Source organism: Molothrus ater, chromosome 17 (assembly GCF_012460135.2).
Source record: "Molothrus ater isolate BHLD 08-10-18 breed brown headed cowbird chromosome 17, BPBGC_Mater_1.1, whole genome shotgun sequence".
NCBI lineage: Eukaryota > Metazoa > Chordata > Aves > Passeriformes > Icteridae > Molothrus > Molothrus ater.
In genome coordinates this window covers 12506908-12577082 of record NC_050494.2, presented here as the reverse complement: position 1 = coordinate 12577082, position 70175 = coordinate 12506908, and the positions used below count along the sequence as shown (strand labels likewise).

The 70175-nt window shown below is 44.6% G+C and overlaps 3 protein-coding genes across 4 annotated transcripts; all 3 read left to right on the top strand.

The window, feature by feature from the left end:
• Positions 1-12988: 12988 nt before the first annotated feature.
• SPO11 (SPO11 initiator of meiotic double stranded breaks) lies at positions 12989-24025 on the top strand. Its single transcript, XM_036395765.1, has 13 exons — positions 12989-13080; positions 15142-15255; positions 17628-17716; positions 18308-18374; positions 18581-18689; positions 19289-19375; positions 20693-20729; positions 20951-21060; positions 21944-22043; positions 22548-22585; positions 23235-23311; positions 23503-23614; positions 23858-24025. The coding sequence occupies exons 1-13, from the start codon at positions 12989-12991 to the stop codon at positions 23975-23977; spliced, it is 1152 nt and encodes a 383-aa protein (XP_036251658.1). The 3' UTR covers positions 23978-24025.
• A 1006-nt stretch (positions 24026-25031) lies between these two features.
• Positions 25032-32562, top strand: RAE1 (ribonucleic acid export 1). 2 transcript variants are annotated; one of them, XM_036395753.1, is made up of 12 exons: positions 25032-25115; positions 25565-25661; positions 25794-25898; positions 26402-26494; positions 26897-26983; positions 27391-27477; positions 27715-27786; positions 28286-28393; positions 28703-28809; positions 28913-28988; positions 29527-29721; positions 31228-32562. In XM_036395753.1, the coding sequence occupies exons 2-12, from the start codon at positions 25572-25574 to the stop codon at positions 31312-31314; spliced, it is 1107 nt and encodes a 368-aa protein (XP_036251646.1). In that variant the 5' UTR covers positions 25032-25115; positions 25565-25571; the 3' UTR covers positions 31315-32562. The 2 variants fall into 2 exon arrangements, with proteins under 2 accessions (XP_036251646.1, XP_036251647.1); XM_036395754.2 differs by lacking the exon at positions 25032-25115 and adding an exon at positions 25173-25250.
• Positions 32563-45247: 12685 nt separating this feature from the next.
• RBM38 (RNA binding motif protein 38) lies at positions 45248-59647 on the top strand. Its single transcript, XM_036395543.2, has 4 exons — positions 45248-45560; positions 46224-46347; positions 46960-47014; positions 58206-59647. The coding sequence occupies exons 1-4, from the start codon at positions 45393-45395 to the stop codon at positions 58507-58509; spliced, it is 651 nt and encodes a 216-aa protein (XP_036251436.1). The 5' UTR covers positions 45248-45392; the 3' UTR covers positions 58510-59647.
• The last annotated feature ends 10528 nt before the right edge of the window (positions 59648-70175 follow it).

The window sequence follows — 70175 nt, the reverse complement described above, 5'->3', positions numbered from 1 at the left end:
CAGGCCCATCAGTTCAAAGGGAAGTGTGAGGGACGCCAATGTATGCCAGAGCATTGGGACTTTTATTGCTCCTCTCCTCTGTTAGGAAGATACATTCTCGAGGAATTGAGAAGTACAAAGCATCCTCAGACCTTGTAGTGCAAAATGTAAAAAGTGATGTTATCTGCAGAAAGTGGACTTTAGATTCTATCAGCGCACATTTAGCATAAAGCATTTCCTATGGTAATGCCTCTCACTTTCCCAGACTTTTAAAGGCTCCGAGTGGCACACAGGCTGCAGACCTCTTTGTAATGTTAATGAATCATCTTAATGGACTGTTTTAGCAGAAACATTCATCACCTTTTGTCCCACAATGATTTTTTTTTTTTGTTATACTTAAATGGTTAAGTAGGCAATAAATGCCTATCAGACCAACCACTATACTCTAGTAATCCACCTCACTATAAATCACCAGTGGATTATTATTGTCCTCTTTAATTAACACTCTTAAGGGATTCTATCATTGGATAGACTTTCACCTTGCACTAAGAAGGCATTAACATTTGAAATAAGAAGTGTGTTTATGTGAAAAGCATTAATCAGCATGACCTGGAACTGGTAGTGGTGGGTTGGATGAAATATGTGCCTGTGTCCATGGGTGAGGGTTCCTTACGTCAGTTTTCAATGGAAGCTATGGAATACTTTCCTAAGTCATAGCAAATGATAGTTGCAGAGTAGTCTTTAATCAGGTCTAAAAGATACTTTGCTATATTTAATTGGAAACAGCAAGTTTAACAATTTTTATTCCAGTAGTTAGGAAGGCTATGGTTTTGTGAGTGTAACCGGTTTGTTGTGATTCAGTTCAGTTTTTTAGAGGACTGGATCAAACCCTTTTCTTTTTCTGCAGCAAAAGGTGAGAGGGGAATTCTGATCCTGTTGCTCCTGGGTGAACTCTTTTCAGACTTCCCAGCCACAAAGAGTAAGCCAAGCAGCCAGAGTTCCTGGGAAGGGCAGGCGTGTCCGGAGGCTTGGATGCTCATTGCAGAACAATCCCAGCAGCTCTTTTGCAAACAAAATTCCCACACTGATGTACCAACTCGACACAGGATCACTCTCAATATACAAACACTTTTGTACCTAGTACAGCTCCATGGTGGTTTCCTCCTCCTGGCAGAATATAAAGGTGGCAGCTTGGTTTCCCCCCCCCCCCCCCCATATAATACAATTTAATGCATTTCCGAGTAATTTCTTCATCTTTTGTCAGGAGAGGAAGACATTTGAAAAAGGCTTCTGTTAAGGCAGTGTTTCCCATCCATGAAATCTTATCCTGCTCTCTTTCATTTTGTTACATTGCTAATACCAGTAGTGCATTTACCAACTGCTCCTTCTTTGGATTCCAGCACTCACAGCAGCCTTGTGAGATAACCCACTGCCGAATTTCATTTTACAGACAGAGAACTGACATGTGCAGGGATTTTCTGAGGTCTTTAAAAGTCAAAACTAGTAGCAGAGCTCAAGAGATCCTGGTTCTTGTCTGCACACAGACCTGGTATGCACATCCCATTCCTCCTGGCATTTTCATTCAATTATTTCCCAGTATGGACTCCTGCAAATTAAAGAACAAATAAAACTGCTAAGTGGAACACAAACACACTAAATCTTTTTAATTAAGAGATTGAATCTCTTAGTATAAATTCATTTCCTGAAACAAAACTCCAATTATGTAAGATTAATTCTTTCCTCTGAGATTGCAGGGATTTATTGACTAACAAAATCTTCTGTTGCGTAAATGGAAATGTGCTTTTTAATGCTGCCTGCTGCTCAGAGGCAAAACCATAGCATTAGCCTTTTCACTGGGCATTTTTGTTTTAGTTGCATGCTAATCTGCCACGTTTCTTTCTATTTGTAACAGGAAAGGGGTGAAATGGTTCGCATCTGAACACGTGGTAAATAACACAAAACGCTAAAGGAGTTTAAACAAGATGAGAAATTAAACTAAACTCCTAAAAAGCCTGTTGTGATTGCAGGAGGAATTGTAACGACAGAAATAAGAATATCAGGTGTGCAGGGCACTGTTGTGAGGAGGTGTGTGTGTGTGTGTGTGTGCCATTGATCACACAAGAGTTTTTTCAAATCATTTAACACAGATGCACAAAATCACAGAGTTTCAAGTGCAGGCATGTCCTGAGAAGAATCTCCTTCATTCCCTCCAGTCACACCCAGCTCATTAAATCCATCACTGCCTCACAGTAAGCCCCAGGGTTCAATCTTTTCTAGAGCACTGTTACTATCCAACCTTTTAGCTCATAGAGTGGGCAGCCAAGATTTCATGTCTATGCATATGGTAGGACTCATAGCCAATATTTCCTACAGTTTCCTCCTCTTCATCCCAATCTGGATATATATAATAGTTTGGTTATGTTCTTGGGGTTTTTTGAGCATTTTTTGGGGGGCTGTTTATTGTTGAGGTTTTTTGGGTGTCTTTTTGGGTAGGGTAAAACTTCAATGTTGCTTTCAGATCACTTTCTTGCATCCTATTCCAATAACCTGTATGAGGGTGGCAAGTTAAAAGGTAATAAACTCAGGAATCTGTGCTCCATCTAAGTAGCTGGCCATGAGAAACTGCAGCAGGGATGGATATTGAATGACTTCAATAGTCCAGCCAGGCTTTATCAGAACAGGTCATCAACCTGTAGGCTGCCTAAACCTGTTCCACTGCTTCCCCATTGATTAAATATCTGAAAGCATTTACACCTATATCAAATTCTCCATAATCTATTTCATCTTAATGACACCCAAGTTCTTTGTCAAGGGCAAAAATGTTCCCTCCAGTGGTGAAAGAGGATGGTGTATCTCCTTAGTGTACTTCAGTACATTGAATTTCCTTCAAGACAAACGATGATCTCAGGTTCTCATGGGATGAAATATTAGCAGGACTGCAGGGATATAAAGGAGGTAAAACCTTCCTGTGTACGCCCAGATGTTAAGGAATTTAAAACTGGATATTTTTCATTTGATTGCAGATCTGACAAATACAGAGGAAAGGGAGGAATAGAGAGAATATGTAGCTTCCAGAAAAGTTCTGATGGCTAAAATTCCTTCTGAATCTCAATATCTGTATCATCAAAACAAGATAAAGGGTTTTGCCCGAAGTTGTCACCTGTTCCTGTCATTTGGGGACTTCCACTCTCCTTCCTCTGTGCTGGGCCCAGCCTATTTTCCTGCTCTCCCTCTCTGCCCCAGACAGAGATACAAACATCCTGGGCACTTCATTCCCTCATCTTGCTTCAGACTCCTAAGTGGTTCTGTCTTTTATCCCATTTTCACCCTCTTTTATTTATTTTTTTTCTTTTTTTCTTTTCTTCCTTCCATAGTCCATGACAATAGGAATCAGGGGAAGCAGTGTGGAAATACATTAAAATTCGGAAAAAAAACGCACCAAAACTTCAACCTAGTGGCATGGCAAAGATGGAAAAAGGCTGATTATTCACTGTCTTGTTCATGAGTAAGGAGCATCATAACTACTTAGGAGATGGCAGCTTCAAGGACACACACCTTTGAGAATGAGTAGTTAACCTGTGGAACTCCCTGTCACAGGATGTGTTATGTTAAAAATGTGCATGAAATCCATTAAAAAAACCTGATGGATACAAAGACACCACCAGAAGTCCTTGAATACAAATTCTCACCAGTTATTCCAGAAGTCTTCGAGTCATAAACATGTTGGGAAGACATCATTAAACGTTGGTTTTGTACTCTTCACATGATGCCCAGTATTTCTTGCTGTCAGAAGGAGAATATTAGTCTAGGTGGACTTTGGATTAATAAGTATAATAGGTCTTATGCTTTTTATTAAGAATAGAGGGCAGGATGCAATTTATCCCTTAGCTGTCAAACAGGACTACAAAGTGTTGTGGTGTTTGCTCTCCTCTTACTTTTTCATCCCTTAATCCAATCCAGTGAAGTGTGGTAGATGTTTCTTATATTTTGTTGCCAACTGTTTTAAGAAGTTCATACAAAAGCTTCTCTCATCAAGAAAATTTATGTGTGGGCACATGAATCCTAGCAGCAGTATGTTGAAGCACAGAGACATTGTTAAATCAGATCCAAACTGATGGACTCAGTACAGCAGGGATAAAGTCACAGGAGTGGGTTTAGAAAAAGAAAAGTTTCAAACACTAATCAATGTAATAAAGCATAAATCTATATTTCTATATCTCCAGACATTATCTTTACCCTCACAAATTTTCTGTGGAGAAAGCCTTAATTTGCCTGTAGGAAATTCATGTCTTGAGTTTTAACACTGTAGAGATAATTATGTCACCATGTTGTAAACATTTTGTGTTTCCTGAATAGAGAGTCTGTATTGAAAATATTAACCACTGGTCTGTGGAAACTGAAAAGTTGCAAAGGAAAGGAAACCAATTTTCTCAGTGGGTACTGAACAGCTGAATGGTTGGAACTGTGTTTGGGAAGCACTAAAATTGCTATAAGCCATCTGAAAAGTGCTAGTGGATTTAAAATCCTGAGGGAAAGGTGAAACCTTGCTGGTGTCACAAAGTGCCTTAAATGGAATATTTGTAGCTTGAGTGATCAAAATTAACCCCTTTACTCTCGTGCACATCTGGTAAACCAATGCTTAGATAAATATCACATCTGATGTAACAAATACCTGAAAGTGCAGGTAATAAATACAAGAAAAAACCTGTCTTGATTATTCAAGTAATTGCTTCTAGTTAATTAGCATGCTCGTGGTTTTTGGGCCAATGGAGTTTTGCAGTTTCCTTTCAATTGAGTTTTTTTTCAACTTTTCTTTTTAATCCCATTGGACACGGTGATGCAATAGTACCCAAACAATTGAATTAATTCATTGTGAAGAACTAATTTTTGATTCAGAGATGATAGTCAATATTGCATTGCAAATTAAGCACTATTAGGGTTTGCTTGTAGAAAAAGAATGCATTCCTTAACAAAAGATAGCGTTCTGTCAACTACTAATTGCATACAAAGAATTTTAAGCAAAACCAGGTAACACATGTATGTAACATGCCTGTAAGATTGCATGTGTTTAATATAAAAGGTAGGTGATATCTAAAACAGTAAGAAACCAGAGGATGGCAATTTTTTGTTTTCTATTGGGTTTTTCAGCTGTACTCATACTTGGGTGTCGTTTTTGTAGTTTGTGAGGGGGTTTTGTTTTTGCTTTTCAAAGAATGCCTGAAAAATGAGTAACATTTTTTCCTAATTTTCAACTGAACCTCCCATGCTGTGATTTATGGCCACTGCTCCCTGTTCTGTGTTATGACACTACCTAGCCTGAACTTGGCTGTCATCTCTGTAACTGCTGTGCAGGCAGAGACCAGTCCCTGGCCTCTGTTTGGCCAGGACGAGCAAGCCCAGCACCTTCAGTCCCTCCATTTCACCCCTGTGCTCTTGACCCAGAGTATCCCAGCACCTTGGCATACTCTGAACCTCCTGTTGATTCTCCACACTGTTCTAGGATTGGGGAGCCAAAACTGGGCAAGCATAACCAGCCCCATCCATCTGAGTTTGCCCAGCCTCACTGCCAGGTCCCTGCTCTGCTCCATCTCTGCCTCTTTCCTTGTCAAATTGGTACACAGAGGTGTCTGAGAGCTGCTTGTGACTGTTCAAATCAGTGTAAAAGAGGGTTTGAGAACGTCAGCCTTTTTCTCATTGTAATCTTTAGATCACCATCCCAGCTATTGGCAGAGCCATATTTTTCTGTTGTGCTTGGCTTTGGAGACACTGGCTTCTGTGCAGGACACACCAGAGGCAGAAACTCCATCCCTCTATTACCACATAGATAGAGGCATGACTAGAAAAAAGGAGAGTATGACAGGTTTTTCCATGGATGAATAACTTCTGTGCCCTGGGGACTGTAAATAGCTGGTATAAATCAATGCAAATTGGCTATTACTAATCTTGCCAGTAATGAAGTGAGAATGAATGGAGTACAAAGATGAACTTTACATATCGTTAGCACCAATCTGCCTCGCTGCATTTATGGGCAAGGCTCTACCTAGGAGGTCAGTTGGCAAAACTTACAGGTTTTTCTTTTGGAAATCATGCATTTGTGCTGCACAGAAATGTCTCTCCAACATCAAGTCCATTTGGGGATTTTACAGTTATGAAAACTTGAAAACAATTGTTTCCCAATTTCTCAAGCACTCAGCAGCAAGTACTTTTATTACAGTGCTTTAGCATCACAGTATATAATTTGTTTATTACAAGAGTGTCATATAAAACACTGAAGTGTATAATTTCAGAGTAAAAGTTCACTTTCAGTTTAGCTCTGAAACAGAAAACAGAGTGATCTGCAACACATTAAAAAAACAAGACTGTTGTTGTTACCCCATAACAGCAGAAAATTAACATGAATTAGGGTAATGACTGGATATTCTGCAAGAACATTTCTCATAAAGCAGGCACTAACTATAGAGGTTATTAAAAGAGAAGTTTTCCACTAGGATTGGAAATCAGTTTGAATCTCCATAAATATTGGTGAAGATTTTGATGTATTGGTCATCACAAAACAGCTGAAATACGTAGAAAATCAATGTATTTAAAACTTAAAGGAATGGTTCTCTCCTGCTTGAATATTTCAGAGGGAAGAGCCAATATAGTGTAAGAGCAGCTGTTCAGCAACACCTATTATTTGCTTACATTTCATGACTAACATGAGGCAGCCCATCGTTAAAATGAGAGTTAGGAATTGGCTCTCCTGATTTACTTCCTAGCATTCCATAATTTTGCTGAGGATATGATCTCATCCAGCTCTCCACACCACCTAAGGATCTGCACTGGTTGATGAGCATGTTAATTTTCCTTCTGATTAAGTATCAAACTTCACTAAAGAGCTGAAAGATAATCTTCAGTTTAATTTATAAAAAAAGCTTTAGATGTTCTTTTCTTAGGACTAATGGATGGTTGATGGTATCTTCAGCAACGTCATTTCTATATTTTTTATTTCTTCTTGACACACTGGGGTCCCAGTCTTACATCCCCAGCACTCAAAACTCCTCATGAATGGATCCAAACATGGAAGCATTCCAGTACAATGCATGAGAGACCTTGTGACATTACAGAGTAGAGCACATGGAGGAAAATGTTGAAATAATAAATTAATACTACATCAGATTTTTAGAAAGGAACTCCGTTAACGGGTGCTGTACCCACTCATCAGGCAAGGCACAAACAGGAATTCCCAACCTAGCAAAGGTACTGCTGGCAGCAAATGGCTATTTCTTGTTCATTTATTGTTAATTAAAATGAATGTGCTAACACCAAAAAAGCCTGAATTTTGCAGAAGCACAGAACTGTTGTATATTTCTTTCTAACAACGTGTATGATGTAACCACAAGGCTGATGACTGAGATATGAAATCCAGCAGAGACTACAGAAAATAATTTTGTTAATATTTTTGCGCTGACCTAATTAGAAATGAGGGGGTTTTTAATGATTTAGTTAAACTGATGCAACATCCTGTAATGGACATAACCTTGCAGATGTAGAGATGTTCTTAGTATGTAAGTAATCATAATCATAGTAAATTATAATAATATATCTTATATTAGTAAATTAAATAAAGGATCTTAATCAATTGCATCATGATCTTATTCAAAATTCCTTTTCTACTTTCCCATTTTGCCATATGTTATATATCAGACAAAAACTGTTTTTCTGTAAAAAATAAACCAAGCTTACTACAGCTATGCATGTACACTATGCATTTCTCTGTGTGGGAAAAGTGACCAAAATAGTTATTTCTGAAAAAACTATCCATAACAGCTCCCTGTGTGGATATTCTATTCTGGAAAAGTCATGGGTCAAAGAAGTCATTGTAGAACAGCTGATCCTGCAATAGCAATTCCAGTCTGCTTTCCAGAGTAGAAAATTCCTTAGTCAACAGCTCCAAACTCCTCTTTCTGCCAGAAGATTTTTCTCTTTAGAGAATAATATAAATCTGTTCTGTTCAATTCTTTAAGGCCCAAATTCTGCACTGAGCTCCCTTTGGGAACCATATGTGAGATCAGTGAGGGAGAACTTTATATTATAGGAGTTTGTATTTATTTGCACAGACTCCACAGTTTTATTACACATTTCATTAACACCTTCCTGTGGCTGTGAGCTGTACACACCTTTGGCTGTGGGACATCTGGGTGATTCTTCTGTTCCAGAGCCTCCTAGATCCCTAAAGCAGCAGGCAGAAAGCTGCCTGGAAGAAGATCCATCAAACTAAACTCGAGGTGTTTGGTGGCTGTCCTGGCCAGCAGCAGTGGGACAAGGCAAAACAGGACAAAATATCACCCCTTCCTCCATGCCCAGGTACAGGGATGGGTTACAGCAGTGACATCCAGCTGACAATTTTGAGTGTGCTCTGAGAACAGAGAAAAGGGTGGTCTGTGCAGAAAGATTTGAAAAATGTTTGAACGGGTTAAAATTGCATCCTGGAAAAGCAGCACAGGGTTTTCACTGAAGGCTGACCAGCAATCTCACTGCAGCCAGAACTGCTTGTGAACAGCTCAGTAAGATGTGTTTTAGGCTGAGTTCATATTTATATTTGAATCATGGTTTTACTCTTCTCCAGTAGGGAAAAAAAAAAAAAAAAAGAAAAACTAAGATAAGACATCTATGCTATTTTTTTATTTGATATACTTTATACTGAGTCTTAAGACCCTCAAAAGCAAAGGTTGCCATTTATTTAAAATTACATCACAGTGCCCCTGGCATTTTTGTGGTGTGGACCAATTAACATTAGTAGCTCAATTAAAATCACCAAATGCATTTTAAAGAATGACATAAGGTTGATTTTAATCTAGACTTCCAAAAATGAAGTAGAATGTTAATCAACTGCCCCACCCACCATTTATATGGCCCAGAGTACTCAGTGTCAGAACTCCTACATCATCCTCTGACTTCATTTTCCCCAGGGTTTATTAAATAGTTAAAACAACTGTCTGAAGTCCACCCCAAGTTTTACCTGTTGGCAGAAATCTGGGGTCGTGACACCACTAGTGTAGCATTCCCATAAATGCAGCAAATTTAAGTTCAAATAGTTTTAATGCACAGCAGGTGGCATTTTTGTATTTAAAGAGTAAAACCACACCTGAGTGTTCATGCTTTCTAGGATTTTGCCAACAAAAGAAAAACAGAAAATAAGACAGTTTACTTTTTGAAAGCCAGAAGAAATGGTGCAGCTGTTTTCAAGATTGCTATTTTCAAACTGTCATATGAGCATGGAATAGAAGCCATTCCTGCTTTCCAGTTATATTTTAGTACAAATATCTTTCATTTGTTTGTTTCAACATATTTTCCCTTCCCTAACATGTTTTTTTAATCAGAATTTTTCCTAATAGGCTGGAGGAGTGTCCTATCTTAGTGTGAAACCAGTTCAGGAGAGAGGGAGAAACAGTGACTAAGTTAGTATTGGGCAAGCTCAAACTTCCCAGCATGTAAAAATTATGTGTTCAAATGTTCAGCCATACAGAGCTGCCTGCTTATAGCTCAACTACTATGAGTACACATGGAATTTTTGCTAAATTATCAAAAAGTAATCTTCTATTTAATCTACTTTGTGTTTCTTTGTCTCAAATACCTATTTTGTCCTGCCACCAAAAATACTTTACTATCCCTAAAAACATTAGAAGATGTGGATATCAGAATTGACAGAGGTGAGATGAAAGGTGCTTTTCCTTTTTAGAATGGTCTGTAGTGTTTATTTTTGGCTGAAAGATAAAATACCAAAAGAAGGGATGGTAACAAAACCCCACTTCCTCTTACAGTGACTTGACACACCACAGAATAAATATTTTTCAGGTGTGTCTCACTCTGGAGCCAGGTGTCTCTGCAAGCATACATTATTTTTGGGTTGTTCTTTTTAACCACCAACGTTATTTGGAAGGAGGCATCCCATTTGAAGCTGTGAGCTGTTAGCAGTGAATGACATTTTATCTCCTATTTCTCTGGGCTTTGCTCATTAGAAATAGATCAGTAACTTTTCATGTAATTGGCAGGTGATGGATGTTGCTCCTGTTCCATCACAGTGTTAAATTTAACAGTTTCTGAGTGGTAGCACTTTCTCTGGCACCTGTGGTGCCATCTACTGCACAGCTTGGTAGAGGCAGGACAGGAGAGCTGCATCCCTCCACTGCTGCATTTGCTTCTTCCTTCCCATCTTAACACTTAAAACTGGTTCCTCATTTGCTTTCCTAGTAATTTTCCTTCTTATACACATACACAAATGTATATAAATACATATTAGAGTATATATTTATGAACATTTATCTATAAATGTATAGATGCGTATTTCTATAATTTTTAAACATATGCAGTCGATATTTGGAATTTAATTTTGGTGTCATTTTGAAAAGGAGATTTTAAAAAGGGAAAATAAATTAAAAAAGAGGACTCTAGAAAAATAATCTGCTAGTCCACTTCTTCATTGTAATTCATCTACTTATATTCTGGATACAAATTTATCTGATTAGAGATATTTCTATTTACATATATGTGTGCGGTATTAAGTTGGAAGCAAGGAAAATTTTGTTATTGTTACTTGTTTTTGTTAACTCAGATATAAACACTAAGTATTTTAGTTGGGTTTTTTATGATTGTTGTTTGATGCTGTGAAGAAGTAAGTAGTTAAATTGGCTTCTCATAAATTGGTGCATTTAGTTTTGTTTGCAATCTGTTGCTGGGGGCATGGTATAATTTTGGCAGTTCTATACAAAAAAAAGTCTGTTGATTTTGATGTAGAGTTGTTGGAAAGAGCTACAGAGATTTTACATAAATATTTCCGGAATGATCTCAAGATACCTAAAGGCCAAAGACTTAAGATGAAAGCTCTGAAAATTTCAGTTTATTATTTCCCTTTTCTTTGGCTTCCCTCTGTTAATTGAAGCACCTTGTGCTCATATCATCATAGCCCGAGGTTTTCCTTGAATAAATCAATGCATTCATTTTTTAATTACCAGGCTGGACTTGGATTGCTCACTCATACGAGTACCAAAGAAGAAAGGTTCAGTGGCAGTAGCTAATGGAGCAACATCTTAAAAACTACATCATCTAACTTGCTAACAAGTCCAAGCATCACCACGTTTGAAGTGCTGTTGGCTGTGAGCTGGATTGAGCACAGCTTCCAATACTGCTGACTCCTGTGCACTAAACATGATGTTATCAACAGTGAGCTTTGAAAATTTTTCCCTAGAAAGGACAAGCCTTGAGATATTTATCTCCTAAGTAACTTCTAACACTCTCAGAGAGACGTCTAATGAGGAATCAATTATGATGACATAGTTATGAGTTGAAAATACAACTTGGCATATGATAACTGCAAATGTAAGAGCAGTTAAAGTTTGTGTTATTTGGGGTTTTTCTGCCACGGAGCTGATGGAGCAGGAGTCCTGATCTCTGCACACAAAAGCACTGCAGAACCAGGGAGTGCCAAGGACTACCAGGGGCTGCTCCTCTGGCTCGCACCAGGATTCCCAGGAGTGCTGCATTTTCTCTTTGCAATCACCATGAATTTAAACATTCTGAAGTGACAGACAGGATTTTTGTAGGAAAAGCTGAATGTCTAAAGGTGAAATGCACCAAAATACTCATAATATGTGGGGTTTCTTCCCAAATTCACCATCTATGGCTGCCTGTGTCACCCATCGTGCAGCGCTGCCCTCTGGCTGAGGACACCACATAAATAACAACAATCCCTGTTCAGCCATAATCCTTACAAAATTTAGCATTCTTTTCTTAAATTTCAGCTTCTCTGGAAGCCAGTGATTCATGACTCTCAGAATTGGGGTTTATTGTTTGTTCAGAATACAAGACTTTAACAGCATATTGAGAAAGATTTGACAACATATCGCAAGACTGTCGTAAACCTTTGGAATGCTGAAGGCAAATGATAAAAAGTAGCACTAAATCTTCAATTTGGCTTCAGTAGAAGCTGAATTCCACTTTGGGGAAGGACGTGGATTTTTCAAGAGCCGGAGCTGCACTGGAGCTCCATCTCCCTCAGCTTCCCACCAGGCAGGAACAGACATTTGAGATTACGGGAAGAGGAAAATGGCTGGATGAGGAAGGTACTGATCAGCTGTTTGGCCACTTCTGAGCCAGCCTGTTTGGGTTTATTCCAGAAACCGGGGTGCTGTGGAGTTTGTGGTCAGACATCAGCTCCACGGCTGGGCCTGAGGGCCAGCGTCCAGCGGCGGCCATGGCCTGCAGGGTGGGCGGGGCCACCACCTGTCAGTCAGAAAAGGGCGGGAAAAGCCCTCAGGCATCCAAAGCAGCAGGAGCGGCCCTTGGCCAGCCCGGAGAGGAGGGAAAAGGCCTTGGCAGGTCAGGGAGGGTGGGAAAAACCACTGGTAGGTTAAGGAGAGTGGGAAAATCTCTCAGTTGGTCAGTCAGGATGGGAAAATCTCTCAGTTGGTCAGTCAGGATGGGAAAAATCTCTCAGTTGATCAATCCGGATCGGAAAAGCCCTCAGCTGGTCAGGAAGGGCGGGAAAAGCCTCAGCTGGTCAGAAAGGCCAGAAATGGCCTTTGGTCATTCTGGAATGGCAGGAAAAGTCCTTGGTCAATTGAGAAGAGTGGGAGAATCCCTTGGTTGGTCAGGAAGAGCAGGAAAAGCACTTGGTTGGTCTAGAAGAGTGGGAGAAGCTCCAAGTTGGTCAGGAAAAGCCCTCAGTCAGACATGGTGGGTGTAAAAAGCCCTCAGATGGCCAGGATGGGGTGTGCCAGCTCCTGCTCTTTATAAAGGGAGGGAGGAGCCCTAAGCTGGTCAGTCAGGAGGGGTGGGAAAACCTTGACTTTGGTTTCTACAGCAAATTTCTGCCTTTTCTCTGTCATCCTGTGGTTTGAGCTCTGGTCATGTGTTTTACGTCCAGCAAGCAGAAGAGCCATTTGCAATTTCTGTGATAACCTCTTTTTGTCTCTTTTTAACAGGGCTTCTTCCTTATCCAGAGAAGCCAAATTGACCTGCACTAGCCTTAATGGAGGAGCACAGTCTGTGTCCCACTGAAACTCCAGCTGGGAACAAGGCCAGAAAAACAAGTCTGGCTGCTCAGGAGAGCCACGTCCCCAGGTAAAAAATGTAAAAAATAGCACCTCCACTCTCTTTCTGTGGAATGGTTTAAGTAGGTAGGACACTATTGTGCCAAACAGGCTCATGCTGAAGGAGAAATATAATCCAATACAAAAACAAATGGGGTCTTGGATTGCAAATAGCATCTTCATTCCTTCAGATCTCTCCAAAAAGTCTGTGGCTACAGAAATACAGAAAACTGTGACAAACTGAGCTTACTGAATTACACCAACAAAAAACCCTTGTCAATTTTTAAAGAGCCTTTCTGCACACAGTACATCAGCCTCAGCAGCTAGAACAGTCTAGGAGTATTATGAAGGTATTTTAAGAAGGAAAGGATAATATTAACATTATTATTTGGAGGTTTCTTGGTCTCTGGCTCATGACTTCAGTGATACACAGGTCTGAGTTTAGGAGTGTGTTAGTTTCTTACACTGCAGATTTTCATTTGTAACTGTTTCTTTTGTGTATCTTGTTAGCTTGCTAAAGGTGCTAATATTAATATTTTGTGCCATTTATGTCGAAGATCTGTTCTCCTTCTGTATAGAAACAAGTATCCACTCTGCTGCAATGTATTAGAGGTGATCAGGCAAACCCTGTGAGCTGTGCAGCACCTTCCTTTTCTCTGCTCAGATGTCATTGTTAACTAAACCACAGTGAATTTTAAGTAGGCATACTTGGCCAGTATCATGTGTTTGCTTATTAAAATTCAGATAATCTCTGCAAAAAGAGAGAATATCAGCAGGGGGTACATGGAGACTTCCTGTCCTTTTCCTCCTATTTTGCATTTTAGATATTACATTTCCAATTTCTGTTGGCTAGCAGAAGAGAACTTGGGATTGGAACACAAACCTGGACTTGCAAATTCTGCAGCAAAGTCTGAAATACATCTGGAATATTAAGATAGTTACAGTGGACAGAATAAAATGAATAAGTAAAGCATTTATGAGTATCAAAGTAATGACATGATTTAGAATTCCTACCTATCTGTTCTTTCATCTGTCTGCCCATCCAGATTTTTATTGTCTTCAACACTTATTTTTGTTCTTCAGGAACTTTAAATTACTCTAAAAAATTATAATCTAGTTTCAGCAATGTGGAGAGAGTGTGGAAGCTGAGCTATAAAATGGAAGAAACATATTCAGCTGACAGAAGGGAGCTTTAAAGACAGCTCATTATTGTTTAAGGAGACTCTGCTTAATTTTAAAAATCATTCTAGCTGATTTGAGATAATTAATTTTATGTGGCATTCACTGGTATTGACTCATCTTTTCTCTGTGTGTTACTTAATGACAGAAATAGACTTTGCTGATAAAACTTTGAGCTAAAATAAGTTCCATGAATTCTTTAATTCCTACCTAGACTTAGGATAGTGCAGAGTACACTTGTAATTTTAAGGACAGCTGAAACGCTGGAGTCAGATTGCTTATGAAAATAAAAAGCATCTGTCATAACACTCAAACCAGCCTGGAGTTTTACTGTAAGGGATCTGCTGCAAGGCTGCTTTGTCTTTTTAGGTGAAAGATACAGATTTGATTCTTTCCATGGTGTGTCTGTTGAGACTGAGCCTTCATGTAATTAAAATCCTTAGCAGTTAGTTCAGGGCAGCAGATCAAAAGGTTAATGTGCAATGGTACAACAGGAAGTATTTGTAGTCTTGAACACTTTTTAAATTTATAGCATTTAAAAACAACTTTGCCAAAATCATGGCCAAAGCCAATATTACCTCATTTATAGTAAAACATTAATCATTAGTCACAAACCAGCCAGTTGGTCTAGAAGTTCAGCTGGTGAAAAATTTGATGGTTACAGGATTGAACAGAAATATACTTTAAATTGTGCCCTCTATTCATGCATTTGCAATGGAAAGGCAAAGGTATTAGGGAAACTGAGCAAAACAAAATTAAAAAATTAAAGTGCTCCTCCACATTTTTGAACCTAAAGTATGCTGTTAGCAATTTTGGCTCACATGATTTTTCTAAGAGTGGTGATGGTTGATAAAACTCAAAGTAGAACTAGATTTTATCAAATGATCTGTGTCGTTAATTCTCTTTGTTTCAGTTCTGAGGTTCTTGAAGCAATAGAAAATGTTATCCAAGGTGTACTTCAAAGCCTGGCCCAAAAAAAAGCACCTGTTCTCACAGTGGCCAACAGAGCAGACTGGAGGAACATAGAGTAAGTAGGAAACATTTAAAAATCCTGCCTTATATTAATACAAATGCCATGAATATGAATTTGATTATGTAACTTCCAGAAAAGTTAACCATACATAATCATTCTATAAGCATTAGGACCAAGAAATAATTTGAAAAGGTAATGGACAAATAAAAAGTAATGCTTAGTAACTACTCTGAACAGGCATCATCATGTATTAAGTAATAGCAGACCACAGCACAAAGGGAAATGTAAAACTACTGTAACAGGGGTTGGAAAGGAAAGGGAGGTCCTATAAACAATCCTTTTCTGGAAGCACTAGAAGTCAGAAATGATAGGTTGTGTAAGAGTGAAAAAACCTGGTTTAGGCTGGAAGAAATTACTGGCAATTCTGTTCTTCAAAGCCTTTGAGTGCTTCCTACTTTCTTTTCCTCTGCTTTTCCTCATGGTATCATATTTCTTAAAATGATAGTGATAAACTTATCCTTTTATTCTTCAAAGAAGATGGATCTCACCTCTCCCTGCTGTGTTTCTTACCTGTGTGTTGTGCTAAGTTCACTACCAGCAAAATAAAGCAAACCAAGCTTCCAGTACATTATCTAAATTTCAGATCTTCTGCCAGCTGACCTAGACAGGATCAGAGAAAAAGAAACCTATCCTCCTTTATAGCACAGTCTGTGATTTGTAGAAGTTGCTTGTGCAACAGTATTCTTCCAAGGAGTTAATTTAAACTGAAAATCATTAAACCTAGGAGATTAGCTGATTTCTACATTACATTAGCAAAAGAATAAAGGAAACACAAATCTGTCTCTGGCCTTGTAAGAGCTTTGGACATCAGTGGGTTAAAGGATATTCAGATTGATAAGATTGCAGAGGTGCTTGTAAATGGACACATTACAAACACTTAAGGTTGAGGAAGCACAGCAAACTTGGTGGAATACTCATTTAATGAGAACAATAAACTTCTGCCAATCAAAAAACCTGAGGGGCCTGAAGGTAATCAGTTAACTGAAAAGCTTGTAGGTTCCACGGAATTTAATGGTTTGTGTCTTGATAGTTTGACAAAAATGTTTCACTCAGATGTCTGTAAAATTAAAATACTCTTACAAAGTTTTGCAATTTTTGGCAGTCTTTGGGGAAATGGCATTCCATGCTAGAAAAACAAATGTGAGCTGTTAGTTACCATCTGAACACATATGGGGGAAAATGTTCAAATTAAAACGAGTTAAGATCACAGTATGTTAAAAATAAGAGTCATCAATCACATCAAAAAGAGCAGAACCATTATTTCTGGTGGAGAAGTGTAATCTCAGGTATGCCTTACAGAAACTACCCTGCTGGAGTAAGCGCAGTCCTGGGAAGAACGGGAGAGGTCCAGGTTTAACCTGAGGGTAATTCAGGGGACTCTTGATTACAGTGTTCCTCCTTTTCAGTTACAATGTCGGGAGCAGGCCCGCGAAAAGCACAAATAACTTTAAAATGTTGCAACACAAAGGCAATAAAGTTACTTTAAAGCTGTCGGGCAGATGCCACACGGGCTGTCCCCGTAGGGTTGTGCAGCGTGCGCGCTCTGCCACCCAAAGGACGCACGGAGCAAAACCTCGCACAAACGAATTTGGAAACACGATGTGGTTTGGGATAAAATTATAGCCATTAAACCAGCAGCACTTCTAAATGTACCTACGAAACCCTGAAATGAAAAAAAATGCTTTAAAGGCAGGATCATAAGGCACTAAATTACTTTCAAGTAAAATAATGAAGTGTCCTTAAGAAAATAACTGAGTCTTTTGGTGAAATGTGCACCTTCAGATGTGGAATGGTGAAACATGAAATACTGGAGCTCATTTAGGTTAAACAACTGTTTAGAGAGCAGGATACACTCCCTTTTTGTTTCCAACACTTAGAATACAATTAAGTTATCCTGATAATAATTTAAGGGCATAATCTATAATATTATTGTATTTTGAAATAGTAACAGTTTTTCATACAGTCTACATCAGGAAGTCACTTGTGTCAGATGATTTTTATTTTAATTATGATTCAGATTTTTTCTTCTCATTTCTTCTTTGTTTTCATACTAAGTAATTACTGAGGGTGATATATTAACAGTTCTAAACATGTATAAAATCCTTTTCTTCTGTTTCTGTCTGGAAACTTCTCTACTTTATACTTTAATTCAGTCTTGGAGCATCTTCCTGAGAAAGTTTTTCCTGCCTTTTTCCTTTGGCTACTCCAAGCCCACCCAAGCTGATGATTTCTGTGCTGACTCTGAAAATAGCACTGCTGCATTTGGTCATAGGAAAGGGGTTTCTGAGTCTGGGTTACCTTGCAGAGGACAATTCACCTGTGCTTAGGGAGTTTGCAGTTTATTGTGTTTGTTTGCATTATGTCAGATTTAAAGATTCTGTAGGTCTACAGATGGTACCAGGTTGTACTACTAAACTAATAAGAAGTGACTGCCCTCAATCAGCAAGAAGATTTGGTAAGTGGAGTTCTTGGATTTTTCTTCTTTTCCCCCTTTAGTTCTCAAGTTCTTAAATAACATAAAAAAAAAAATAATTATGCACTACAATTTGAAGTGTGTGGCTGATATAAGTTGATACTATGACCAGCCTTTCAGCTTTTCTCTTCTTTTCTCTATTCAATTATAATGAGTGACAGTGAAATTAATACAATATTCTTAGAGTTTCTCCCTTCCCTTCATGGATATCAACTAAAGGCATATTTAATAAGTCTTAATGTAAAAACATCAAAAAACTTCACCCTTCTTCAAAAAGCTGGCCAGGAAAGGAATCTTGGAATACAGACAATAAGCTCATTTCTTTTTCTAACTCAGTCATTTCATTTCTTGGCCTGACATTGGTGTGTACATTCCCTCACTTAACCCCCTCATATTCTTTCTCATTATGCTAGGAGTTAATGAGTCTATTGAATAGTACAATCTCTCTGTATTTTCACAGTACATTTCTAACTTTTATTTATGGGACACAAATATGATCTTATATAAAGACTAATTATTGTATACACATTTCTGAAAATAGATAGAATATTTTGTAAAATGTATTTTTTTCAGCTCTGATGCTCAAAATATTATCAATGATCTATAAGATGGTGCAGAGCAACACTTATGCAACTAAAAGGTAATGGAGTCTATTTCTGCAATTTCAAATAAAGCTGTGTTTTAAGTATGTTTTTGTGAAAATCAACCTGCAGGATACAAACCTGCAGGATTCTTGTACACAGAATGCTTTAGGTTTATCTGATTAACCATGTTCTTTATAAAATTCTCGTGGGCCTGCAGCTGTTTCAGTATTATAATTACAAATATGATATTTTGTCTTGATAGAGATATATATTATTCAGATACTCTCCTGTTTGGTAGCCAAAGTGTTGTGGACCAAATAATCAATGACATTTCTTGCATGCTTAAGATACCTCGGAGAAGTCTACACGTGGTAAGTGGCTTCTTTTCAATATTTTTGTCATTATTTCCAAATCTTATTAAACTGATTAAACTACAAGGGGAAATATCACAAAAAGTTGTCAGCTAGAATTAAAGAATTAAAATAAAAAGCCTCATTGGTGCTAATGAAACCTAGTTATGGTTTATTGCGGCATTCAAAAGGTTTTTTCTTCACAGAAAATTCAGAGTTTGCTTTTCCCAAATGGTTTGGGACAAACTGCCAGCTAAAATCACAGGGGCTTTTGTTGTCATCTAGAGAAGGCAATGCTTAAACTTCAGAGGGCAAGACACCTGTTTAAAAACTTCTACACAAATGAACTGATAATTTGGGGGTTAAATGAAAACTTTTAGTGCATCAGAACTGTGACTACCTGCAAATTGACTCATATCTCATATCTCACAAGGGTTCCTTCATATCTAAAATTATTTTTTGTAAGTCCTTATGTTTATGAGGGCAAAACATTGCTTAGTTAATTTGATGGCAGTGAATCATTGCTTAGTACCAGTGGGAATTCTTTTCAGAGATTTCTTGCTTTGTCTGTGCAATATAGTTACTTCCTATTTACTCTGTACAACTTTTATTTTTCCCAGCTGTCTACAACTAAAGGTTTTGTTGCTGGTAATTTAAGTTACACTGAGGAAGATGGTACAAAAGTGAATTGTACCTGCAGTGCAACAGTATGTATTATAAACCACCAACACAATCCATAGCATCTGCCTGTACCAGATAACCTGCACTCCTTGTAGCTCAGGTTACAGTGTACATTTATTACACAAACCCCTGCTTTTGACAAATTGAGGCATTACAACCTGAGTGAATAAAAGAGATTAAAATATTGCTGAACTGGATTGTAATTCTGAAGTTCAGACTCTGGATTGTAATTCTGAGCCAGATCCACCAGGAATAAATCTTTGAATATGGTTTTCAGCACTATCTTCTGCCATGGGACCCTTGCAGAGGAAGGTGCATATATTACATATCTTAGGCTTTATATTACAGTGTTCTGTGAAATGAGTGCTCTTGAAGCAAAGAATGCTGGGCACTCTGAACATACAGCATTTACAGCATTTCTGTCACAGCAGATTGAATTCTGGCAGAGAGAGAAAACAAGTCAAAATTGGTTTAAGGGGATGAGATTCAACTGACCTAGTCCTGAAAGATTTTCTACAGCAGTGCAGAGAATGAAAGCAGAAATAAACCTCAGACTTGGTGACTACTGTCACAATTTTCTGAAAAGTGTGTTCATTGTAAGCCTTACTTGGTCATTTCAAATTTGAAGGGTAACCTTAACTGCCCATTACACTTTGTTTGTAAGCATTCAATCCCCTGTTACTGTTCTCCATATTTTTATGTGCTGAGTTGTTCCACCCTGGCACTGGGGTGATTTACAGTCAGGAGTTAAAACAGACCACACACTTCCATATATGCATTCTCTTTGACCAAGTTCTTCCCCCAGTTCCTGTTTTCTCATCCATATGCTTGCCAGATTCAGCCAATCCTAACTGAAGATGTAAAATAAACATCACCATGTCTTCAAGTTGTTGCCCCAAAATACTCATAAAATCAGGTTAGAGGCCAGCAACAGTATTAATTTAATGGTCTTACAAAAAGAATGTTTAAATGTTTTAAGTCTGTATTAAATTTGCAATCTTCACACCAAGCAGACTTTTTTTCTGGCTAAGACAGATAAAACATTAATCAAGGTATTATCATCTCCATCATGCCCATAGCATGAACAATTTTCTGCAACAGTGGCACAAATACTTTTGAAAAGCATCTTGTTAAGACAGGGGGACTCCCAGACCACTACACAATAGTGCATATAAACGGTTGAACACACTTGTAAAGAGGTGAAAATGTCAGAACTGATCTTGCTTATAGAGGAGGAATGGTGGTTTCAGGATGAAATTGTGTCCTTCATTACCTAATGTTGTTATTTTAAAATATATAATTTTCTCAATTGAAAATGATTAATCTCATTTTTGTTGTTTTAGGCAGTCACCGTGCCATCTAATGTTCAAGGAATTAAAAGTATCCTTTGAGCAAGAACTCTAATCATAGACAAAAAAAGAAAGTAAAAACAAGAAATATTCCAAGTTAAACAACATTCTGGTAATTTTTGCTTTCCTTGTTGGCTCTGAAATTGAGTCATGATCACTGCTCTTGGCTCCAGAACAGGTATTTTAGAGCAGTTAATTTTAATTGATTGGTGTGATGGATCATTTTACACACAGCTGGCCTTAACACAAAAGATTTATCCTCACATGCCAAATTTATATTAATTGTAGAAAAAGATGCAACTTTCCAGAGACTCCTGGATGATGACTTCTTCAGTAAAGTGTCCCCATGTATCATGATCACGGTATGCACCTTGTGTTTCATATCCTCCACCTCCACCTAATTTAAGGAGTACTTTAGCATTGTAGAGCTGCTCAAACTAGGGCAGAAGGCCATTATAAATTTAATATGAAACATATTTAACAATAATTGTTAAAATTTAATTATCCTCATAGAAATATGAAATACATGCTCTAAAGGCTTATTTCCTCCAAACATCTCCTTAGAGCTTGGTAGCTTATCAGCTTCCTGTGCTGCTGCAAAGTTGCTGCTCAGTCTCAGAAAGGCTCAGCTGTTGAGTGACCTTTTGTCCTTCAGGACCTGAGGTTTTGCAAACCCAAATGAAACAGAATTGGCTGATTTTGGACTGTACTGACAGAGCTATGGAGCCAGGGGAATTAACATGAATGTGCAAATGAAATATGCATACAATGAGGAAAAAACATTTCGCCATTCCTAAGAGAGATAAGCACTTCCATTCTGCTATGCCACAAATGGTCCAGCTTCAGTCAGTCATAGCAAGAACTTGTTTTATATTGTTCCATTAGTGCCATAAATATTAGTTTAAGATAAAAAAGTTGCCTTCTTACACCAGGCTATGCAGACACCAGGGTACCTCTGTGTATGAACTCCCAGACTTTACAAATCAACTCCTTGAGCAGAGGAATGCCTGATGCTCCTGCAGTGCCCATAATCCAGAACACCTGCCCAGCTGCTCCCAGCCTGGCCCTCCCTCTGCACAAAGCCAAAATAGGAGCATAGAACTTTCCCTGCAAACAGCTGCTGGAGAAATGTTTCTGCCAGCATTTTGTTTGTTTGCTTGCTTTCAAATGGCAAATATAAACACATATGTAGCCAGATGTTGTTTCAGTTAATATAAAACCTTCTGCTTTTCTTTATTTCTTTAGGGAAGAGGCATACCAGATCTTAATACACGCCTTTTGGTCAGGAAGCTGTGGGATTCTTTTCAAATTCCTATTTTCACCCTTATGGATGCAGATCCACATGGTAAATCTGTAGAGGCTCAAAGGCATAAAAGGAAAGCAAAATTTGTTTAGAATGTCCTTTCTCACTCTTAGGGGAAGGTTCTGAAGGTTCAGAAATCCAACACAATCAGAAGGTGATGTATCTACATTGATCCCACCTGAAATTAGGGAGATTACTGCAAAGTGAGAGGCAGCTGCTCAAAGAAATGGTATTAGGAGATATGAATTACACAGGATAAGAAGACACTTTTAATAAGAGATGCTGGACAATGTGTAAAAGAGCTGATTATTCTTGGGTTTGAATTGACTGCACACAGATAGTGTGAAACATTTAACTACATGAAGGTGACATGCTGAGATTCTGATTGTTTTGACATAATCTAAAAATATATCTGAAACCATAAGAACCTCACTAATCATAAAGCCATAACTGTTGTGCCATAAAACTGATTTTTTAAACAGTATCTTTAAGCACGCCCACTGTGCAGACAGACAGACACTTGACTTTTGCTATTCTACAACCCAGGTGTAGAAATAATGTGCGTCTACAAATATGGATCTGTGGTGAGTATATTTTCCCCCTTCAAATACCTTGTTTTATAGCCCAGCCTGGAAGCTGGAATGCATGAAATGCTACAGCTTTGTCAGAATGTCTGCTTCCTTTTACCATTTTGATTCAACACAAAGAGGTGATTTTTAGGCCTTGTGTGTCTGCAGAAACAGCTTCTTCCTGCAACAAAAAGAAACTGGATAGTAATGCCAGGTGTTTGATTTAACCACATTTCACAGTTTTTCTCTGCTGCACAGGCAGTTTTCAGACAGTCCCAATAGGAAAGTGTTCACCATTTAGATTTGTTTCTGCCTTAGAGGAGGAACAAAGGCTGGAGGGACCTTGGGAGCAGGAGAACCCAAATGTGAGATGGGTGATTTCCACAAAATAATGTTATATTGGTAAAGATTTTATTCTGGCCTGAGAATTTGCTTAGGGATACTTGTGTAATGTGGAACATCATGGAAGAAGTAAAGAGGAACAAGGAAATATTATCCTGTTAGATGAGTGCAGACAAGGTATGGACACACTGCATGGATGGCAGGCAGATATAGGCGAAGGCAGAGGGCAGGATGGGTGAACTGTTCAGCAGAGAAATGGAAAAAGAGCATCCCAAGTTAAACTACAGATCACTGAATGTTACAGTGACCTTTCTTCTTTTAGTCAATGTCCTTTGAGGCCCACCATCTCACCGTTCCCTCTGTCAAGTGGCTTGGTCTCCTTCCATCTGATCTCGAGAGGTGAGTTATTTCCTCAGAAGAAACAGAACATCCTTCTGCTTCACAGACAGGAAATGCAGTTTTACTACACAAAAATCCATTTAAATCCATTACTCTTTCCAGGCATTAGTTTGGCTTAATATAAGGAAATAAGATGGACAAATATATTTTTAAGTGTGTGAGAAAATGTAATAGTTTTATTTTCTTTGTAGATTAAACATATGCAAAGATGCCTTGATTCCATTTACAAAGCAAGATGAAAATAAATTAGCAAGTATTAAGAGGAGACCTTACATTGCTTGTCAGCCACTGTGGAAAAAAGAGGTTTGTATAAAGCTACTGTTTTCTATTTCTTACTCCCCACAGGACAGGTCCTATATCTGACAAGCTCTTAGGATAGCAGAACCAGCCAGGCTTTGTAGCCCTAAAAGAAGGCAAGACTGAGAAAACCTGGGATGTTTCTCTGAGCCACTTTACAGCTCTACATGCACATACAATGAGGGGATGGAATTTTCTTACTTAACTTCCTACACACATTAATTTTTCCTCTTTTTTTCCCCCTTTTAGCTGGAAATTATGGCAGCATCTAAACTGAAGGCTGAAATTCAAGTTTTAACTACTGTCTCAGCAGATTACCTGTCCAGAGTCTATTTACCAAACAAACTGCAGTTTGGTGGATGGCTGTGAATGCTGCTCTGCAAATGAAATGTTTTTCTAGATATTGATTTAATTTGACTGCACTTAAGGAAAAAAGAAGTGCAGAGACAAAGGAGTACCTGCCAGTTTCTCGTTTAGTTTCTTTATCTCTGTACCTAGAGTATAATCTTTTCTTTTCCTTTGTTCAAACTATGAGTAATTATGATTTTTGCAGACTATTGCTACTTCCATTCTGTGGTTTCTGCTGTGAAAAATGCCATATGCAATAGTAGACATAGAAAAGATAATGAAATATGTTCTTTCTGGCTAGAAAAATGTGAAGGTCAAAAACGTATCCAGGTATTGGTTTGCCTTCTGTCTTAAAGCACTGCATAATGTTGTACCAAGCTTTTTGTATTTGAAGGGAGTGAAAGACTTGATTAAGAATTTATTATATGTTCCACTTTTTGGGAATTATTTTAGGTTTTGTGTTTACTGTAAATTCGGACTTAAAAGCCAGAAATAATTCCTGATTACTGCATATCTCAAGCAGCTACAAAACTCCCAGCAAATTACTATTTGTCTTCAATGAACAAATAAGAAAGTGGATGTAACTGATTAAGAATTTAATAAACAATCCTGTGAATAATGCACATCATAACAGAATCCATTGTTCATTTCTATATTTCATTGGCTGTAAAACAGTAAAGAGAAGCAGAAAACTGTGGTGATTAAAGTGTACATTAATTTTTATGTGAGAGAGTCAAGCTGACTGCATAGAAAATGCCTCCAAAACTGATCTCACAGCCATCAGCATGGATCTTATAGACGATATTTTCAGTAGATTTATTTAGTTGGGTTTTTTACAGCTGCCCCACCCGTATTAAACGTGAATGAAACGCCCGGCTCGGCCCCGCCCCCGGCTCGGCCCCGCCCCCGGCTCGGCCCCGCCCCCGGCTCGGCCCCGCCCCCGGCTCGGCCCCGCCCCCGGCTCGGCCCCGCCCCCGGCTCCGCCCCCGGCTCGGCCCGGCCCCGCCCCCGGCTCGGCCCCGCCCCCGGCTCGGCCCCGCCCCGCCCGCTCAGGGCGCAGCCGCGGCCCCGCCCCGCGGCGCCTGCGCAGGAGGCGCGGCCCGTCCCGCGCTCGCCGCCGCTCGCGTCGCAGGTCCCGGCCCGGAGCGGGCCCGCAGCGGTGCGTGAGGGGAGCCCCGGCCCGAGCCCCTGCCCGGCCCCGCGGCAGCGCTCGGGGCCGTACCGGGTGCCGCCGCACGGGCGGAGGGAGCCCCGCGGAGCGGCGGCCTGGGGGTGGGCGGAGAGCCCCGCTGAGGTGTGCGCCAGAGCGGCAGAACCCCCGGCCGGGCTCGGCTTTGGGCTCCCCGGGTGCAGCGAGGGGCACGGCGGGGTTGGCTCTGCCAGGGCCGGCCCGAGAGGGATCCGCGGCAGGGTGGGCAGCGGAGCTGTGGGGGTCCAACAGCAACGAGAAGTGTCTTGTTATTTATTGATTATATTTTACTGTATTTAGTTTGGTATATTTGTATATCACTGGGTGCCTCGCAGGGCTGTGCTGCTGTGGTGGCTGCGCTGAGACGCCCCGGGCACGCCCGAGGGCTTTGCAGGGCTCAACCTTTCACTCGTTCGCAGGGCAAGGATGAGTCTGTTCGGATCCACGTCGGGGTTCGGTACCGGCGGTACCAGCATGTTCGGCAGCACGACAGCCGACAACCACAACCCCATGAAGGTGCGTGTGCCAGCCCCCTGTGCTGCTGCGTGTGTTACTTTGTCACGGCAGGACCTACTGACTCATTCTGTAGAAGTAATAAGGGCTCGGTTCACAGTTTTCAAAAGTTGTTCTGTCTCCTGTTCTTCGTAGGATATTGAAGTAACATCTCCACCTGATGACAGCATATCTTGTTTAGCGTTTAGTCCACCAACGCTGCCGGGTAATTTCCTCATTGCAGGATCATGGGCAAATGATGTAAGTATTCTCTGTTCAAAATGGGATCCTAAAAGCTTGGGCAGGGCACCTGAAAACCTAACTTGCTGAAGAACTGCAAAATTTATGTCTGGTATCAAAGGCACTAAGTTTAACGTAGTTGATAAATCATCACAAGCCCAAAAAGATTAAATTATTGAGTTATCATAACACGTGTTTTTTTGTTTAAAGGATGAGATCCCAGCTAGCTCAGGCAGGGAGGGAAGACAAATGTGGGCATGTTTGTTGTGTTCTGCCCAGCTGAGGGTTCAGGGTTTGCAAGGCACTCTTGAGGTGGAGTTGGAGTTGTGGGGCTGAGTTTTGACTCTGCAGGTGGAAAGAATATAAGCAAAAAAACCTAAGGTTTCACTAATTCCAAAAAAACCCCAGACTTTGTTATTTATAACCATACTTTTTGTTGGATAAACTAGGGCTGGAGCGTCCAGGACAAGTCTTTTCAAGCTCCTGTTAATTTGGTTTATCTACATCTGCTTCTCCTGTTGCAGGTTCGCTGCTGGGAGGTTCAGGATAACGGACAGACAATTCCAAAGGCTCAGCAGATGCACACAGGGCCTGTACTTGATGCCTGCTGGAGTGATGTAAGTTGTTATTTAAAAAGAAATTCACTTTTTTTACCTAAAGTGCACATAAATTGGTGTGTGGTTTGCAGGCAGATGAGTGCCACAGGTAGCTGCAGCCCATGGTTGTTGCACAGACTGAAATTGCTGTAAATGTGTGCTGAGTGTGTCCTAGTGGGATGGGCTGGCATGGGTGTAAGAAGACTAAAAGTCAGTTTTCAAGTTAGGAGTGTGTTAAAAGCTAGATAAAAATAGCACTGTTTGTTCTTTTATGACGTAGTAATACATAAATTTGAATTTATGTTTCTTCTTTGTCTTGCAATCCCTGTACATGTTACATTGATGTTACACTGTTTCTAGAAGAGAATAACACTTGACAGTTTTCCCATTCACTAATCTCTTGGTTTTATTCTTATTTTTTAGGATGGGAGTAAAGTATTTACTGCTTCATGTGATAAAACTGCCAAGATGTGGGATCTCAACAGTAATCAAGCAATTCAGATTGCACAAGTAAGTAAAGCCTCAAGTACTAAATGTTTTTTTTTTTTTCTGTTTCTTTTTTTATTAAAAACTACCTTTCTAATTTTTATACTTTTGTGATAGTGAAGTGCACCTGAACAGGTGATCAAAGTGATTTAAAAACCCTGTGCATCTTTTTCCTGTGTTTTACTTAAGGGAGCTCTTTCCACTGCTGCAGTGATCTCACTAAGTCACCCTGATGCATTAAATTCACTTCAGAAATATCAGCTTTTTACTGCAAGAATAACAGAATTACAGCTTACATTTTCAAATGGGAAGTTCATGTCTGTTTGTAGAATATGTAATTATGGTGACTAAAATTGGTTACCAGTTGTAATTTAAGCAGAGTTGTTCTCTTCAGTGATTGCTTCTTGCACACCTGTTTGTCCTTTCTTCAGCATGATGCTCCTGTGAAGACCATCCATTGGATTAAAGCCCCAAATTACAGCTGTGTGATGACAGGAAGCTGGGATAAAACTTTGAAGGTATGATTTTTACCTGAACAAATGGACACAAAGCGTGCTAATAATTTGTGTATAAAAATATTTACATGAAGTGAAAATATCTTATTAAGCTCTAATAATTATTGGAATAGCTTCGCTTCACAGAGAGTTGCACTATTCTGACTGTAACAAGAATGAAACAGTTACACTTAAAATTGCTACAGGGGAATGGATCCTGAGCTCCAGGTGTAAGTTTGTTTGTTTCTCTGCTCCCATCAGTTCTGGGATACCCGTTCACCAACTCCTATGATGACTCTGCAGCTCCCTGAAAGGTGTTACTGTGCAGATGTGGTAAGTCAGGAGATGTGGCAAACTGCTGCCAGAGGATAACTGGGAGGAGGAAGCAGTTTTGGAGGCTTCTGTAGGACAGGATTTAATACTGTTAGTGTTGGATGTCTGTGTGATTGTAGTGCTGGAACATAATCTGATCTTCTTGATCAGGCCCTGGAAAACAGGGATTTTCATCATACAAAACACACTTGGTGTCCTTTTAACATCACAAAAATCAGCATGAGGACTCACCTACCTTTAGTTCTGGCCAAGTTTGTAAACCACCATTGCACTTTGCACTGGAACAATCAGCACAGAATTGGAAGATTTTTGGTGTTTTAAATTTCTCAGTGGCAGGGAAAAAATGGCTGGTTGTGTTTGAAGAGATGTGAACAAATGAACTTTCTTCCTTATCTGCTTCCTATTTCCCTCCCTGTCATTCCTTTAAGTTGTTCAGAGTGTTCTGCCATGCAATTAATACCAGTGTCTCTCTTCCAACCTGTTTTACAACCTTATCCAGGTTCATCCTATGGCAGCTGTGGCCACTGCAGAAAGGGGTTTGATAGTTTATCAGTTAGAGAACCAACCTTCTGAATTTAGAAGAATAGAATCTCCTCTGAAACACCAGGTAAATAATAATATTTGTATTTATACAGATCATTGACATTGTGGGCCTTGACATTTTTTGTAAAAACATGCAGTGTTTCAAAACCAAGTTATCTTAGCATGGTAATGACCTGGTTTGCCAGTGACCTGTTGCTGATCTTCACAAGGATTTAGAAATTTAAAGTGTTGCCCAAATTCCTAACAGAATTTGAGCTATCTCTTCACCTTGCTAGTGGTTTTGCTTTACCTTGCATGGATGACTTTGAAGTTTTGTGTCCATGTGGAAAAGATGTCTCAGTCTAAAACTCCTTTGCATCTTTCTCAAATTCAGCATCGCTGCGTTGCTATTTTCAAAGACAAAGTGAACAAACCAACTGGATTTGCCCTTGGGAGCATTGAAGGCAGAGTAGCTATTCATTATATCAACCCCCCAAACCCGTAAGTATTCACTAAAACATCCTCTCTCTATTGCTCAGGTCACAGTGATGAAAAGAAAAAGCTTTTTTTAAAAATATTTTAAACTTTTTAATTTCCTTTCCAGTGCAAAAGATAATTTCACTTTTAAATGCCATCGCTCCAATGGAACAAACACATCAGCACCTCAGGACATCTATGCTGTGAGTATCCAACTTGTATCATATATCATATATACATATATCATATGTATCATATGTACACTGTACACTCCTAACATAAAGTTGGCTCTGAATTGTTTTCCTTCACCTTTTATCTTGCCTAAGGCTCTTAAGACACATTTCAAGACCTGTCACAGTCATTCTTTAAGAGGAAAGGCAAATTTTTATACTCTCATAAAACAAGCACTAGATCAGCCTTTCATTGAATCTGCTTGTAAACAAGTGGAGTTGACACTTGTTGATTTTGCAGTTACTGAAACAATAGTTGTGTAATGGCATTATGCATTGGATTATTAGGTACTAAGCCAAAAATATGGTGTTTTTCTTGTTGCTTTGGTGGTTCTTCATTGGTTGTTTTGGGGGATATTTTTTCTCCAAAGAAATGTTAAAGATTTAAGAGCTGTATTTAGTTGAAATTTAATGTATTTACTCTTGTAGACTTCAGCACACCTTCTGAGAGTGTGCCCATCACCTGTTGCCATGTGTGGTGTTTTTCATGGTGTTCTGTGTGGCTCTGCAGGTTAATGGCATTGCATTCCACCCTGTCCATGGTACTCTGGCCACAGTAGGGTCTGATGGGAGATTCAGCTTCTGGGATAAAGATGCACGGACAAAGCTAAAAACCTCAGAGCAGCTGGACCAGCCAATATCTGCTTGTTGTTTCAACCACAATGGCAATATATTTGCTTATGCTTCCAGCTATGATTGGTCAAAGGTAAGAAGGATTTAGACTTATGTTCATACTTTCAGTTGACAGCTAAGACTCTTCTTCTTGTGAGGCTTTCGGTGTTTTTTATAAGTAGTAGGTGAACCTTTCTGATTTCTAAGAGAACTTAAAATGGCCATTTTGGCCACCTGATGAAATTTAACATTGAAGCTGTGAATTTGTGGTGTTTCAGCTCCAGCAGGACAGGATTGCTAAATGCTGCTGCTTTACAAATGTGGATGAGCAAACTGTAAATTCCCAGATTCAGAGGTTGCTATGGTTGCTCACACACGTTGTGCCGTGGGCAGTGTCACAGGGCAGTGTGGCACCCTGACAGCTTCCCACAGAGCTGGTGAAATGCACATCTCTGCTGCTGCTGCAGGGAAAAAAGCTGTCACTGTGATTATAAACACTTAGCCCAGTGTTTGAATGCTCTCTATTAAATCTTCACTGCCACTTAGTGAGGCTTTTCATAGTGCTTATTTATTTATTTATTTATTTGTCTTCCACACTTAACAATACAGATGCAGCAGAACCACAGCAAGCCATGATCTGTAGAAAATAAATACTTCCTAATAGTTAAAGGAGGGAGGGCAGCAAGCTTGGAATGTAACTAATTTTTAGGGTGCTTGTAGGATAATGATCTTGTGGTTTTGAGTGAAATGGATGCAGAAATCTCAAAGATTAACTCAGTTGCATGCCACAGAGAGCTAAATTTTAATTCACTGCATTGTATTTAGTCCTCTGCCCACATTAAAATATTTGTTGGTTCCAGGACAGATGAATTCTTCAGTTCTGCTGCTTGGGTAGACTTTCAGATCTGCAAACCAGTATTAAAGAGTAAAATCGTGGTGCTAAGTACTAACCTTCCTTCCTTCCTTCCCAGAGCCATTTCTTGTCCATGGCGTTGGTAATTTCCAGCTTGCATGTTGGACCTCAGTAGCTTTATTAGTGTTTACTCTCCCTGATTTGGATACTTGGGCATTAATTTGGTAATGTGTATGAAAATTATATGCAAAACAGGACATTTGCATCTGCAGCTGGGGAACAGAAAACTCTGCAGTTGCCTGTAGAACTTGGGCTTCACTTGGAAAAAATGTGACCTTATGTCATTTAAAAGATAAAAGATAAAAAATCTAAAGTGAAGCTGGATGGCCATTAAAGGTTTAGTTTTTTCTCTGCCTCAAATGACATTTAAAAGAAATTATACTGAGTTCCCAGGCTGCATCTGTAAAGTAGAACTTAGAGATATGTGGTTATTTTTTAATCAAAAATATTTTATACTTTCAAAATGGATAAAAGTCTCTTAAATTTTACTTTATATGTATAATTCTTGTAATTGCTTGTTCAAGTAAGCTGTTCCTAATCCACCAGTGTGGTCCAATATCTGGCCTTAAAGGCTTTAAGATTAAATCTTAATAAACCAAACTAATGGAATATTCATATTCTTACATTTAAAGTAATGCTGATATTTTTTCTTTGAAGAGAGTAAATGTAGATTATTTTTGTCTTTAGGGTCATGAATTCTATAATCCACAGAAGAAAAACTACATTTTTCTGCGAAATGCAGCAGAAGAGCTGAAGCCCAGGAATAAGAAGTAGTGAGTCTGACTTGAACTCCTCTACTTGTTCTGCCCTTCCTGCCTCTGCTCTTTGGCCATTTGTGCCCTGTTGCACCATGGTTCAGTCAACTTTGGATCACAAACATTTAGCAGGAACTGTAAAAATTACAGTAAATGTATTTTGACTTGCTGGAGAACGTTTCCAAATTAAATACTCTGATGTGTGTAAGAAAGAGAGGCTCGTATTGACATGACTTAACCACTCTCTGTTCCACAGCAATAATGAAATTGCAGCAAAATCAACATCTGGGGTGGATATTCCTGCTTTGAAGTGCAACCATTTGTATCTCTGGATTTATTTTGTTAGTATTACATTAAAATATGTTAATTATAATCGTTCTGGAGAAGTTGTATAAATACTGTATTTTTTGTAAGTACTTGGAGAATCACCAGTAATTCTTCTCAAAGGAGGCTTGTTTTTTTTTTCTTATTAATAATTCAGGGGTTCTTTCATTGCTTTCTGGTTTTTGAAATGGAAGCATTGTCTGCTGTATGCCAGGAAGAAATGCCTTGCAAATAGTTTTCCCTCCTTTTTTAGATGACAGGGAAGGTATGTAGGGGGCCAAGAGCAGTGACAGAAACTCAAGGCAGAAGATGGGCCCAGTGCAAACTTTAGGTTTTTCTGGCACTCCTGCAGTGGACATGACTTCTGAGCAAACTGCTTTTTCTAGTTCAAAGGAGAAGTTGCAGTGGTGCCAAGTGGTGAAATAGCTCAGAGTTCAGAAACATGAGCAAACCTATAAAGGTTTTATTCATGACCAAATCAATGTGTGCAAAATCCCTTTAACCTAAGCTTCTTTGAAGCTGACACCTTTTAGAGTTGTAAGTTGAGCATTTTAACATGGTTTTGTCCTGTAAGAGGGTGTTCAGGGCTGAAAAAAATACTCATTTTTGTATTAACTAGAAAGTAGTGCTGGGAAGCTTCATCCTGATCAAAAATGCTGTGAAACAAAATGAGTGGGTCTCTTTCTGACTTGAATCTACCACTGTTTACTTTTAACTAGCCAGTTGTATACATGCCAAAGTTTTCTTTTTGGAAGTGAATGCTTATTATTCCTGTCTAACTATTGTTTGTTTGATAATGACTGAATAAAAAGGGGATGGGGGGAGCATGTATAGAATTACATGGCATATTGTACAAATTCTCTGTAAAACTGTTATGGTTTAATGCTGGTGGTTACGGATTCATGCTGAGTTTCAAATAAAATTTTTACTAAATGCTTTTTTATATTCAGAAGTTCTGTTCCAATAATGTGGGCAAGGCAATGTGCTTCCTGTTTCAAAGCAGCTTCTTGGCCTTTCAGTGTAATTCAGGGGCATTTGCTGAAAGTCAGCTCCTTTTCCTCCAGTTGCTTAAGAGAACCCAATGCATTTTCCAACTTCTGTTCCACTACAAATGATTCCTGTGGGTTTGCCTCAAAGAATTGGGAGAAGTGGTGTGAAAGGCCTTTTGTTCTCAGATGAATCAAGTTCATTGCTGTTTCAGCAGCCAAACACCTGACATGGTGAGTACAGATGAATCACAGACTCTTCAGGCTCCCTCCAGCCCACTGTCTTTTCACTCCAGACTCTTCCCTGAGTTCATCAGTTTTTGCTGGATGGGTATTTCTTGTTTGGTATAGAGGAAATTCCTTTAAATAGACCCAACTCTGCTTTGTTAAAGGATTAACTTTTTCTGTTTTATTTCTCAAGATAGTTTGGTTTTTTTTTCCCTGCTACTTCTATGTTTTACATATTTTAGATTTTGCATTCATTAACAATTTGTTTTCTTTAAGGTAGGAAAGAGTTCCCAGCACTTAAATCAGTAGCTGATCATTTGCTCAAGCATTTCTTTGGTTTCTGTTGATTTTTTTCCCTAAGGTTGTGATTGTTATGCAGCAATCTTTGGTTGTTAGCACATTTTTCCAGACTTCCCAGTCAACTGAATGCCACCAAGCAACTGCAGGCTGGAGATCAGGTGTAAGTGATCACTGAAGTGTGCAGAACTCCCACTGGAGCAAACAGGGAGGAATGGAATGTGTCATTGTTTCCTGCTTTAAAAAAATCTCATTTTGTTTAAATACCTAACAATGTGAATGAGTGAGGGAAAACAGATGAGTTGAGCAGGTACATTTCTCTGGGACCCAGTGGAGCTGCACCTGCTTCAGTGGCCACTGGTGAGTCTGGTTTCATAACACATTGTGTGTCAGCATGTTGAGTACTTACTCTGCTGGACTGAACTTCTTTGTCAGTGAGGCTTCAGAATTATTTAATCATCACTTGCTACTTGTTCAGACTAATTTTAGAAGGACATAGTTTCCATTATGCTGCTGTGCACATTAGATGTGTTCAGCTGGGAGGAGAGTCAGGCTTTGAACTGAATTGTTTTCCATTACCCAAGTTAAGAGAGCACATTGGCAATTTGCTCTTCCCTGGAACTATTGTGAGGTTCTGTTGTAAAGTACACACAGCTGTATCCCTTCTAGCATCAAAAATGAGAGTTTATTCACACCCTTTAAAGTGTTAGTGCATTTCTGGAAATGTATTTAACTTGCTATTCTATGGCAGTTAGCTGTCCAAAAAAATGAGTGAAGAATGTAAGATGCTAACATGTACCCAAAGCTAACATAGTAATGCTTGATTTATAAAGTAACTTCTTTAATTTTCTGAAAGTTTGCTGTCAATGTGTTTTATTGCAGGCAAATAATCTTTGGCATAAGGAGCAGCCCAGTTAAACCCCTCAAAAGGGGAACATTTTACATTTTCAGATGAGTTTCCTGCTGCTGCTCTCACGTGTCAGTGGTTTTGCACATTGGTTTAATGAAACGTATTTCAGAAAATGAAATAATTGGCCAAGTTTGTCTGCTAGAGCCTTTCACAGATGAAACAAGACATGTTTGCACAATGGCAGGCAGGCAGAAGTATTGATTTACCATCTGCCACAGGAAATGCAATCCTGAATTGGTGAGTGCTCCAGTTCAGCTCCTAGGCCAGAAAAATTGGTCACCGAGTTGTTCTGCAGAGGGGAGTGGATTTGAGATTGAGGTGGGATTGGGGTACATGGGATATTTCAATAAAACTTGCTTTGGCCTGGCTCAGTTTAGTGGTGAGCAAGTGCTGTTTGCAGATGAGGTGTCTGGGCAGCTGCCCACGATTAGGAATTGTGTCAGATCACTATCATGAGGTTTTACACTCTCCAGCCTTCGAAATGATGGAAACCACTGATTTCCAATTTGTTTGCTTTCTGCAGAGATGAACCTGAGCAAAATGAAATGGCTGTTAATTAGCCAATCTGGAGACTTAAAAATTAAGTGCCATTTGCAGTCATTTGGGTAAGACTGATTTATTTCACAAAGCTCTGGTGCAGATTCACCATGTAAAGCATTTCCCCTGCGTTATTGAGCTTTACAGCCAGGTGATGATCATCACCTGGAGCTGCAGCACACAATAATGACTGGAACAAATTCAGGACAGGAACAATTCCCCAGTAACCTTCTCCACCCCGGCAGCTGCAGGATGCACGGAATGCAGCAGCGTGAAGCTGTAACTCTGCCGTGGTGCCAGGCGATGGCAGTGCTGATGGCTCCTGAGCAGAGCTCTCCTTGCAGCCCGGGCTGCAGCGTGCCTGGGGCTCTGCACGGAGCTGGAGTGCTGCTGGAATACAAGGTACAGTTGTTTGTAAAAGCAGCTTCTCCCAAAATACTCAGGGAACAGAAGAATGAAAACGGAATCATTTCCATTTTTGAGTTTTTCAGGAGTGTACCTGGTATCCATGCACATAAACCAAGTTTTTAGAGCTATGCAATGCTCTTTCAGCTGCTCAGTGAGACATCTGACCAAGCAGGTCAGATGTATTTGTTGTTGTATTTGTTCCTCTTCTCTCCCTATCAGGCCCTGAAGGTCCCCTGAACCAAGTCACCCAAACCAGTTTCTTCTTCCCCTGGCTGCTGGCCTCACAATTCCTGGGCTCCAGGCCCATTCCTCCCTTCCTTGAAGGTCCCAGGCTCCTGGGCAGCCCAGTGCTGCTGCTGAGCACCCAGGGCTCTGTCTGTAAAGTTATGGAGTTAGAAATGCTCAGGGCAGGGCTGGGACCCCTCATGGCCAGGGGTGCCTCCACTGTCCTCTGCTTCCTCAGGACTGAGTGGCTCATTCTGTGACATGATTTCCCAGTCTGTGTGATTGTTACATTGATTTACTAAACCATGTGTTAGGAGCCTCAGACTTGCAGAAGGTCCAGGCTATAGAGAAATTATAAATTCTGTATTGTGCTATTTAGAGATTGTACCATATTGATGCTACTTGTAGAAATCCTGTGCCATACTAATCATAAATTCTGTGCTATGCTAATCAGAATATCCTGCTGAGAAAGCCTTGATTGTAGCTACAATTTAGTGCTGTCTTTATTCTGCCAAAGACCCCTAAAAGAACCCATCTGTCCCCTTGGTGTCAGGTGTAACAGGTGGAATTCAAAGGGAAAAACCCAGGAATATTTCCACTGACAGAATGTTGTCTTTGCACACCTCGGGCTGTGGATTGGAGTTGGTAGAACTGCATTTCATCCTGCAGCTAGTGTTCAAACAGCTGGAAGCCATCTCTTTGCATTTCCAGGTAAGCTTAGGTTTATATACAGCAGTGCAGGCCCATCCTGCTCTCAGCAGCAGCACAGCTATTCCCTGAGAGGGAGCTGCTGCTGCTCTTGCCTTGCCAGGTCAGAATAACAGAGCAACACCAGCTGGCTGTGGTGCTTCCAGCACTGCTGGGACTGCCACTGGAGCAGCAGTGCTGCCAGGAATCAGCAGCAGGGACAAGCCCATGAGAGCAGAGCCTCTGGAGTGGCATCAGCTGCAAGCAGTGTGAGCTGAGAGTGGCACTGATGCACAGCCCCAGGGAGGTCCCACTTGATGCAGAATGGACTCTGAATGGCCAAATTGATCTCACTCCTTCCTCAGGGGCAAAGCAAACTTCCAGGTGTTTGCACCATTTGCCTGCTTCTGGAATGGGGATGGTGCTACAGCTGGGAAAAGTAATTCACATTTTTAGGTCTTGGTTGCAAGGTAACATGAGACTGAGGCAGCACCACAAAGGGGAGTATGTGCCTTGGGAACACTCGTGCATGGACAGAGTAATTCCAAATGTTTGTGTTGCATCAGTTCTGCAAATGCTTTTTGTTACAGTGCATAAAAGATACAATAGCTGCCAGCATTAGCTTTGTAAAGAGAGACTGTTTTCTTCTGATGACTAATTATGCAGTGAATATATTCAGTTTGAAGGGACACTTCAATAATTTAGCAGCATGTGCCAGGTAATACAGGAGCTTTTGTCTTACTGGTGGCACAGATCTCCAATCGTGTGTAACCCAATCCCTGGCTTTATGTTTTCAAGGAAGTGTTTGGTATAGCTCCTGTATCAAGTGCCACTGAAAAGCAGCCTAGATAAGAGATTAAGGTAATGCTCTTCCCTGGGTGTGGGGAAAGTTTACCCTTTGCTGCCCAGGGTGTCTTTTGCAGGCAGTAACTGCTTTATACTGTGAGGTGTGGATGTGCTGACATCCAGCAATGAGTTTGTTGCAGGAATGGGAAAATGCTGCAAACTGCATGTTAAACACCCAGGTCAGCTAAGCCTGTCCTCAGGGGTGCATTAACAAATGTAGTTTGACAGAGAATGCTTTCTGTCATTCATGTTTCTTAAATGCAGATTGTTGATTTGCTGGACAGACAAGGAGAGGGGCAATGTTCAGTTCCTGGGAACACTGTGAAATAAAACTCAGGTAATGGATTTTCTTCAACCCTTCCCAAGGTACTTCCTCACAGTTGTGCCATCTCCCAGAAAGGTGTAAGCTCAAATGTCCTTTTCTGACCCACTGCCAACTGGTTCAATCACCTTCCTTCCCTTGCCTATCAAATGCAGCTCACTACTGATCTACAGCAAAGGGAGATCCATTTGGTCTGGAATATACCATGATTATTGCAGTCAGTAAAGGGCAGAGATAATGCAGTGGTTCAAACTACTCTCAAATGACTAAACTGGAGCTCAAATACAATTTTTACAACTGTTTTTCTTTGGAAGGACAGCTGTCTGCCCTGCTCCTGCTGTAACAGTGGGATTTATATGGAGTCAGGTATCACTTACTGACAGGTAATTGCTTTCTGCAGATACCTGACTCTTTTCCTTGGAGGTCTCCCTTTCCTAAGTAATGCTCATTCTTGGTCTGTAGCAGCAGGGTTGCAGACAGCAGTTGGTTGTTTAGGCATTAATGTTTAATTTAGAGAGCAGGATCTATATAATTGTAAAGAAGAACATCTACATTTGTGGAACATTGTCAGGCTTCAAACACGAGTATGTAGCATTTCAGAAACACTTTAACTGGGCTGAAACAGCTTTTTTTAAAAACCACAGAAAGATGGTCTAGTTAAAGAGAATAGCTTAGCAAAACCTTGTCATTGAACCCTTCCAGCTTTTGTTCAGCCATTGGCTGTGTGATGCAGCTGGGGCCATTCTGCAGTGCTGACCTGTGTCTGCCACAATGGCTGAGCTCATCCAGTTCATCATCTGGGCACCTTTCTTTGGTGGTCCTGCAGACAGCAGCAGGGAGATGAGAGAGGATGATTTAACTCTCCAAACTGTTCTGAATGTGGCTTGGCCCAGGGTAGCATCTCCCAGTAGTGACCTTGCTGCTTAACAGGCCTGGTGCTGTCACAGCCACACTGTCAGGAAACAGAAGAGTGTTTTTTTCTCCCTGTAGGCTGATGAAAATGTCCTTTGAGGTAAGACTGGTCCTGGCACCCCAGGGCTGGCAAAAGGAAAACCACACTTCAAGCAGCAGAGTGGATTTCCTCATTCAGTACTGATCCACACACTTCATTCACAAGCTTGACTTCAAAATACAATCACCCATCAGCCAGCCTTTTTGTCCTCTGAGGATGCAAAACCTGCCCTCTTTCTTGTCTTGCACCTTTCTCTATGTGCTTCCCCACTAACTAAAGGCATGATGGGCACAAACTGGGCTGTGTGATTTAGCAGGACTTTGTTCCACTTGTCATGTTCAGCTGATGTCATGGTCCTGTTGCAGTGTTGGGGACATCGTGTGGCTGCCTGTTGAGCTGTTGGTGGCTTTTCCCCACCAGGAATCACTGCTCCAGCAGACTGGATGTGGATGTTGGACTGTCAGGAGCCAGTGGCACTGCCCAGGTGAGCTTTGACCCCTCCAGTCAGTGATTGTGCTGCCCTGCTGTAGCTGATTCTTTTTGTTTTGTCAAAGGCCCATTTTGGACTTTTTGAGATCATCAGAAGCTGGAATCATCCTGCCCAGATTTCAGTGCAGGTACCTCTGTTTTTCTTTTTCAATACCTTTCCAGGCTCCATGGAAAAAGCTTCTGTATCCAGTGCTGATATGTTGGTTTGTTGTCTTGACATTCCAATTGTGTTTATATCCTGTTCAGAGCCACTGAAACGAACCTTTGCTGCCTTGTGTTTAAATAGAGTAGACATGGTAACTAGAAGGCTCTGAGAGTTTCAAACAAAACCTTTAAGGAAGGTTAATTGCCATGCCAATATTTTTTGTGTACGTTCTTCTGGCCAGGTTCATTGTGGGCATTAAATAATCACTTTTCCAGTTGTGATACTTCTAGAAATACCAGAGTAGATGGATTATTTATCTCATTGGGTGTGATGTGACAGAAGAGTCTGGATTAGTGAGGACTAAAATACAGCAACCTGGGGAAAAGGACCATGAGGTTGAGGAGGGGATCCATGGGTGAGACCTGGCTGTGCTCACCTGTGGGAAGGGGGATAGAAATTGGGTCTGCCCCATGCTATGGATGTGCTCCAGCTCTGGAGTCACTTGCATTTTGCTGTTAAGAATATCTGCTGTGTCCATACAGCTGTGCTCTACATCCCAGAGCTGAGACATCTTGTTTAATGTTCTTCTGTGTCCTGGCTGTTCCCTGGTTGGAGTGGGTGGACAGTTCCTGCTCAGTTTGTGCTACCAGTGTCACATGCACTCCCATGAAAAGGTCATGAGATGCAGCCCTGGCAGCTTTGGCAGAGATTGTTAGAAGCCCTCTGGCATTTTCTTTTTTTAAATCAGAAAATACCACTTAGTTTTAACATAACTCCACAAATATTTGCAAAAAATATAATTATTAATGCTGTTTCAAAAGGCCTTACTTTTTCTGCTTCCTTCCTTTAAAGAATATTAAATGATCTCTTGTTCATTTTAAAATGTAGTTTTATGGTTTTCAAACTTCAGAAGTATGAAGTTACAATTAATATTTTCCCAAAGTACAACATAAAATTGAAATAGCAAAAATATTTGTTTAACTATTTTGAGATGCAGTTTGCATGTTTGACTCAAATGGAATGTTTTTTTCTAAAAAACTTTTTGTGGGAGGAAAACCCTTCTGATGATTAAATCCCAGCCTGAGAGAGATGGGACGATATTTCCACTAAAGAGAGACAGAGTTTCTGTGCAGGGGTTCAGGGAAGGAACAGAATCTTTAGTGGAGGTTGTGTTTAGCAGGTCATAACCAGTGGTTTCATCTTCTTACTCTTCTCCCTGTGCCCTGCCTTGCAGATTTGGGAATGCAGAGACTCTTCCTCCAAGACATCACCAAACCATGGAGAAATAGGCAGTATTTTAGCCTACATCTATCATGTTCTGCTGAGATCTAGATGCTGTCATAGCAGGAAAATGTTTCCTGCATCTGTCTCACAGCTCCTGCTCCCCAGTGCTTACTGCCAGTGGAGGAGATGTGGTAGAAAATCTGGAGAGAAACTTCTGTCCCAGAAACCACCATGAGCTGTTTGCTTTGCCCTGTTCCTTTTCTGCTTCTAACCCTTTGTCATCCCTTTCCTGCCTTCTATGAAGCAAAGAAGAAACTAAGATCAGCTAGTGAAGGGTTTCCTGGATTTGTTGCATAATTTAGCTGCAATATGAACATCTGCACTTTCCATTAGTCATTTTCTAAGAGGTTAAAGAGAGATCATCCCCAAGTCACAGGAAAGGCAAGGGTTACCATTGCTCTAGGCCAAGACATTACAATACTGATGATGACAAAACTATTTGGCAGAGATGCCAGCAATGCCAGAAAACAAGCCACCATCCTAATCAAGGGCAGTATTTTGATTGCTCAGAAAGCCAGCCCAGCTCCCTGCTGTCACACTGTGACAATCCCCAGCCCAGTGTCATTCCAGCTCCCCAGAGTGTTTTGCCAGGGCTGGGGAGAGTCTGTACACACAGCTCCCAGGAGCTGGACCTGCATAAACAGACAGCTGGAGATGGTGGAGGAGAAATTCCCCAAGGGCAGAGTAAAAAGCACCAAGAAATGTAGGAGTGCCCACTCAGGGTGGCTGCAGCACATCTTCCCCACTGAAGGGCACCACCACAGGGTCCACTGAAGCGCCTTTCCTTGCTGAGCTGGTCCTTCCTGCTCCAAACAGGTGCTTCATCCTCCCCTGGCACACATGGCTGGCACTAGGGCATGTGGAAGGACAAGTGCCAAGCTGTGCTCTGAGAAACTCCTGGGAAATGGTGATGGTGGCACAAAGAGCAAAGCACAAGATTCCTGAATATCAGACATTCTCCCTGCTGGCAGCTGCAGAGGTATGAGCAATGTGATGGCACAGCCTCTTAGTTTCCTTGGCCATATTTTATGCCTTTATTTTCATCTAGACTTATATCCAAGGCTTGCACTTCCTGTGGCAAGATCCTCCAAGCAGTTATGAGCTCTGCAATGTTCCTCCAAGCCTTTTCTTTTTCAGGAATCTTGTTTGCAATTACCATGATTCTGTTTGTCCTTTGTCATGGCACAGATATGCAATTTTCATTTTCTGAAGGAACATCAAATGGGAGGGCAGGAAAGTTTGGGGAAGTAGAATTAGATTTTTAATGATATTTCCTTTAGCCACACTCTAACATATGCTTGTGGTCCAGCACAATTGAAGAAGGTGTCCCATTTGTTGTTCTCTCAGTCCCAGAGTTACCAATGCCCATATCCATATTTTTTTTTTTTTAAATGCAGGTTACTGGAATAATAAATCAGATCATTCTAGATGCCCACTAGAGCTGATGATCTGCTTCTGTGTAACCAGTGTAGCCAGCAAAAGGAAACAGAGTTCACTCAGCACGCCCAGTTCTGGAATATTCAGAAGAGGAAACAGTCCTATTGGAGGATTCCTACAGAAACCAAAGCCAGAAAGCAGCCCTGATTGGGAACCTCCTCTGCTCAACTATTTTGTTACAAGTGGCCCAAAGAAGAATGATTTTCATTTTTCAATTCTTGTTGCAGCAGCAGCTCTGGGTTAAGCAATTGTTATGGTGTCCTCAGGGCACCAAACCAAAAAATCTGAGACAGAGGGCCCAGATGCAGAATTCCCCATGATAACCTAAACCAAATGCCCCTGGATGCAGCTCCCTCAAGATCTCCCTGCTCACAGCCTTGCTGGTGGCCAGCATCCAGACTGAGCATTAGTAAAACCAACAAACCAAACAGTTCCCACAGTAAGTGCCTTGCTCTCCAGTTAACTTATTTAACTGTGGAGCTTCTAAGGGGGATGTTTCATCTGCTGTTATTGCAATAAGCGGGTATCCATGGCAAACCCAAGGGCACTGCCCTACAGCAATGAAGTCTTGGCTAAGCAGCAGCAGGAACTGAAAAAGGTCAGAGCTCCACAGCAGCCCTGCTCCATTTTAAAAATAAAGCCCATCAGTTTGCTAAGAAATGAGGCAGGTTCTTCAAAGGCTTGCAGATCAGACCTGGGGTGTCTCAAATCAATTTTATCAAAGACACTGGGGGAAGAAAGGAAACTGCTCAGACAAGTCTACAGGAGAGCAGCACAGAGCTTCAGTGCCAAGGGAGGGACAAGAACAGAAGGGACTTTGGGGCTTTGCAGAGGCCAAGGAACAGGGAACATTTTCCCTGCTGCTCTTTCCCCACCTCTGTCCTGTTCTTGTGCTCCCAAAGGTATAACTTCCTGCTATAATCTATTTTTCATCCTTTAGGCAGGGACCATTTCTATATGGTTCTGTACCTGGATAGTCTTGCAGTGCCACCTTCTCTAGGATTGTCAGTGGAATCCAGCACATTGCTGTGGTGACCTGCAGCTCTTCCATTCCACCTCTTGGATAACACTGCTGAAGTCCACTCCTGAAGGAGCCTTTGTGTATCAATTTTGCTTAAGCTTCAAGGAATGTATCAACATGTAAGTAAAAACCCAGTGAGTCCTCTTAACTGTGCTGAATTATGGTAAAATTAATCTTCCCAATCTGAATGAGAATAGGATGCTCTGGATTTGTAATACAAATCCTGTACATTAAGGATATGGATGGTTGTACACTCACTGCAAAACATGACTTTTCTGTCAGCCTCCTCATTGACTGACCTGTGTAGTTTTATTTCTTAATAACAGCAAAGGACTAAATGCACTCCTAAAAGAGCTTATATCAGGTCTGTGTTCTTCTTCTTGCTTGCAGTCTGCTCTTAGATTTTTGCTAAGCAATGTCCTGCCTTCCCCAAGGCAGCTTCATACTTCAATATATGCTTGCCTTTACAGGAGTTATCTTTGAGATAACTCAAAGAAAGTTGAAATATATCCTTCTCTTCTCAGGTACTCTTATTGTTGCAGTAAAAGCATGGGAGATGTCAGCAAACTGGCTCTGCCAAGCTCCTGCAGCTTTGATCTGATGGCTGGATTTTATCTGTAGGTGTTTTGAGGAGGATGAGTGCTTTTCACAAGAACGATGCGGAAAAAATAAAAGCAAACTAATTAACTTCCATAAAGTTATCCTTACTCATTTTCTCTTCCCTTTCCTGCTGTGTTTGTGGTAACAGCTCATTAGAGCCTGTGTTTGCAATAGCTGCAGCATGAGACAGGAGATTTCATTTCCCCTCCTGCTTTCCAGGATGTGGCAGAACCGAGGCCGCCTCCCCAGTGCTACCGGGGGGTTTGTGCTGCTCACCGAGCACAGGTTTAACCTGAGCTCCTTTCCTGTAGGAAACTCCTGTTCCTGCCTCGAGGGAGGAAGGGGAGCTGGGATTTCTCCTTTGAGAGATGTGGGGCTCATGTCTGAAGAAGAAAAAAGCCTGTGCTGTTTTCCCCCCCCCCGACAAGCATAAGCATGGAGAACAGAGATGCTGCTGGTGTCTCTGGAGAGCTCTGCCAGCCCTGCCTGCCCTGCAGAGGAGCCGGAGTCTGGTTGGATGGTTTGAATCTCTGCCATCATTTGGAGCAAAATGAAGCTCTGTGAAAGGACAGTGACTGAATGCCAATGGGGCTGTCATTAGCTCGGGCAGCCCAGGCAGCAGCTGATGTGCAGTTTGTGGTGGAAGTCATGCAGACAGAAGGGGTGACTGGGGGTGGAGAGGCCCCAGCCCCCGGCTGCAGCCCGGCCCCAAAGGTGTGCTCCAGCCTTGCTGTTGGGATGGACCAGGCACAGCTGGTGGCTTCACAAGACACAAAGGCTCCATGGACCATCCATTTGCTGTCAATTTTTCAGTGATGTTGGGTGCTGCTGGCCCAGCTCCATCTTTCTTCCACAGTAATCAAAGGAAATGCACCCTAGTCTTGAAGTCTGGTGGTTCAGGACTGAAAGCTTAATGGCTTTCCTTGGCTTTTTTTTCCCCTCTCTCTTTTATGAAGCATAGGGTGTTTAGAACTATGGAAGCAGTGCAAGAAAAATATTAATGAATAACTATGGAGTGCAGACATTAATGCATTCCTTTCTCTTGAAATAACTGGCTTTTCTCTGTGGGGTCTGTAACAGAAAAAAGTGTCTGCAGAGTCTGAACCTGCTGTATAGAAGCCAAAGTAGATGATGATGATTTAGAACTTCACTGGCTTCTTTTTTTTTTCCCCTAAAATGTTATCTCTGCATTTATCATGTTGCAAAAAATCTCTTTCTCTGAGAAATGATAAACCTAAGGCACATGGGCAGTTCTTGAGATTCTGGGTGATGGAAAGTATGAACAAATAATGATTTTTGGGATCCTCTCCCACACCCCAAACTCCAACTGATGCTGGAAAGGAGGAATTAAAGCACTGCAAGCATCCCACCATTGGAGTTCTCCAGTGCTGGGTTGGGTTTTCAGCTTTTGTTTTCCTGCAGTTATGGGCCAAGGGGTACATGCAACAAATCTGGGGCTGTGCTATAGTAACAATTCTCCCACGTTTGAATCGCAGGTCAGGGCAGAAACCTGCAGGTCAGGTCACAGGCAGTGGCACTTCACAGCAGGAGCTGCCTGTCCTTTCATGGAACAAAATGGAAAAGGAGGACGGTGGAGAGCCCCGCTCCTGACTACCAGGGAAATGGGAACGGTGCATCCCTGTCCCCAGAGAGGCTGCACAGGTACATATCCAGGTGCCCAGTGGAGAAGCAGGAGGCTTAAGAACCTGCTTGGGAAAGGTAGTTCTGAACCTTTGTTCACCCCTCGACCTCTTCCCGTACTGTTTCTCCTCGGCGATTCCGTTCAACACCACCCCTTCCTCCTGCCCTGCTTCCACCGCGTGCCACAAAGGCTGCCAGCTGCCCCCGGCTTGGTCCCGTGCCCGAGCCTGCCAGGGAGCGAGCCCTCGCCGTTGCGATGGTTGCGCAACAGCAGCGGGCAGGGCTGCGGGACCCCGCTGCCCCGGCGGGATCTTTGGCGGGCTCCGCCGGGGCTCTGCCCGCGCCCGCCCGGCGCCGCTCCCCGGGACCTGCAGAGTGCGCGGGGCCCGGCCCGAGGGTCCGGCCCGGGGAGTCCCGGTGTGCGCGGCGCTGCCGGGGCTCGGTGCGGGCCGGGGGCTCGGCGGGGCGGGGCGCGGGGACCCCCGGGCGGGGCCGGACTACGCGCCCCGATGGCCCCTGCGCGGCGGCGGGGCGGGGCCGCGCGGCCCTACAAAGGCGGCGGCGGCGGCGGGGCGGCCGCTACTCACCGGCACCGGCGGGCTCGGCGGGGCCGCGCTCCGGCTCCAGGCGCGGCCATGAGGCGGCTGTAGGGCCCGGGAGCCGCCGCCGCTCCGCTGCCTTCGGCCGCCGCGGGGGGCTCGGCGGGGCGCGGCTCTGCTCGGGGTGGATGCCGGCCGGGGCCGGCCGCTGCCGGCACCATGCACACCGTGCAGAAGGACACCACCTTCACCAAGATCTTCGTCGGGGGGCTGCCCTACCACACCACCGACTCCTCCCTCAGGAAGTACTTCGAGGTCTTCGGGGACATCGAGGAGGCGGTGGTGATCACGGACCGGCAGACCGGCAAATCCCGAGGATACGGCTTCGTAAGTGCCGCTCCGCTCTGCTCCGCTCCGCGGCGGGACGGGCGCTGCCCCGGGAACGGGCCGGCAGCGGAGCGCCGGGCTGCCGAGCCCGCCGGTGCTGTGACAAACTCCCGGTGCTGCCGGACAGACTCCCGGACAAAGTCCCGGTGTGGCCGGGCGGACCCCCCGGTGCCGGGCGCTGCGGAGCCGCCGCCCGTCCCGTGCCCGCTGCGGGAGCGAGGGGCTGGGTCAGGACAAAGGCTGGGCTGGGGGCCCGGGAGGAGCCCCCCGTGTTGGCCGAGGCCGTGCCGTTCGTTCAGCACCTGCTCCCCCCTCTCGATGTCCGTGCGGGTCCCCGCATCCCGCCCGCAGCTGCCCTGAGCTTCTCTGAGCTGGGGGTTTTGGGAAGGGCTCCACCAGCTTCTTAAAAAAGGCGCAGGAGGAGGTGGAAGGGCAGGGGAAAACAGCTGGCACCAGCCCAGCGGGGAAACCGGGCGCAGGGGGAGCGCCCGCTTTTCCATCGAGTCCCAGCAGCCCTTCCCATCTCTCCGTGCAAGCGAGGCTGCACGAAGGGAGTTCAGCTCCCGATTCAAAATAGAACAATAAATAAACTCCACTTTAGTGCCTGTTGCTGGAGTGTTTACAAAGCGCTGTTGCTACAAACAAGGCTGTGCTCGATTCCAGGTGACCATGGCAGACAGAGCTGCTGCTGAAAGAGCTTGCAAAGACCCAAACCCCATCATTGACGGCAGGAAAGCAAATGTGAACCTGGCGTATTTGGGAGCAAAACCAAGGAGTATTCAAACTGGTGAGGCATCCAGGAGATCCCATCTCTCTTTATTAGAATAACTTGTAAGACAAGGAAACAAGTTCCTCGGGCTGGAATTGTCTGATCTGACGATGCACGTTTATCTGCCCACCATAGTTCTGATTGTTGGCTGAGGACACTGCATGGTCCAGTTACCTCTCTGCTGTATCTTCCTACTCAGCCCTGCTGCACTGATGTTACTCACCAAAGTTCATATAACTGTGTTAAAGCTGTTTCCTTCCACGGCAGATCTGTTTGCCCGTAAACCTCTTTGTTACATGAGAATTAACAGTAAGATCCACTTTGTCATTTCTGCCTTTGGTCTAATGACCACAGTACCCAGTGTGTAAAATAAGGCTTTATACCCCATTGTCTGTTCCACAGCAGCACGTTCACACTGGGCTTTCATCATGAATTCCCATCTGCTCCTCGTGCATATCACATATGCATGTTAAATTTAACTTGTTTCTAAATGGGGCTCTGAATTTGCTCACATGCATAGCAGATCAAATGCAAAGACGTGTGCTGTAATTCTGCCTGTATGTTATGAGTTGAATGGTACAATGGATGCCATTCATTAATATTTCTTTTTTTCTGAACCTTTTTTTTTAGGTTTTACCATAGGTGTGCAGCAGCTACATCCAGCCTTCATTCAGAGACCCTTTGGGTAAGTGGAAATGTTTCCTAACTGTTTGAAATCAGATTCACAAATCAACTTCCTCATTATTTGAAATGTGTGAAAAAAGCCTTCACCATCAAGACTGGACAGTTTCAACAGCTGTTGTTAATGTTCAGAGTACTTTATTTCTGGTGGAGATTTCAGAAGTTTTTGTGCATTTGTCAGCTTTAATGTAATTCCCAAAGATCCTTCTTTATCCTCAGTAAATCTTAGTCATAATAAACCCAGTGCATTGCTCGCTGTTTTGCCAACTTCAAGAATTCACAGGAATTCAAATAAATGGAAAATAGTTTCTCTATTATAGTACTTAAGGTGTCAAAACAATTAAGCAAATTCTGTTCTCATGTTTCTCAAATAAGATCCTCTGCTTCCTCTGTGCCATTTCCCACGTAATAACGCTTAGGATACAGTTTTATCCTAGAAAACAAATTGCATTGGAAACAAAGTCTGTTACTTAATGAAAGTAACATTAGGTCAAAAATTGATTTTGGACAGATGTTATACAAGGCTTGAATAGTCTGCAAAAGTGGGCTTTTGTCTGCTGTTTTCAATAGCTTATACCATCCCTACTCGGTTAGAAAAGTCCTCTTTTTATACATCTAATAGGATCTGGCAGCTGCTCGGCAAAAGACAAGTGTGCTTCACGAGAACAATAGTGACTGTCATACTGCCCTCATTTAACTGTTTAATGATTGATGCAGCTCTTTTTTTACACCATTTCAGAAAGTGAATATTGATAAGGTTTTTTATTATTATTTTCTAAGAGCATTAAGAAAGTAGGTGCATTTTTTAAAGCTTTTGAGCACTGCCCTGGTGTGGTTTTTGTGTGACTCTAATATAAATAGATGGGATTTTGGCCTTTGTCAACAGCAATACTTCATCCCTTCCCTGCTCTCTGCTCATTTTTTTGGGGGGTGTTTTGTTTCTTTTTTTTTTTTTTCTTTTTTTTTTTTTTTTAAGAGAAAAGAAATCTGCTAACAATAAAACTTTCATTCCTCTGCCCTTATGGCCGCAGTTGCCAACTGCCTGGGTAATCTCATCCCGATGAGTTTCTGGATGTGAGAGGCTGTGTTGCCACAATAGTGCACAGCCCGTGTACGTGTGCTGTGTGGGACTCAAACACGCCGCTTCTCGCAAGCGCTTACAGCTCTGCTGGAAGGCCTTGAAAAACATCTGCCATGAAAGGAAGAGTCTCCCCTTCTTTGGGGCCACAGTCACATTAGTCTGCATAGACCAAATGCTGCTTTTTAATAGTTCTCCTTGCATGGGGGCTGCAAGAGCTTTCATAGCCCCCAAAGCAGCCGCACCTTGAGATGCAAACCCAGAGGCTTTTGCATGGGAATGCAGCAGGGAAGTTGCCAATAAAAGCAGCCTCTGGCGAGTCCTGCCATGCATGGGAGCAGAGAAGAGCAAAATGGTGAAGCCCGTTAAAACTCCTCTTGTTGGCAGGAGCACCTTGCAGATTATCTGCAGTTTTCTGGGTGCCCTTCCTACCCTGCAGCCGCAGCTCTTGAAAACATTTTTTTTTTTCCAACAGTCTGCTTTTGGTTTCACATCCAGAGGAGTGTGGGATCGACTGATTACATGTTCCTTGTGATCTAGACAGTTCCTGTTGCAGCTCTTAGGCATTGGTTTCATCATTAAACCAGCAGAGCTGCAGTTAGCACATACAGTGGAGAACATTATAAATTATTTATCAGTTGCCAAGAGACAGGAACCAGGAGAATGGAGGGCTGGAGGCAGGGGATTATATATCATTATTTGCAAGCATCAGTAAACAAGAATTTAATTGAATTCAGTCATTGCTGCAGCAGAATCACTGGAAATGTGGGTTTTGCAGAATGTGTTTACCTGAGCACCATCTTCACCTGAGCACCACAACTGGGGCTGCTCTGTGGCTTCTGAGCAAAGCCTCAGGTGCTCGGTCGAGCAGCAGAGCTTGGCTGCCAGTTCCCTCTTTGTCTCCTCAGTAGACCAACAAAATGAAGAGCCTGCCAAGCTCCACTCCTGCATTCCCTTGGACCCACAATTTCCTTGGCCCTCAGTGGGATATGAGGATAGATGAGGAGTTTGTCAGGGTCTGTCACTGAATTGCTGTTGTCTGTTTGCACCACGCCGGGTGGTTCCCGACCTTTCCCAAAGGAAGCTCGGCGGCTTGGCTGCTTTGCCCCTGGTGTGAGATGTTGCCTGGCTCTCCCTCCTGCAGTTCCTGTCTCTGCAAAGTGTTTGTGCCTAGGGGTTGGCATTGTGGTTTCCAAAAGATGATTGTCATGGGGCACAGGGTGCTTGGTGAGTGAGCTGGGCTTGTCAGGGCAGGAATGAATGAAGAACCGTTAACTCCTGGGCAGTTAACAAAGAGCAAGCAGCCACTCATGTCCCAGCTATCAAGCCACAAAACGCAGGTTTTGGTGAAACCTGAAATGAATGGAAACTATGAAAATTACCCAAACACCAGAGAGGATTATTTATAAACTGAAGGCTTCCCCCCCTCAGCCCCAGACACCTCAATGCAGCTGTAAATATTGCCAGGGCTATGCGGAACAGAAAGAGAAACCACGAGGAGCCTCTCTCCTTCCTCCTGCTGTCCTGGCAGGGGAGGCACTTGCACAGCAGACAGCATGGAGTCAGTAGTAAATCCTGTTTGGAAAAGAAGTTTCTAGCCTGTTGTAACCAGAGATCTTAACAGTAATGCAAGGCAAAGGATATGTCTGTGACTTGGAGATCCGGCTGCTGAGTTTAGGGAAGCAGCATTGGGCCTGGGGCTCAGCCTGGGGCTTGCAGACTGTGCTTTGCTTGGAGGCACCTGGCATTGCCAGCATGTCCCTGCAGCTGCCATGTTTCATGTGATCAGATGATGTGGCAGAGCTACTTGGTCCCACCTCGTGGTTCCCTCCTCTGGGACTCTGGAGGTGGAGGCAAGTTTGAGTCTGTGCAGGGAGCGGGGATTCCCTGGTTCTCCTCTGTGCTTGCTGCTCTGGACACAGCATATGGCAGATGCATTCCTGTGGCTGTGCCTCAGCGAAGGAGCTATCTGTGTGGGAGATCTACCAGTGACTGAGTAAGTGACTGAGCTCCTGCAAACATAAAGCTGTCTCTTGTGGCAGGATCCAGCTCTTTCCATAGCTGCACATTGGATGTCATTGCTCCAGAGACCCCATCCATGTGTAGTTACTTGTTTTGGTGGCCCCTGCCTCTGGCCCACATTTGGTCTCCGGCAACGTCAGAAAGAGTTAAATCTCTTTGAGTTTAAAATTTCATGCATTGATGCTGCTGCAGTTAGGAAGTGAAGAAAGTCTCTCTTTGTGTCAGCCCAGACTCCCTTGCAGCTGTTTATCCTTAAAATTTCTCTATTGGGTTAAAAATAAAAGGCGACAAACTTTCATCTTTTCTGTGGTTATGCTTATAAAAGGGCACGTGCTGTGCCCAGCCTCTGTCAGCTGGCATCCCCCTGCTCCAGCTTCCCACTGCCACTTACCCAGAGCTGCAGGCTGCAGGATCCCATCCCACTCTGCCAGGCTCGTGTGGATGGAGCACCCAGCACCTGGTGTTATCCTGTGCCAGGAACGTGAAAGCTTGGGGGGGAAAGGGGGCATTTCCTAAGAAATGTCCAAATCCATTTTCCAAACGGCTTCAGCTGCTGGTTCTCATGCATGGTGACTGCTGTTCAGACCAAATGCTTGCCTGTCAGAAAGAAATCCCTTTCTTATTTTTTTATTATTTTATTTAGTTTTTTTTAAACATAAACATGTATTTATAAGCAGCTCAGACAGCTTTGAGGATTTTCTTGAACATCTACTTCAAGATGGCAGATGCTGGTGTCAGGCCCAAGGGTTTGGTGCCTATTTCTTGGGGTTGGGGCAGAATTTGCTCATGTTCTGCCTGTGAAACAATACAAAAGCATGGTCTGATACAGTGACCTCACACTTGGCTATGTGAATGCTGTGAGCTCAGACCTGTTGCAAGGGACAGGCTCTGGGTGTAGGATCTGAGCCATTCCTGGGCAGTCAGGGCATGGGCTTGTGTGTGATGGAGAGACAGCCTGAGCTGGCTCTAGCTTTGTCTCTACAGCACATGGCTTGAGTTGTGCCATCTTCTCTGTGTGATTCCATTGCCTCTGGTGGTTTTCCTCTTCATCCTCCTCAGCAGCAGAAACCTCAGTCCTTTCCTGTTGGTGCAGGAGCTGGGGAGTGGCAGATCCAAAATTCACCTGTGTTGCTCTGGCTGGTGCCACAGAGTCCCAATGTGGCAGATTGATGCACACGTCTGAATTTCCAGAGCAGCTCAGCTTGTGCTTGATCTCATGTTTCCTTTGAGCAGCTGCTGGCATATGGGCCCCAACTCGTAGTATTAAGCACATGCCCAGTAATTGGAATGATGAATGCAGCCCTGGGCATCCTGCCCTGGCGCTGAGGGCACCAGCCAGGGAACCAGACAGTTGTTGTGCTGATAATTTGGTAGCAAGGACACCGGGTCACTTCTAAATACGACTTTTATGAAGAACTTGTTCCCCACGGATGGGAGCAAGCTACATACCAGAGCTAAATATACTCCATGATCACAAAAGATGAAAAGTCCTGGACCTCGGAGTTAAAACTCAGTCTCCTGTTTCTCAGTCTCCAAGTGCTGTAAACAGAGTTGTGCTGTCCCCTGCAATTTCCCTGTCACCAGCTTTGAGCATTTTAGCTCTCCTCTGTCAGACTTGAGCTGCCCTGGCCAAAGCAGCAGAGGCTGGAAAAACCATGCTGGATCCAGGCATCTCCCGTGATGCCAGCTTGCAAGAAGGTGTGGAGGGATTGGATTGACATTTCTTTAATGTTCTACTGCCACAAAGGCACAACTGGTAGCTGAAATCACAAACTCTTAAAATGGAATTTCTTTCTTGGCTGAGAAATTACTTAATTACTTGTTTTATTAAGTGTAGGCCTTCTTTTATCAAAAAGAGATATTTCATTGCTTTTTCTGTAGCTGAAGCATTCTACTTCAAAATACTTCAAGAGAGGGATTTAGATGAATCAAATGAGTGGATGGTTTTAATTAAAGGTCAGTGGAAGGGATCACGTGTAAAGAAAGAAAGTCTGTTAAAAATGGAACCAGTTGAAAGTAGTCACTAATGTGTATTATTCCAAAACTTGTCAGTTACTTCAGAAGGCTTTAGAGATGTTTCTGCCATCGATTTTCTCTAAATTGCAGAAGAAAATTGGAGAGCTCAGTCAAAGGCAGAATTCTGGGGCTTCCTGAGTTGATCTGTTGGAGACCCTGGTTTTCCCTACCATCCTACACGAGGATGTTGAAGGACTCAGGTTCCTGTCATGCACTGGTGTGAAACAGTCCCTGTTTCTTCTGTCAGTTAATTTCTGGTTTGGCTGTGCTGATAACTGGAAAGGGGAGGGGTTTTTCCCTTCTCTGGAGAGCTGACTAGTTGTGGATAAACTTCCATGTGGCTTTTTCCTTGGTGCCAGATGGCTCTTGTTTCAGGCAGATGTTATCTCCTGCTACCTGAGTGTTTTTCAGCCTGCTTCTCTCCAAAACTATTTTTGGTCTGGCCAGCATGCCTTTGTGTGGGATCATGTTTTTTTTTTTTTTTTTTCCTTCTTCCTTTGGGTGTGGGGGAAGCAAGATGCAGAGGATAAAGCAGTTGAGCCTGGCTATAACTCATGGTGGAGCTCAGCATGTTGATCTCAGACTCTTGGTTGAGCTGAGGAAAAGTGTTAGATCTTTGGGAGGTGTACTCCCCTCTTTGGTCTGCAGACTTTTTTTTTTACTTCTTTCTGTTTTTTTCCCCCACTGACTGCAGTCTGGGACAGTCTGTGTGGCATGTCATGCCTTGGTGATTGCCACTGGTGTGGTGCCATCTGCTCCCAGCAGGGAAGCAGGAAACTCAGTCCTGTACCTGTCTGCACAGGCTGCTGTGTACATCTTCTCAGAGGGACAGAGGAGGATGAGGAGAAGGCAGACAGGCAAATCAGGTACAGGAGGAGCAGAAATTGTCTTGACTGCTTTGCTATTTTGTGTTTGTGTCGTATTGCAGCAGGTGATGATAAATCCCATGGAGCTGCAGAGTTCATCCCTGTGTGACTTTGAGCTGGCTGGGATAGCTGGCTGATGAGGCAGAAGCTGTTGACATTTCAGTGCATTTTTAAATCAGCTTTAGTAGGGACATTTCAGGAGTTGGAGCTTTGTCATGTTGTGGTTAGATCCCAGCCCTGTCAGGGAATGGTGAGGGATGGTGGAGTGATCAGGGCACAACCAATGTCCTGACCTGCACCCAGGTGTTAGTGGATAAACTGTGATCCCCTCCTGGAGTGGGAGTCCTGGTGGGCAGGCAGGGACATCCTGCAGCCTCCTCCTCATGTCTGCACTGAGAACAGCACCTGAATTTCTCACATTTCCACAGCCTGTCACCGTGGCTGGGGCCCGGATGATACCTGTGGCCAGCCCTGCCTGCACTCCACACACGTTTACTGAGTGTCTCCTGGAGGTGAGTGCTTGCTGGCTTGGGAGTGTCCCTCAGGAACGATTCCTTGGAGTGTGAATCACACCAGGATGTGTGCCTGCATCTCCAGCTGTGCCCTGGTGCCCTGGCACTGCCAGTGCACATGTGGGCTGTGCTTCCCAGAGCAGCTTTAAACTCAGGAGCCCACTTCAAAATACACCTTTGGGTGTGCCCTGCAGGCAGTGCCTGGAGGTGTCACATCACCAGGGGCTGTGCTCAGCTGGTTCTGCAGCACCCCCAGCACCCCCTGCCATCACGTGCTGTGGCAGTGTGGGTGTCCCTGTGGCAGCCAATGGCTCAGCTCTAGTAGAAATGGAGGCCAAATTCCTGGGGTCAAATGCCAGAATTTGTGCCTTCACTGGCAGACACAAAGGGCTCTGTTTCTTTTATTCTTCAAGGAATAAAAGGCTGGTCGTGGTGGTGGCATTTGTGTGCTGGTCTCTGTGAGGCTGCCAAGAGCCCTGTGCCCCTCCTTGTTTCCCAAATGTTTGTGTGATGCCGTGTCCCTCCTGACAGAGGGGTGCAGCTGTCTCCACCTCTTCAGAGCTGACTAAACCAGCTCCCAGCAGGGCTGGCAGAGATCAAGGGGTCAGGAACTCCCACCTTGTTGCTCTCCCAAACTCATGCAGCGTGCAGGAGCAGCTTGCAGGAACAGCTCATGGCTCATGTGTAGGAAGTCCTGAGAAGGTGCGGCTAAAGCACATTTTAGGTGTAATTCTGATAGAAAATAGTCAAATATATGAAATGTCTCTGAGATGAGCTCTGCTGATTGATGAGAGCTTGTTCCTCTCCCCAGTGTTTGGGAAGAGAAGTGGGACACGTTTCCTCCTGACTTGTCCCTTTTTTCTTGCTGCCCCCCAGCCAGCCCTGCCCTGCTGCTGTGGTGGGGAGACCTGGGTGGTGGCAGGTTTTGAAAGGGACTTTTTCATCTGCCTGGAGCCACGGGTGCCTCCCCTGGCATGTTTGAACATCTCCACCCAGACCTGCACCCCTTTTGTTCTGTCCCCCACCGAAGCAGGACAGAGCCTGTGTCCCTCTGCCAGGGGCTCTGTAACCATCTCTGTTCTGGTTCAATTCTGGCTGCTGGGGCATGGTGCCACGTGGTCAGGAGTGTGGGCTGGCACCAGTCCCTGCTGTCCCCTCCTGCTGTCCCTCCCGTGCCACTGCTACCTCTGGGCTGAGGTTTGACCCTGCTCCTTGTGTTGGGTGGCCTTTGCCTGTGGCTCGTGGTGGTGCCAGCAGCATCCTGTCCATCTGCTGTTCACAGGGTGACTTTGGTGTGTGGTGGCCACGGCTGAGCACTTGGTTGGTGTTTTATAATCACACCGTGTGTGTTTTTGATGAAGTTCTCTCCTGGCTGGCAGGGCCCATTGTGGGGGATGGAGGAGAACTGCAGGGAGGGAGGAAGGGAAAGGCATCTTAAAACACAGATGTGACTCATCCTGTAGAAATTCAGATTAGAGTTTGCTGTTTTCTAGAAAGAGAACTCCAGAACAGCTTTCTTTTTAAAAAAAATTATCTCCTGAAACATCATGTTCAGGAATAATGGAATAGGGGGAAATACTTTAAGATTTTCTGTGGATGCTAAATGTAGCCAGCAGAGAACTTCATCCTACTGCACTGGTTTGTTTTGTTTGTAGCTGCAAGTCATCAAAGTGACCTTACTTTGAGTTGTGTGTTTGTTTTGATTGATGAATTGCCATCTGTCCACCTAATTCAGAAGACCAAATTGCATAATACCTTGATTGAAATTTCTAGCTGAATTATTGAAATCCTACAGACCAAGAGAACCTTTCCTTTTACATTGACATTCCCTTTAGAAGCAGATCCTGGAGTTGCTGAGTGTGGTTTTTTAGTGCAGTACCAGCTATTGTGAGTGATGTGTGCTTGTGTATGCACTGGGCTAGTGGGATGGATTTCTGAGAGCAGGGTCCAGGAGTACATTCTGCCTTCCAAGCTAATGGTGCCTTTTATTCCAAACAGCACTGAAAAGCTGGAGTTTTTCCTTGCTGAAGGAAAAATGTAGTGCAGGATGTTGCAGATTTGCTGTCTCTGAGCCCACCGAGGAGCTCTGTGTGTGAAAGCAAAGCCAACAGTGCAGAGTTTCTTGGGATGAGCTGGAGTTGTCCACTCACCCCAATGGCACCACGTCCCCCACATGGGCTGTGCCAGCTCAGGAGAGCAGTTGGGTGGCAGCAAGGGACATGGAGGAGCTGCTCAAACAGGGTGATGCTCTGGCTGGGTTGCCAGGGTGTCCTGGTTGTTTGGTGAGCACAGCTGTAATTCCTGTAGGCAGGAAAAGTGCAGGCCCCTCCTCTGCTCCTGCCAGCGGGTGGTTTTTAGTGGGTGGTGCATTTTTTGTTGCTTTGTGGAGTGATTTTAACTTTGTTGAGCCCTGGAGTACCAGGAAGCCTGGTGGCAGGGAGAAGTGAGGAGCAGCCAGAGCATCCACCCCAGTCTGGGATGCAGGATGTTGGCTGATCTACCAGGGCTAGAGCAATAACCATGGGCAGAGCCTGCTCATGTCATGGCCAAGGACCAGTGCCTGGGGGTGCCTCTGCAGAGCCTTTCCCCAGACCCTGGCAGGCCCAGAGAGCAGCATTGCACCTCTGAGTTACTTAAAACAAGATGAAAGAGAAAATCCCCCAGTGACAGGCGTGAGGAACCTCTGTGTGGGACTGAGCCCTGCTCCTCCAAGAGGTGGCTGCCACTGCCTGGTGTGAGTGTGTGACATGGAGTGCCCTTGGGCTGAGCTGGTGCCTAAGCTCCAGCTCTGATTCAGCTGTGCTGGCCCCAGTTTAGATCAGAGCTGAACAAAAAGGGATTCTGTGCATTTCTGCTGCCTCATCTCATTCTTGTTACCCACAGGGTGATGCTGGGTATGGTGTGCTTATGGGCTGGAGGACGGTGAGGTCCCTCTTGCTGTCCAGGGGTGTCTGGTGGCCTCAGAAGAAGGTCTTGAACTGAATCAGGGCTGAGATGCTGCTCACCACCATCCATCCTCCCTGGGCATGTGGAAGGACCCTGATTTCAGAGGCAGTGTTGCTGTGTGGGGAGAGGAGAGCAGTCATTCTCTTGTCATGCAAATTGTCTCAAGCAAAAACAAACTGCATATGGGAGTGGGAAAAGGAGAGAAAACTCGGTTCAGATGAGCCCTTGTTTGTGAGAAGCCTTTCTCCTGTCTGAAGAGAGATCAAACTATCCAGTGCTGGTTGTAAAGCAAGTGGGAACAGCCCTGTAGGTGCTGGGTAGGAGGGACCAGCCCCAGGTGGACCCCAGCACACTGCAGGTGGTGGCTGAGATTTAGGATGCTCAGATAGAATGAGGGTAAGCACGTACAGCCCTGTGCCTTGTGAAAAGCATGTGGGAGGCTTTTAAAAGTGGTTGTGTTTGAAAATGTGCTGTCACACACATCCACACAAAAATCCCCAAAATATTTGAATCTGCATAATCTCTCTGCAGACTTTTGCCTTGGGGATTTTTTTTATTGGCCAAAATGAGTTGGGTTTGGAGACAGGGTGGCACAAGCTTTTAGGGGATGGCTTTGCCTCATGTGGTTCAGCAAGCAGGACCTTCTCCCCAGGGTGGCTCTGATTTTCCACTGGCACTGTGCCATTTGCTGGTGATAGCCTGCACCCCCTATTTCTTAAACAAACACCAGATGTGTCACCCTGCCACACTCTTCAGGCCACATAAACTCCCCATTTTTGCCTGGCCCGTGGCAGTTTGTGTGGATGTACCTAAACCTTCAGGTTTGCACAGTTTTTGCCCAACTGTTTGAGACCTGACTTGACATGAGCCCTTTGGAAAATACAGCCCTTTCATTTCCATGCTTTCTTTCCCCCCTCCCTTTCCTCCTCATTAGCAGTTTCTAACAAATTAGTAGGCACTCCTGCATTAATCACCTCCAGGATCCCTCCATCTATGGACTTTAATTGACTGTGACATTGTTAAGTTGCTCGCAGCAGCACAGCTCCTCAGGGCAGGGGGGGCCTGGGAGAAGCTGCACTTTTGGGCCCTCATGGAAAGGGCAGCGGAGATGCCAGAGGCAGATGTGACAGCTCATGGACACAGGAGTGTCACCGCCCTGCCAGCTACTGGGGGGAGGAAAGCAGCATTAATATCTCGTGTTTTACAACAAACACCCTGTAGCATTCCCTAAACATGCGGTGTTGTGGAAACATGGTGTAAGTGTGTAGTAACTGATAACACCTGGCAGGCTGGAGGGCCTGGGGTCAGCGGTCATTCCTGGTGGGACAGACACATGGAGGGTGACACGCTGTCCCTGCTGCCAGGAGGTGCCCCATAGGGGCTGTGGGTCCTCAGGACCCTCACCCAAGTTTGGATGGACAATACGGGAGGCAGAAAGGCTGGCAGGGACAGGCCGAGGAAACGAGGTGAGCCAGAAGCTGTGTCACGGCCTTCCAGGGAGCTTATTTTGGATTTCAGCAACCTGGATTACAAGCTGTGGGGATCAGGGTGTGTGTATTAGTAGCAGCCCATGCTTCACCTTGCACTACACCCTCAGGTCTAGGAGTGTTTGCTTCTCCTCCCCTCGCTCGAGGGCCGCACTGCTGGGCAGCACCGTTTCCATGGCTGGCGCACACGAATCTGAGGGGAAGCGGGGAGCTGTGCAGGCCAGCCCGACCCCAGCCCCTCGCTGACTCTCTCCCTTTCCCTCCACAGACTCACGCCTCACTATGTTTACCCCCAAGCCATCATCCAGCCCAGCGTGGTGATCCCCACCCCCGTGCAGTCCATCACGTCTCCCTACATCGACTACACGGCCGCCAGCCAAGCCTACTCCCAGTACACCACAGCTGCCTACGACCAGTACCCCTACGCTGCCTCCCCCGCCGCCGGCTTCGTGGGCTACGGCTACACCACGGGCACGGTGCAGCCGCCCCTCAGCGCCGGCACCCCCGCGGCGCCCGCCGCCGCCTTCGTGCAGTACCAGCCGCAGCAGCTGCAGCCCGACCGCATGCAGTGAGGGCCCGCCCGGCCTCCCCGGACAATCTCTCGCCCTGCAAGGATACCACTAGGACAGCAAAACGACAAAAAAATTATAAAAGAGACAAAACCAACCCCCACCAAAAAAAAAAAAAACAAAAAAAAAAACACCCTGTCCCTTTTCCCCCCCTTATGTAGGTGCATATTGATGCCTAAGCTATTTATAGTGTTGAGGGCAAACCCCCAAATCCTTGCAGTCTGATTGTGCTTATGAAAGTGGACTTCTGGTAAGTTTTTTTTTTTCCCCCCATTTTTTTTTTCCTTCAATCTGGACAGATACTGTCTTGAAGATGTTTTAAAAGCGGCTGAAATGTTTCACAGGAAAACGACAGATTCTTGCACACATGGCAGTCTGCTTCCATCACCTGTGGTCTTCTTTCTGCCCCCTTCCTTCCTCATCCAGCCTACAATCCTCTTATTTACTGGTGAGGTACAGAGGTACTTGGAGAACATGGAAAAAAAGCAATCTTATTTTTTGGTTGTACAAAAACTTTGTAATACTCAGAGATGCCTTACAGAAAAAAGAAAAAAGCAAAAGAAAAACTATTTTTTAATATTTATTGCGATTTTATTCGCATGAGCTGTGAATTGCAGACAGAAGAATAGTAGTAAGTATCTGCCTTGTTTAATTCTCATTTTACTAAATTATTGTATGTAGGTAAAAGTTCTTAAGTAATTGCTGAATCACTTCAACATGCAAAAGGGAATATTGGCTTGAAGGAGAGCAGAATATTCCTTTAGTCAACGCACTGTACTATTTTCTTATTGTAATTGTTACTCTGTTAAGATTATCTCAAATTTAGGTATATTTTTAAATGCAAAAAACCAACCAAGAATACTGAACATTTTGTCTACTTTGGTAGATCTTTTGTTACAATGCTGCAACCTATGAAGACATTTACAGTATTTATGTAAAAGAGATTTGGGGCTGTTGGCCAGCAAGGTTTAGGAGAATATCATGAGTGGAGCAATAGAGAAAAAGGTGTTATGTCACTGAACAAATGGGTAAATGTAACCTTTTTATGCCTGTAATCCAACAGCCAAATAAAGGAAGAGAACAGGCGATGTAAGTGCATTTCTACAAAGACAGCAATAAACTATTTTAACTTTTAAGATTATTCGATGATGTATGGTACCATGTTTGCTTGGCTGCTGTGCCTAAGGGGGTATTTCCCAGCCCATCTGGCTGTGACAGGAGCCCCTGCTGCCACCCTGGCAGGCATCAGGTGCTGCCACCATCCTGCAGCGTGTCCCACGCTGCCCTTGCTCTGCGTGTCCCGAGGCACCTCAGGGTTTCTGAGCTCACAGAACCCCGTGGGCTGGTGCCAGCTGCTTCCTCGCACTGCGTGCAGCAGAGGGTGGGAGGTGCTGCCATCCTGGTGCAGCTCCAGAGGCAACAGGGGCAGATGGGATCTCATCCCAGAGTTTTCGGGCCATCACTTTCCTTCTGTTTTTTGCTTAAAATAAGTTGGGGGTTATTTTTCTAAAATGGAATTTCTCTGAAAGAGGGTAGTCTGCCAGAGCCCTGTCCTGGTTAAGGGGATTTGCTGAGGGTGTCTCAGATCCAGCAGAGCCAGGCAGGTGCCAGCAGCAGAGACACTTTCACCCTTGAGCCTCATTCGCTGCTCTGGTGCTACGTTTGACTTCCCCCAGCCAACTTGCTTTAGAAGTTCAGTGTTCAGGTTTTGACAGTTACAAACTTCAAGAATTAATCTGTAAAAGTAAATAAAATTACTCTGTTTGATCATGCCAGTTATCTGGTTCATCTCCATAAAGGTCACAGCAGGTCTGGTGCCAGGAAGGGCTGCATTTTTGGCACCAACATCTGCTGCTGGTTCAGGTGGTGATGCCTAAAGCCATCTCGGGGGAAGAGAATGCTGTGGGTCGAAATCAGAGGCAGTTCACCACTGTGGCTGTCCTGGGGAGCTTAAATGCCCACGGTGGGCATGTCAAATGTCACCAGTAGCCCTCAGAGTAAAGAGCCCATCTCAATGAATGGAAACAACTCTCTCCTGCCTTGCTTGTGTTGCGTGAGAGTGCAGATCCTGGTGGGGCTCTGCTCATCCTGCCCGGGGTTCTGCTTACAACCATGTGGGTGACATTTATTTCCTTTTTAAGTAATTACTTTCTGGAACTGCTGTGGGGCTGCCAAAGGAGTAAGAGCCGAGTGCTGCATCCAGCCTGGCCCAGGCCCTGCCTTTGAAGTGCTATCAGGGCTGGAGATTATTCAGCAATTCTTCTTTCTCCCTGTCAGGAGTGCTCCTGAGGAGAAGGGAGGGCAGGATTTTTGGATGGGGGTGCTGGGAGCTGCTGGGGAGCAGCGTTGAGGTGCCCGTCCCCAGGCAGTGGTGCCTGGCACTGCTGAGCTGGGCTTTTGTCTTTGCTGGGGATATACATGTCCCCTGCTCCATGGGGACAACAAGGCTGCTGAACACGGATTTGTTGTTGAAAAAACCCATGTGTGCAGTGCGCTCTGAAGTGAAAAGAGTGATGATTTTCCATTTCGCTGTCTGATTTCCTGAAAGGTGGCCAAAGTGCCAGGAAGCCGGGGCGCAGGCGGCGCTCCCAGCGCCCGCACCGCCGAGTGCCATTCCTGGATCCCGCTCAGTTTTGCTGCGGGCTCATTTCGAGAAACAGCCACATCAAAACAGCAGCAGGAGCAGCCCGACCTGCCTCCTTCCTGCTTGCGAAAACCCGGCTGTGAATTGCAGAATCGTGGGCTCTGCCATCCTCCTTCCCGCTGGGAGCGGGGCTGTGCTGCCCGGTGGTGCTGGCAGCCTCCAGAAAGGAGCCCAGGCACTTCCCTGTCCTGTGCTAGGCTGGGAAAGTGGGAAGAGCTCAAAGGGTTGCTGTGTTAGAAGGACAAGAGCTAAACTGCAGAGTATGAGCAGTGGCGTGTGGGTGAGAGGCAGAGGCTGCCTGGCTCCCGACTGATCAGGGTGGCACAAGTGCTTAAATAATTTTGAAATTGCTTAAAAGTATAATTTGATTTTTTTAGTGCATTGCTTGATGGACCATCATCTTCCACCTCCTAATGTGGTCCCAGCACAAAGAAAGCTCATTCTGGGCAGCTCAGCTCTGCTGCAGCCAGCCAGAAGCCAAGGGAGGGGATGAGCAGGGGGGTCACAATGCTGGCTTCAGTGAGCCACAGGCACCAGGAGGAGCAGCAAGGGCTGGGTGGTTGTGGCAGCACAGCCCTGGCAGCACCATCTGCTTGGCAGTTCCTGGGGTGGGACCAGCTTTGGGGGCCCAGACCTTGTCCTGGGCACATCCCTGTGGCCATGCTGGCAGCTGACCCAGCCCAGGCCACCTCTCAGCAGCTGTGCCCACATGCCCAGTCATTTGCATGACAAATTCAAATCTTTTTTATAGGAAACTATCACACTGGGGCTGTCAGGGGGAGGTTTGGCTTGTGTGGGCTGAGGAATGTGCAGCCCCTCTGCTGTCATGGGGAAATGTCACCATAAATACCAGTGCTGGGTGCTGGTCATCATCTGGATGAACCCAGCCACAGTCTGGCATCATGTCCTGGCATCACCTCCCGTTCCACCTGGCAGCAGCGAGTGAGAGACAGCCCTGTACCCCAGGGTGGCTGCTGCCAGACCTTCCCCACTTGCCTGCCATGAAAGGGGATGTCTTGGGTGAGATTTCTGCCCTTTCCAGGCACTCTCTCTCCCTGGGGTGTCCCCTGTCACAGAGGCACAGCCAAGGGCTCTGCTGCCAGCTGCCTGAATCTGCTTTTGACAGGGAGCAGGGGGTACCCAGCCCACGCCTCTGCAGTGCTCCCCATGCTGTCCCACCTTGTTTTGGGGACACTTGGGGACCCCCACGGGCTCCTGTCAAGGTCCAGAGCTTTGCAGTGGCACCCTCAGCCAGTGGCTATCCCCAGGATGGGATGGGAGCACTGGGGACTGCCAGCCCCCACAGCCCAGCTCCCCTGGCTAACAAGCCCCAAAACTTTGCACTGAGAGGGAAAGGCTGAGCACACCATTTATTTGCATAGTAACTGGACTGCTGTTAGCACTTAGCCTTTAAAACAGAGTTGACAGCAAAATGTTTTTACCCCCTCAGATACAGGGAATGCTAACAGCATCCTTTTTTTTCTCTCTCTCTCTCTCTTCTGGCTGAAACTTGTTTTTCCCTCCTTTGTGCCTCTCTGAATCCTGCCAGCATAGAGATTCCCTTGTTCAGAGAGTAAAAAAAGAAGAGGGAGAAAAAAAAAATAGAAAAAGAAAAACTTAAGCCTGGGATTAAAAACCATCACTAAAATAGTTTGAATAACAAAGTCAACTGACCGGCCGGGAAGCCGGTGAATGCCTGTCACGTATCACCCGGGCACGGTCACGTGTGGCACTAGATAGTTCCTGGAAAAGCTTCTGCTCAGCCTGATAGACCTGTGCCTGCTGATACTGCTGCACCCACTCCTGGAGGGCTGTGGGAAACTTCCTGACAGGGAGATAAATTGGGGGGAATAAATAAATAAATCTCCCTTGGGTACCAGAGGCAATGGGTGTTCTTGAAGTTTTTCCATCCTAGTGGTCCTGGCACCACTGGGCCAGCAGGACTCTCTGCCCTTACTGATGTCTTTAGCAAGGGAATTTGTGGTGGGTTTATGTTTTTTTTTTTTCACTACACAAGTTTTTCGCATTGTTTCAGGTGCGTAAAAAATCAAAAAATGGGACCTTGCATGAGATAAAAGCAGAGGGTTTGTACCTACCCCAGGCAGAGCCAACTCAGACACATCATGTGGGGTCATGCAGCCATGGAGTGTGTTACTGAAACCCAAACCTAAATAACAGTTTTATCCTCTTGCTGACTCCAGCAGCACAAATCTGGAAGCAGAAGGATGCAACAAGGCACAGTGACAGCAATGATGGCTCGGATAAAGCCACACAGTGTGGGAGGGCAATTAAAGACTCAGATTTATTAGCTGTGTGCCCATGCTCAGGAGGATGATGAAGCAGTTGGAGATGGAAAAGTTGGTAATGGAAAGGTCAGAGATGGAGGCTTGTGAGAGGATGAATCAATGAGCACCCCAAATCCCAGGAGCCAATTTTTAAAAGCATTTGCCCACATAAAAGTGGAGACTGTGGCCTTTTATAAATCAGCCAGGAACATGTCTTGGTTTGAAAATAGCACTGAGCATCTTATTACATGTTTAACACTCAAAAGATCTTTTAAAATCAGACTCAGCTCATTGGAGTGGCTCCTGTTCATGGATAAATGGGGGCTCAGTGTGTGCAGATACTCACGGCCATTCCTGGTCTTCTGTAGCATCCACGAGCTGCTGACATGTGAGCACCTTAAACAAAACCTGAGCTCTGCAAAATGAAAGTGAAATGAAATAAATGAGTCATGCCATTAGTCTCCTGTGAGCTGGCTTTAAAATTAACAGGTTTTAGACATAAACATGGTAGAATGAGCCCTGGGGGAAAGAAAAGTCCTCCAAAAACCACATCCTACCTTCTTTTCAACAGTGCACACTGCTCTTTATTTCATGCCACTTTAGAAAGGTAAACTAATTCAGCTTCCTGTTTCCAATGAATTTTATATGTAGAAAAACATTTATATTACATACATTATAAATCTGATTAGAAACATGTATGTATGAAAAAACATGTGGTTTTATCAGTAGCTGTGTGCATTCATGTGTGTATGTGAAAGAATACACATAAATCCCTTATTTCCAGTGGCATTTTAACTTTTGCTTCACAAATCCTGGCTCCTGAAGATGCCAGGTGTGCACAGTTTAGAAGATGATTTAAAATGAGAAGCATAGCATAACAGCAATGCAACCAAATTTAATGGCTGGTAGCACAAGCTAATCTAGGGCAAAACCATGCCCTGGACTGAGCTCAGGCTTCAGCAGACTGGGAAAAACAGTAAAAATATCCTATGCTGGTGTGAGATCCATGCCTGGAGATGGGGCAGACCCCAGGGGCACCCCCCATCCTTTTGCCCACTGCTGCCATACGTGCTCAGGCCCTTTTCCTCTCTCTGTCTTTCTGTCTGTCTGTCTTTCTGCATTCCCCTGTGTCCTCTTCAATCAGCCAACCCCGGGCACTTCAGCCTCAGTCTGCTCAGCCCAGAATACAGATATTTTGGGCATCTGCAATCTGGACGAAAGCTCCAGTCCTGCCAGGAATCCTGCACAGACTTGAATGGAAAAAAAATAAAAATATCCCATGGAGTTGGGCAAAGGCTGCCAGGCTGCCCCGGGCCCTGTCCCGCAGGCAGGGAGCAGCCCCAGCCCCTCTGCAGCCGCCAGCCAAGACAGAGCCTGCAGGAGAGACAATAAATTAAATCCAAATGTTTATTCCATTGGCACTGGCTGGGTCATGTGCCTCGTGGGGCTGGAGAGTGCAGGAATATTTTCTTGTTGCTGTCGAATAAACTGCTGGAAATAGTGGCTGTGTGGAGATCCTGGGGGAGGCAGGGGCTGAGACCTGATTGGATGGATGGGTGGGGTGGGTGGGTGGATGGATGGATGGATGGATGGATGGATGGATGGATGGATGGATGGATGGATGGATGGATGGATGGACGGACGGATGGATGGTTGGGACAAATTCAGAGGCTGGGCCAAGTGCTTTGTGCACAGGCAATGGTTTTGAGGGCAGATGTGGGGGTCTGTGTGCAAGTGAGACACTGGAGATTGTGGGCATGTGAGGACCTTGGATTGCCCTCCCTCCTTTGCACACACACAGAATTAACCCTTGCCATCCTCACCAGACTCAGTGAGCCCTGGATGTGCAGGGCCCTGAGCTCCAGCACAGCCCCAGCTCTGGTGGGTGTCTGCAGAGTGTCCTGGCTCTGTGCAGAGATGCTTTACAAACCTCCACCCCATCAGCACAGCCCGCTGCCCCACAGGTCCCAGCACGGTGGTTACAACAGGCTTACTCATTTCTGCAGTGAGTAAGACTGAAAGAGGAGCCCCACAGGGGCAGGACTGGGGCTGATAAGGAGCAGCTCCCTAATCTCCAGCCCCAGCAGCCGAAAGGCTGAGGGTGATAACTCCCAGAGCCCCTGGGTGCCAGCAGTGCAGGGTGCTGCTGTCGGTTTGTGTTTGCAGAGCTGCACCTCCTCACCTCGCAGGGCTTGTCTGCAGTGCCCAGCCCAGCCCAGCACCCCTCTCCCTCCCCGGGGGAGCCAGCAGGAGCTGCTGCTGGTGGTGGTGGCAACCCCAGGGCTCACACCCTGGCCTGCTCAGCTCCTCTGCTCTTCATGCCTTGAGCACAGGGGCTCAGGAGGCAGCATCATTCACCTGAACAATCAACTCTGTTTAGGAAAATCCAAAGTTTAGAAACTGGAGGTAGGGAAGGTCCCAGCTTCATGCTTCATCCTCGTGTTCTGAGTGACACCAAGAAGCCAGGAGCACAGCAAAGATGGCACTCCCCTGATTCAGGCCTGGGCTGGATTTAGGCTCTGATGCCTGGTTTTTGCTGGCTGGGTTGGACCCTGTCCGTGCCCATCCCCGGTGGCGCACACACCTGCACCAGCAGCACCCACCACTGCTGCTCTGCAGGCTCTGTGTCACCTGCCCCAGCTCCAGGGACCAGCTCCACTGTCCCCTCACCAGCCCCATGTGCCAAATTGCACATGATAAGCTCTGCTCCATAGCACATTTTTGTCAGAGGCTAGCGAGATAAAGTCTGAAAATAGCTCACCATGACATCCATCAGGGTCTGTGCCTTTGCATTTCCCACGTGCTGCTGTCCTCCCTGCCTGGCTTCAGCAGGGACCATCCCTGCAGCAAGGCTGGGTCCTGAAATGCACACAGGACATGCATAGATGCTCCTGTCCCAGAGCACCGTGGTCTCCAGGCAGCATGGCACCGAATGTGACATGGCACTGTGACATGGCACTGAGTGTGACATGGCAGTGAGTGTGACATGGCACTGAGTGTGACATTGCACTGTGACATGGCATTGAGTGTGACATGGCTCTGAGTGTGACATGGCAGTGAGTGTGACATGGCTCTGAGTGTGACATTGCACTGAGTGTGACATGGCATTGAGTGTGACATTGCACTGAGTGTGACATGGCTCTGAGAGTGACATGGCTCTGAGAGTGACATGGCAGTGAGTGTGACATTGCACTGAGTGTGACATGGCTCTGAGAGTGACATGGCTCTGAGTGTGACATGGCAGTGAGTGTGACATGGCACTGAGTGTGACATGGCATTGAGTGTGACATTGCACTGTGACATGGCATTGAGTGTGACATTGCACTGAGTGTGACATGGCTCTGAGAGTGACATGGCTCTGAGTGTGACATGGCATTGAGTGTGACATGGCATTGAGTGTGACATGGCAGTGAGTGTGACATGGCACTGAGTGTGCCATGGCACTGAGTGTGACATGGCATTGAGTGTGACATGGCTCTGAGTGTGACATGGCACTGAGTGTGCCATGGCACTGAGTGTGACATGGCAGTGAGTGTGACATGGCAGTGAGTGTGTCATGGCACTGAGTGTGACATGGCAGTGAGTGTGACATGGCACTGAGTGTGACATTGCACTGCCAGCCCTGCAGGGCAGGCTCTGCCTTTTTGGGTTGCCCCTCTCGCACAGGCCCTGCTGCAGGGCCCCCGTCCCATCCTTGGCTGGCTGCAGGAGCACTGTGCCCTCTCACAGCCTTTGGCTCTGGCCAAACACCACTTGGCCAAATCCCCAGCACGGGAACAAAAGCAGAGAGCCCCAGGATGGGAGCTGGGGAGGCTGCAGCTCCCTGCACAGCTCCTCTGCAGAGCTGGAAACCAGCGGGCCATGGAAGGGAAGCATCCCCTCACTGCCTTTGCCACTCCTGGGGCTGCCCTGCGTCCTTCAGGGGTGCTCTGGTGGCTCTCAGGCTGGGTGCCAAGGGCAAGAGTGGGGTGCCAGCATCTCCTCCTGGAAAGGCCACTTCCAGCTCTTTCCTTGCAGGGTGAACCCGCTTCTTTAACCCCTCTGGTGCCAGCTGGCCAGCACCATGCCCTGGCCGTGGTTCCTGGGCTCTGCCCTCACAGTGCTGCCAAGTGAGTGGCATTCAAAGCTTTAGCCTTTCTCAGCTCTCAGGCACATGCTCCAGCTCTCCCTTATTCTGTGTTTAGTTTTGGGCAGCCAATATCACGTCATATTTAAAGGCGCAGTTTCAATTCATATCTATCTCGATTTATTTTTTTTTTAATGAAAAACAAGATTAAAAATAGTCATCAGAGAAAACAAACACTGTAATGCTCACACAGATTTTTCAAACAATTTCAAAAATGCCCATGAGAGCAACTGCTTTTAAGTGTTGAAGAATGACAGTGGAGACTTTGCAGTGCTCTTAGGAAACAAAGCATTTTATACGAAGGGGAAATAGTCCAGGTGCTACTGTACCACAAGCCACAGCTCCTTCCACTGCACCTGGCTCACACCTGGCAGGGGGCAGGTGGCCCTGCAGAGACATGTTGGGATTACTGGGAAAGTCACGCCAGCATCTCCTGGCCATGCCAAAGAAAATCATTCCATTTCCTCTGCCCTGTGCCTGGGAGGGGCTCATGAGCCTCCCCAGCTCAGTGTCACCCAGCTCAGTGTCAGCCTCAGTCTCAGCACAGGCTGCTGTGGCACACAGGACACACTCAGGTGAGTTCTGGGCTCACAGGGATGTCACCTGTGCCGGCAGGATCCTGGGGTGCTGAGGAGCCAGCAGAGCCCACAACGGCCTGGACTCGACTCTGCAGGCTGGATGGGGCTTTTGGGGAGTTGTTTAGTTCTGTTAAGGGTTTTCCCCAGCCCCATGGCCTCACTGCCCTCCCTCAGAGACACCAGCAAAGCCCCAGGGACCCTGTGCTCTGGGGAGCAGCAATGCAGCACAGCTCAAAGCCTGAGGTGTTTGGGGCAGGGCTGTGAGGAAACCCCAGCAGGAATTATTGGAAATGTGACATGGACTGCATGGAAAAAGCGGGGTTCCCCCAGCAGGGCCCAAACTGTGCCAGCACCCAGTGAGGCAGAAAGGCTGCCCCCCATTTGACCATAGGGCTGCAGAACCAGTGGGAGTCTCTCTGGTGCAGATCAAGGGCTGGTCTGAAGCCCTTTTTAAAAAGCTGATTCATCCCCAGCTCTACCCAGCCCTCTGTACACCAGAGTGCAGCAGCCCCCAAGGCCTTCTCAGGGGCATAAGGATGCTGAGGCCAGGGGAGAGCTCAGCTCAGGGAAAAACCACTCTGGAGAGATGCAAACCTGCCTGGAAATCAGGGTTTTACCACAGCTGCCTGTGGGCAGAGTACAGGCAGCACCACTGCCTTACACAGCCCGTGCTGCAGGAGCACGTGGCACAGGCCTGGCTCTCCCCATGGAAATGGCAGCATGGCATCACTGCCCACGCGGGAAAGGCTCAGTTTGTCCCCTTGGTGCCCCTGGATGCTATGTAAATACTGACAGGATTTCCTTAGCAGCATGAAATGCACATCTGCTCATGCAAAGCTGCGGGGGGGTGGCCGCTCACTGGTGCAGGAAGGTCACTGCCATGCACGGGTGCCTCCCCTGCATGGGCCAGCCTCCCACCTCGAACTTTGGGCCTGAAAGGGCTTCCTGCATCCAAACCAGCCACCCCTGCTCCTCTCCTTGTCCCGAGAGCTGAGCAGGCAGCAAGGAGGCTGCCACAGCTCCTCTGCATGTCACCCAGGGAGAGCCCCCCAGCCCTGCAGCTCTGCTGTCCCTGGCAGGCTCCAGAGATAAGCTGCAGGATGATCACTTTGTGCTGTCATCAGGACAACACAAAGCCTGGCTGCTTCCAATACCGTTTTTTCCCCTTAATTGTTCTATTTCCATGCGCCTGTGCACACCCAGCTCTTGCCAGAAAGGCCAAGTGCTGATCATTGTCAGATGGTTCACACAGAGATTTCTGGTTTGTTTTGTTTTTTCAAGGATCCAAGAGGATAGGGGGATGGAGAGAACTTTGGTCCTCTGCTTAAAATAATCGAGCTTTCCACTGTCTACGCCAGGCTCAGGCAGATATTTGCATAACAAATGAGCTTCTCCCCTCACTTCAACCCTGGGTTACCCCTGCAGCAATTGCACGAGGTGGATCCATCTCCTTCTTCATCTACAGCTCCATCAGCTCCATCTCCCATCTCAGCCCTGAATCTGAGGAGGGGAGGGCATGGGGAGGGTGGTAAAGTTTTGGCACATTTGTCAATCAAGACTCTAAACAGCCTCTGGAACATTTCACCAGTAAAAACATTTGCTTGGTGACCAACAAATAATTCCAAGCGTCTTTTATCTTGCTGTAAAAATGCCACAAAGCAGCTGATTAGTGGAGGTTTCTCTCCAAGCTAAAACCTGTTGACAGCAGGACTGAACACTGACTTTCCTGTTATCAGCAGAAATGGCCTCTCTGTGCTGGGCATTCTCCAGGCAGGGATGGACAAGCACAAGGCACTGCTCTGAGAGCCTGTTTGGGTGCACAAAAACCAAGCAAAGCCCTGAAAGTTTCACAGAATTTTTGTTTCACCCCTGAGACAGATTAACACTTTGCTAGTTCACATGGATAAATTATGCTATTGCTATTTAAACCAATTTCCTTGCAGGCTGCTCCAGAGAACACCTGCTGCAATGGCTGAGGTCACCATTTCCAGCCCAGCAAGAAGATAAAACTGCTGCCAGAGTCCATGGCCAGACCT

Coding starts and splice junctions, on each gene's coding strand:
- SPO11 (XM_036395765.1), top strand. CDS start 12,989: ATGGAGGAGCACAGTCTGTGTCCCACTGAAACTCCAGCTGGGAACAAG. Junction 22,586..23,234: donor TCTACAAATATGGATCTGTG/GTGAGTATATTT, acceptor TTCTTCTTTTAG/TCAATGTCCTTTGAGGCCCA. Junction 23,615..23,857: donor AGCCACTGTGGAAAAAAGAG/GTTTGTATAAAG, acceptor TCCCCCTTTTAG/CTGGAAATTATGGCAGCATC.
- RAE1 (XM_036395753.1), top strand. CDS start 25,572: ATGAGTCTGTTCGGATCCACGTCGGGGTTCGGTACCGGCGGTACCAGC. Junction 26,984..27,390: donor AAGCAATTCAGATTGCACAA/GTAAGTAAAGCC, acceptor TCCTTTCTTCAG/CATGATGCTCCTGTGAAGAC. Junction 28,810..28,912: donor TATATCAACCCCCCAAACCC/GTAAGTATTCAC, acceptor TTTCCTTTCCAG/TGCAAAAGATAATTTCACTT.
- RBM38 (XM_036395543.2), top strand. CDS start 45,393: ATGCACACCGTGCAGAAGGACACCACCTTCACCAAGATCTTCGTCGGG. Junction 45,561..46,223: donor AATCCCGAGGATACGGCTTC/GTAAGTGCCGCT, acceptor GCTCGATTCCAG/GTGACCATGGCAGACAGAGC. Junction 46,348..46,959: donor ACCAAGGAGTATTCAAACTG/GTGAGGCATCCA, acceptor CTTTTTTTTTAG/GTTTTACCATAGGTGTGCAG.